This window comes from Neospora caninum, chromosome VIIa (assembly GCF_000208865.1).
Source record: "Neospora caninum Liverpool complete genome, chromosome VIIa".
NCBI lineage: Eukaryota > Apicomplexa > Conoidasida > Eucoccidiorida > Sarcocystidae > Neospora > Neospora caninum.
Window position 1 is genome coordinate 1,989,817 of NC_018393.1, and position 67,840 is coordinate 2,057,656.

At 55.7% G+C, this 67,840-nt stretch overlaps 10 protein-coding genes across 10 annotated transcripts in view; 5 read left to right on the forward strand and 5 right to left on the reverse strand.

Moving 5' to 3' along the window:
- Window positions 1-1,160: 1,160 nt before the first annotated feature.
- NCLIV_021500 (conserved hypothetical protein) lies at window positions 1,161-9,026 on the reverse strand (the record flags this gene model as incomplete). The annotated part of the gene is made up of 10 exons (XM_003882345.1): window positions 1,161-2,425; window positions 2,976-3,234; window positions 3,556-3,670; window positions 3,969-4,032; window positions 4,429-4,480; window positions 4,834-4,923; window positions 5,475-5,793; window positions 6,096-6,352; window positions 6,818-7,383; window positions 7,778-9,026. 10 exons carry the CDS (start codon window positions 9,024-9,026, stop codon window positions 1,161-1,163), a joined length of 4,236 nt encoding a protein of 1,411 aa, XP_003882394.1.
- A 4,133-nt stretch (window positions 9,027-13,159) lies between these two features.
- On the reverse strand, window positions 13,160-17,146 carry NCLIV_021510 (conserved hypothetical protein; the record flags this gene model as incomplete). The annotated part of the gene is made up of 7 exons (XM_003882346.1): window positions 13,160-13,289; window positions 13,937-14,015; window positions 14,586-14,657; window positions 15,070-15,170; window positions 15,655-15,797; window positions 16,431-16,516; window positions 17,074-17,146. The coding sequence occupies 7 exons, from the start codon at window positions 17,144-17,146 to the stop codon at window positions 13,160-13,162; spliced, it is 684 nt and encodes a 227-aa protein (XP_003882395.1).
- A 1,849-nt stretch (window positions 17,147-18,995) lies between these two features.
- Window positions 18,996-23,356, forward strand: NCLIV_021520 (anaphase-promoting complex subunit 10 domain-containing protein; the record flags this gene model as incomplete). The annotated part of the gene is made up of 6 exons (XM_003882347.1): window positions 18,996-19,752; window positions 20,664-20,843; window positions 21,180-21,292; window positions 21,705-21,863; window positions 22,341-22,734; window positions 23,232-23,356. The coding sequence occupies 6 exons, from the start codon at window positions 18,996-18,998 to the stop codon at window positions 23,354-23,356; spliced, it is 1,728 nt and encodes a 575-aa protein (XP_003882396.1).
- Window positions 23,357-24,240: 884 nt separating this feature from the next.
- On the reverse strand, window positions 24,241-28,634 carry NCLIV_021530 (phosphopantethiene--protein transferase domain containing protein; the record flags this gene model as incomplete). The annotated part of the gene is made up of 6 exons (XM_003882348.1): window positions 24,241-24,416; window positions 24,876-25,666; window positions 26,115-26,201; window positions 26,828-26,914; window positions 27,296-27,430; window positions 28,129-28,634. 6 exons carry the CDS (start codon window positions 28,632-28,634, stop codon window positions 24,241-24,243), a joined length of 1,782 nt encoding a protein of 593 aa, XP_003882397.1.
- Window positions 28,635-29,990: 1,356 nt separating this feature from the next.
- NCLIV_021540 (conserved hypothetical protein) lies at window positions 29,991-34,522 on the forward strand (the record flags this gene model as incomplete). Its single annotated transcript, XM_003882349.1, has 6 exons — window positions 29,991-30,556; window positions 30,611-30,670; window positions 31,942-32,427; window positions 33,018-33,147; window positions 33,691-33,906; window positions 34,325-34,522. The coding sequence occupies 6 exons, from the start codon at window positions 29,991-29,993 to the stop codon at window positions 34,520-34,522; spliced, it is 1,656 nt and encodes a 551-aa protein (XP_003882398.1).
- Window positions 34,523-37,485: 2,963 nt separating this feature from the next.
- Window positions 37,486-39,362, reverse strand: NCLIV_021550 (hypothetical protein; the record flags this gene model as incomplete). Its single annotated transcript, XM_003882350.1, has 2 exons — window positions 37,486-38,056; window positions 38,623-39,362. 2 exons carry the CDS (start codon window positions 39,360-39,362, stop codon window positions 37,486-37,488), a joined length of 1,311 nt encoding a protein of 436 aa, XP_003882399.1.
- Window positions 39,363-44,806: 5,444 nt separating this feature from the next.
- Window positions 44,807-52,586, forward strand: NCLIV_021560 (hypothetical protein; the record flags this gene model as incomplete). Its single annotated transcript, XM_003882351.1, has 14 exons — window positions 44,807-45,053; window positions 45,505-45,582; window positions 46,437-46,791; window positions 47,955-48,116; window positions 48,605-48,697; window positions 49,266-49,388; window positions 49,877-49,969; window positions 50,384-50,537; window positions 50,739-50,912; window positions 51,309-51,473; window positions 51,842-51,910; window positions 52,015-52,182; window positions 52,291-52,410; window positions 52,551-52,586. 14 exons carry the CDS (start codon window positions 44,807-44,809, stop codon window positions 52,584-52,586), a joined length of 2,037 nt encoding a protein of 678 aa, XP_003882400.1.
- Window positions 52,587-56,621: 4,035 nt separating this feature from the next.
- NCLIV_021570 (conserved hypothetical protein) lies at window positions 56,622-58,973 on the reverse strand (the record flags this gene model as incomplete). The annotated part of the gene is made up of 1 exon (XM_003882352.1): window positions 56,622-58,973. The coding sequence occupies one exon, from the start codon at window positions 58,971-58,973 to the stop codon at window positions 56,622-56,624; it is 2,352 nt and encodes a 783-aa protein (XP_003882401.1).
- Window positions 58,974-60,735: 1,762 nt separating this feature from the next.
- Window positions 60,736-62,990, forward strand: NCLIV_021580 (hypothetical protein; the record flags this gene model as incomplete). Its single annotated transcript, XM_003882353.1, has 5 exons — window positions 60,736-60,878; window positions 61,322-61,609; window positions 62,030-62,137; window positions 62,466-62,520; window positions 62,928-62,990. 5 exons carry the CDS (start codon window positions 60,736-60,738, stop codon window positions 62,988-62,990), a joined length of 657 nt encoding a protein of 218 aa, XP_003882402.1.
- A 4,375-nt stretch (window positions 62,991-67,365) lies between these two features.
- NCLIV_021590 (hypothetical protein) overlaps window positions 67,366-67,840 on the forward strand; it is a gene marked incomplete at both ends in the record, with an annotated part of 3,977 nt that continues 3,502 nt past the window's right edge. Inside the window, one exon of the mRNA XM_003882354.1 lies at window positions 67,366-67,840. This exon is cut by the window's right edge and continues 87 nt beyond it. Coding sequence (XP_003882403.1) covers window positions 67,366-67,840 — 475 coding nt within the window.

The following is a 67,840-nucleotide window of genomic DNA, read 5'->3' on the forward strand; positions in this document are numbered from 1 at the left end:
AGGGAAGGAGAGCGTCTGTGTGCGCCTGGTCTCGTCGTGAGTCGTGAGTGTGGTCGTGAGGGTATTCCTCCCGTTTCGCCCGTCGCCTGTTAACTTTGATTCCGTCGTTTCTCTCGTTGTGCACGGGAAGCCTTAAACAGCCAACCGCGAGGGATACGCTACATGCGCGTCTTGTTCTCTCGCTTCTCTGACTTTTTGCGCTCTTGCTACACTTTTTTTTTCTCTGGCTGAGCCACGTGGAAAATCGAGAGCAGGCCCTGTTCTATCCCGTTGCCTTCTGCGCGTCTGCCAACTCTCTCGAGGCTGCGCATGCTTTGTGAAACACGTGGAAAAGTGCAACCTGTGCTCTGTCTGCATCAATCCTGCGACTCGCGCCTGCGCGCCCTGCCACCACCGCCGGAGGTTCCCGCCGGCCACGTTTCTCTCGTAAATTAAAGAAGGCCTACACAAGCGGTTTGACGAAGCGGTCCTCTTTGCCATTTTTTTCACCACTCTGGTTTGTGTCCCTTCTTCGCTGTCTGCCACTATCGCTGTCTGTCTCTTTGTCTCCCGGATTACGCCCCCTCCCAGGGCACCGCATGCGCCGCTTCAGGCGCCTTGTCGCCTCCTCGCTCTCTCACTCGGCCGAGAAACCTCGGTTCTGATGCGTTGCGCTGATACACTGCCTCCGATGTTCTCGGAGCCCAATGCGACACAACGAGGCAAACCGTCAGAGGACGCGACTTGGCCCTCGTCAGAAGGCCGAAAAGGATCAGCAAACGAGGCGACCGCAGTCGCGTTTCGTAACGGCAGAAAAGGGACATACGGCTGCGTCTGCGGCGCGCGGCAATACGCTCGAGAGACGAAGAAGACTCTTCTTCCCTCCAGCACGCAGAAACGAAGGAGACAGTTCTTCCCTCCTCACGGAGACACTCAGAGGAAGCGACACACGTTTCTGGAAGGCGAGGGGCAACGCCCTTGCGATAGACCGCTTTCCGCTCTGAAGCCGCCACAACACCAAAGATCCGGAACTGAGAAAAACGCTGCCTTCACGAAGAACGCGAGAAACGACTGGACCAAAACCTCGCTGTTTTCCATTCGTTGGATGACCCAGGACGTGTTCCAACACAGCCGTCTCAGGACATCATCTCCGTCTCTTTCGCTTGTGTCTCAAGATTTCTCTACTCCGCTCCATCATCCGGGGCCTCGCCGGCGATCCGCGGCTTCTTCGCCTGCTGCTCGCCCGCCTCCTGCCCACAGGCTTTCTCGCCCTCCGGCTCCGCAGGCTCTGGCGAGTCGCCGCTGCGGGCACGTCTCTCAGCGCGATCAGGCAGAGACCGGAAGGAGTCGAGAGCGTGTTGGGCGGCGGCGCGCCGAGGCCGCGGAGGCCTGGGTGGCGGAGCGACGAAAGGCGGAACCTCACTCTGGTCAGAGAACAGATGGGCATGTCCGGTCGCTGGAGACCGCGGTGTGGAGCAGCCGCTCCGGCTTCCGCTCCGCGACCCCACAGACCTGTCTCCACTGTCTCCCACGGTGTCTCCTCGGCAGGCACTTCCTGTCGGCGAGCGCGAGCTTTGCACGTGCCGGGGCGACCAGCCGGCGTGTCCGGCGGCGGGCGACGCCGCCGAACAGACAGAAGACGGCGTCCCAGGCGACGACACAGAGCCGGAGGTTTGGCGACCGCTTCGCGCAGAGGCCAGGTTCGGGGTTGCCACCGCAGCGAGGTTGGATCCGAGGCTGTCCGAGGTTCGACAGGCGCCTTTCCGGCGCTCGGGGGTCGCGTAGAGGTCGGCGCGTCCCTCGAGTCTCGGTCCTTCGCGCATGGTCACGTCCTGACTGGCAGCTATGCTCGCTCCGCCTCTTTGCAACTCCTCGTGGGGAGGCTCGCCTCGGCCTTGGGCACTCGGAGACCGCGGCGAGGAGTCGCAGGAAGGCTCGAACGCCCGAGCGTCTCGCTCTCGCGACGGGGCAGGAGACCGAGACTCACTCAGCGGGCCCCCACCGTCCGGGGAGACAGAGGGCGAGGAAGGGGCGGACGAACGCGCCACCGAAGGCGACCATGGCGAGCCGTCATCGACGCTGGGCACTGAGGATTCTGCCCTGCCACAGGTTGACGCGTGACGAGGCGAGACCGGCATCACGTCGCCCGGACCGCGCCCGCCATCGAGCGTGCCGTGGCCCGTACATACACCCAAAGGCACGCAGTCGTCTTTCGGCTCGGGGAGACGCACCGAGACGCGAGGCGAATCGCTGTCCTCGTCTGTGTCGTCCCGAAAGACTCGCCAGGCCGTTTGCGGATCGTCCTCACCCGCGTCGTCCTCGTCCGAAGACTCCTGAGGAGAGAGCTCGTAGGGCTCCGGCACCGCGACGTTCGCCCCTGCCTCCGCATGCAGCAAGCGGAGGCGCTGGAGCCGCTGCATATCTGCTTCGTACGACGACAGGTAGTCTGCGGGGCAAGGGAAGAAACGGGCAAGTCAAGAAAAAAAAATGAAGCAGCAACGCAAGGGCGACGGCTCCAAGGCTGCACGACCGCTGCGGCCTCGAGAAAATTCAGGCGGAGACAGACGGAACCGATGCTTTCCCCAAGTGCACTCGGGACAGTACGTCTCCCTCTCTGGGAGAAGACAGTCGTAGATCCACATCCAGTTCTTTGATGTGTATCAGTGTGCATTCGTGAGGTAACTGCACGCGGCCAGAGACAGACACAGCAATCTACAGAGACAGACAGACATCGGTACCGTTCCTTTGCACATGCTTTCAAAAACGTTTGTACGTCTGCCTTCCATTTGCCGTAGCAATATATATATATATATATATATATATATATATGCATATATATATGTAGCCTGGTGACTTATATTATGATTCTTATTAATGGGACGCTTCGACAAAATGTAGACCTAAAATTGTAAATGGTTCTGAGAGGGGACGGTGAACTATCGTTCCTAACTGAATCTTGTTCAACAAAAGTTGATACAAGTGCATGCTCTCCTTACCGCACGCGTCGAGGCGTATGAGAAAGGGCCCTGCACGTCTTTCTCTGGAGACCATGGAGTATTCGTTCTTGCAGAGCGGGGCTTCGTCGATGCCGCCCTTTGGACAGTCGTCTCGCATGGAGACCGTGTCGTCGCCTCGCTCTTCACCGTGGGACCTGCTGGCGGAGAAGGCGGCGCAAGTTGAGGAGGAATCGGCAGCCACGCACAGGCCGCCGAGAGCAAAAATCTCGCCGGCGACCTCCCAGGCTTGGAGCCCAAACTGCAGGACACAGGCCAACCAGAGGCAAGGAATGCAGCGCCGGCTCTTTGAGAGAGCGCAGAAATCGAGGGACACTCGGGGAACGAACCCGGCATCACGCGCCGCAGGCAAAAAGAGAAACTCATGCACCATGGGACGCACCCGGCGTGAACGATAGGCCTTTCCGATCGCGCTGGAGACAAAGGCGAGGTTGTCGAATCAAAGCGAAGACCAAAACAGAGGACACACACAGACACACATGGAATCGGGGATACCCAGTAGACACCACGTGGCCGGCCAAAGAGGAAGGAGATAAACGGAGGTCAACGGAGCAAGACTTACAGTGCCGGGAGCAAACTGCTGCGGCTGACTGCCTGCGTCGGCTGCGAGAAGGACATGAGGGAAGGCGAGAGAGCGACGACTCAGCGCGCTGTACGTGAGCAGAGAGGCGGTCGAGCTGCGCGCACCGGAAGAGACACCGGAAAGGAGGGCTTTCGTTGATTCCGAGTCGGCGTTTCGAGATGCATGCCAGGAAAACGCAGGGGGGCTCTGTGCACACGCTGCACGGTGTTCTTGGCGACAACGGAGGACCCTCGAGTGGACAGTGTTCGCCCCTTGTCGCGGCTAGGCAGCCCCAGTCACAGAGCGAGACGAACGGCTCTGTCGCTGCTCTGCAGGGAACTCTGGGCCTAGTCAGAGTCTGGCCTAGTCCGAGTCTCGGCCGCCTCGCACTCCCGGAAGGCAACGAGTCTCACCTGTCTCGGTCTGCTGTGCGCAGGCCTCCGAGAAGGAACAGAGTCGACTCCACTGTGACTGCACCTGCGAAACAGATGACGGGACGGGAAGGTTTTAGGCCGGGAAAAGCCACGAGAAGGCCAGTAAGCTCAGCCGAGAAAGACGGACGAAAAAGAAGAACGAATCCAGAATGCCACATATGCACATGCACATATCTATCTATCTATCTATCTATCTATCTATCTATCTATCTATCTATCTATATATATATATATATATATATATATATATGCGTCGATGTGCACGGAGTCGACTGGCAAGACGCGAGGGGAGGCATTGAGATTCACACGGGAAACGCGGGTTAGGTGACCGAGGGTGTGAAGTCTCTCTTTCTCTACGGCAGTACGCCGCCATGCAAACCCGCTCCGTGTCTGCGAATCGAAAAGTGCAAGACTTTGTGAGGCAACTATCCGGACTCACCGTGGAGGAAGCGTTGATCGAAGGAGCTCTTCACGCGAACCGGAGCAATCGTCTGAGGCGTACAGACACATGCAAATCATCCGAACACCAGACGTGGGAAACCTATTACAGATCAAAACTCGAAAAAGTCATCGATTGTACATGTCCTTACACCTCGATATCTCAACATGCTTGCACGCGATTCGACACTGCTTTTCCCCATTCGTATAATCGTTTCATTCCGTACACACGCATATTTGCGAGCTTGCGGCGGAGCGCTTCACCACAAGGAAAGGGAGTGGCAGTAGGTGGAGACTCAGAGATCTCGATACAAAATTCTGAGTATTTGACAGAACTATGTAGGGGTAGCGGCATTTCTCCCCGTAGAACTCGACACCTGCATCGAGGCGTGCGCCATTTCCTTACCCAACTCCAGTCCGTTCTCTCCGCGTTGCTCCGAAGGATGTACAGTCGCGGCCGCGGGAGGATGTACTGAGTGAATCCGCCGGCGACGATCTGGGTCACAAAGCACGGCGCAGAGAATCACTCTCCCTGTGCTGCACATCCTTATACTCGGAACGCCCGCTCTCAGGTAGAACCCCGACCTCGCACACCGTATACAGTGAAATAGCCGCGCTGCAGCGCGGCGGAAGAGAATGGGCTCTACACGCCTGCGGAAAGACCCGTCGCCAGTGACGGTCACGGGGCCGAGGGTTTTGCCGCATGAGACTCGCGAACGCGCGACACACAGATCCCTATCTCGAAATGAAGAGGGTGGACGCCGGGCCTTGGCTGTCTTCAGACGCCTTGCCGCGTCACTGTCTCCTGATAGATACTCCCTTTTCCCCCGGACAGCGACGAGAGCTTCTTCCCAAAGATTTCTTCTCCGACTTTGTCCTCCTCTCTCTATCGGAGAAAATCCTTTCGCCACGTTGGTTTCGCTCTCGCTTTTTGTCCTCTTCCCGAGTGTGTTCGCGTCTCTTCGGTCTGAGCCGAGTGCCGCTCCGGAACTGTGTCACCCCTTCTATGCGGGGCGCATGCACAGTTCCCGCGTGCGAAGGCCTTACCATGGACGCTGACGCCCTCTTCGGCTCCTCGCCAACTGCCTCGTCGCTTCGCTTTCTTTCTCGGTCTGGCGAGAAAGGTTCTTCGCGCTCGTCCGTTCGGGAGGCGAGACGGAAACACGTCGCCGTGTGAAAGCACCGCGGGAGGGGCTGCAGGGGCGGCGAAGACGGAAAGGCCGAAGGAGACGGAAAATCGAGTTTCACCCAAAACAGACGACTCGCAAAAAAGGTAGACGCGCAGCTGGAGGGCGACGCCGGGTCGAGAGGAGCCGAACTCGTAGCGAACAGATCAACAATCCACGTGTCCCCTAAGAGACGCCCCCTGCACAGAGCGCGAGCGCAACAGAACAGGACAACGCATGCCTCCGTAGACTCGCGGCAAGTGCGAGATGTCGTGCGGAAACCAAAACACGCCGGAAGCCTCCGTGGGGGTTTCCAGCCCGCCTGAGTTTCCGACACTCGAGGTTCAGGCGAAGAGCACGACTCGCAAGGATGCCTCGCGGCAACACCCATCGACGACTGCCGCGGAGCATGTGGAGCGATGACAGCGAACGAAAACACGCAGAGCGAGACGACGGGCAGGCGAGGAGAGAGAAACCCAGACACCCGCGGAAGACGACTTACTCCGAGTCGACACCGCCAAAGAGAATCAGGTGAGGGTCCGAGAAGACCAGCGAATGGCCGAAGCGAGGCGCAGGCCGCGGCCCCACGAAGGCAGGCGCAGCCCAGTGAAGCTCGGAGCCGAGAGAGACAGGGGGCGAAGCGGGACAGGAGGGGAAGCTGCGGTTCGAGTCGGCGGAATGCGCACGCGCCGAAAGAGCCCGGAGGCACCCGGGAGCCAGCGACGGACACAGCATTGGAGAGACGTCAAGGAGGTACAGCTGAACGCAGCAACAGACGGGCAGCGACCAGATCAACAGACCATGCGAGATGAGGTTTCAGACGCCAGCACGTTGCCAGGCTTCTTCAGTCTCTGCGTCTCTGGTCTGCTTTGCTCCTCTGTCTATCCCATCGTGCCTATTCTCGTAGTGCTGGTTCGTTCCTTTGATGCTAGCTGCGTCGTGAAACCTCTCCCTCGCGCCTCTTGACGCCCTGACACTGCGAGGTTCTGCTAGGCTGTTCAGCGTATAAACACTCGGTTGTCAAGCGAATCCCATCTTTTTAGCGTTCACTGTTCTCTAATGGGTGAGGCATCCTCCGTTTCCTGCTTCTGTCGCATCTTGCTGCTCCGAGCCTGTCCGTGTCTTTCAGATCACCTTGATCGCTCGGAAGTGTGCGCCTTTTTCCCGCCGGAACCCTCCCACTCGCCCCGCGTCACTCTGATTCCCTCAGCTTCTTCGTCTCACCTGATTGTCGGCGAGGCTGCCGCCTTCCTCCTTGCCTCCAAAGAGCGCCAGGGCGGCTGCATCCTCTCCCACAGTGATGCCCGCGCATGCATGAAAAAACCTCGCGCCCGGCTGCCGCGCGTCCCTCGCCCTGCGCTGCTCCAAGTCGCCTCGCCTCGGCCCGTCCACCCCGCAGCTGTCTTCCAGTCTTGCCACGGCCGGAGACACCGCCGCGGCGTCCCGGAGCTCTTCGCCTCTTCGCGTGTCTCCGTCGCCACGCCTTCGCGCGGACTCGAGCTCGTCAGACGAGCAGGCCGATCCCGAGGGAGACGCGGGGCGAGGAGACACCCGCCGCCACACCCACGCATGCGGAGGAAGCCGTGAGAGCCGGCAGAGCTCGTGGCGAAGAGCGTCCACAAACGCCCCGCACGAAGAGGAAGTTCGCGTACTCGGAGAAAACGAAGACGGTGAAAACGAAGGCGAACCCGCATGGTAGGCCTCCAGGGCGCTCGCCGTGGCGGCGGTGGCATCCGAAGGCGAGAAACCGACGTATACGTCCGGACAAACCGAGAGCGAAGGCGCCGCCTCTAAGAAGCGAATGAGAAAAGAAGAAAACACGCGCCGATTCCGCTGCGTCGCTCGAGTCGTCGAGCGTCGTCGTCGCGCACAATACATACGGATGAGCTGCCGGGCGACACACACTCACTCCTGGCGGATAGAAACCACACGCTGAGCGAGGCGGGAACGTCGCGTAGAACGCTCCCAGGGATCAACGAAGGACATGCCACTCCCTCTCCGCTGGCCTTCGCCTCTCGGGACAACGGCAATCCTGGCTGACTCGGCATGTGACGCAGAAATCGACTGGAGCGGTCGTGCAGAAAATGTTGTTTGAACCCGCGTTACTGGCAAGCGAAGCGTACGCGGAGAAGCACTTCGGTCTCGCGTCCCAGGCGAATACCTAACTTCAACTGAGGTTCTCACCTTCCATGAGCTGTAGATACACCTCGGGCCCGGCTCCTGCGCGGATGCAGCTGGCGGCGGCGCGCGTCACGTGGTCGGGGAGCTCTCCACCTCCAATGAGGAAGACTCGTCGCTGAATTTTCCGGGCGATCCTCTCCAATGCCCGCTGCGACTGCCTGCGGAAGTCGTCCCTGCCGCCGCTGTCTGACACTGGAGACCGGCCGTCCGGGCAGAAGAAGCGCTTTTTTTTCAAAAGCGGAAAAGCTGTAATGGTGTGGCCGAGGAGCCGGGGACGAGGCGCCTCAGAGGGAGCGGAGAGCGGGACGCCGCGCCGTCGATCTGCGTCTTCCACACGGTCGAAATGCTTCCCGTTCTGCTCCGGCAGGCCCGACGTTTCAACCACAGGATGGTGACCGTCAGCGAGACCAGAGCCAACGAAGCCGGACAGATTCCCAGCCGGGGCCGCCGACAGGGTCTCTGCCTCGCCTTCCCTCCCGGCCGTTGCAAAGCGCGGGTCGGCTGGCGCGCCGGGCAGCGAGAACCCCGGGGGGAAAGGGACGTTCTCGGGCGCGAGAAAGGGGTCGGACTGGTCGGGCAAGACGCCTTCTGCGTGCGGCACGGCATGGCTTCGCGCTGCAGGCGGAAGCGCAAAGGCCACAACATTGTCGGCAGCGGGAAACAGGTAAAACGACGGTGAGCACGCAGGAAGCGAGAGGGACGGCGCGTGCGGAGCCGTTCCCAGCGGCGCAGGAACCTCCGAGTGGACGGGCAGAAGATTTCCTGTGCACACAGGCGCGGCGACGCCTGCACTAGGCACGCATGCACCCGACGGCCCGGGTGTATAGACACCTGGGGCGTTGGCGGTCAGGAAGCCGACGGGCTGCGGAGTGACAGGCGGACAGAAAGCAGGTGCGCTGGGAGGCGGCGATGCGTAGAACGGAGCGGCGTCGGGAAAAGACGCGGGAAACTGAGGAGCGGCGACAGTCGCGGGTGCGGCTCCAAAGGCCAGAGGCGGTGGGGACAAACCTTCGGCCACAGACGGAGCAGTCATCGGGAGGAGGCTCTGTGGAGAAAGGATCGGCTGGCAGCGTTCGTTAGCTGATGCGTACAGAGAGGAGGGAGACCCAGACGCCTGCAGAGCGCCTGGCGCAGGAGGAAAAAGCCGAGGGTCAGGACACCCCATGGATGCTACAGAAGCGAAGGTTGCCGATGCTTCTGCACGCCCGGAGGCCTCGGCACGCCCTCCGAACGGAGGCGGTCCGTGACCCATTTTTCCAAAAAACCGAAACTTCAGGGGGGAGCGAGGACAAAGAGAACTGTACGAAGCAAGTTGCAGCTGCTGGCGGAGACACACCGACGGTTCCGGTGGAAAAACCCGCCCGAAATTCCAGACTTCTTCGGCAGACGCCGCGACCTGTTTTTGAAGGCATCGAAAAGATGGAATCGCCGGTGGGGCCCGAGCTCTCCCCCTCGGCGCGTTTTTCTGCTCGGAAGGTCGCGATCTTCTCGGGCGTGAGCGTTCCAGGGATACCGCCGTTTGGAGCCGCTTGCGTCAGCTTGAAACGTGACGCCTCACAGCTGCTTCGATTGAGCTTGGGCGGAGCGCCAGGGTCCATCGGCAAGCAAAATGCGAAATTGGGGCGGCCTGCCAGAGGACCGCATGCGTTGTGATTTATTCACGTGCCTCTTGCTGTTCTTTTCCGTTCGGCTCTCTTTCGTCGGCTGTTCTCCGACACCCGGTTGGCGCCATCCTTGGAGCGTTGCGAGATCCACGCCCGTGGACAGAGAGAGAAGACTTGACGCGAGGGCGCGGACGGTGTCCAAGAAGCTCGAAAGCAAGCGGGAAAGGCGAGAAGGGAGAGAAAATCGAAACAAAATCAAGGACCACGGAGGCAGAGGAAGACGGCAGCCTCAGGAGTCAGACACAGCGTGACGGGTTCGAGGCGAGCAACAACAGCGAAACAAAAATTTCACGGAATTCCCCCCGGAATCGGCTTTCTTTATAAAAAAAAACAGACGAGCCGACCTGGAAGAGAGAGCGAGAAAAAACGCGCTCTTGAAGTTGCTCGCCGGTTTCCTAATTTTCCTTGTTTTCTCTGCTGGAAATCCTTGTGGGGGAAGGAGCTTTCCACTGAAAGCGTCCTTTGCATCTCATGCATGCGCGCGACGCGCGAAAAACGGAGAAAAAGATGCTAGATGTGCGTGCAGACAGCAGCCTGTCTCGATCGAAAAATAGGCTGTCACCTTTTCGCCACAGCAGCTTCATTAGGTAGACACAAGAATACGACTCGGAAATAACGTGGAAAGCTCTTCCGTGACCGGAGAAAGCTTGTCGGTCTTTTTTCGTCGCGACTTGTAACCCGGGGAAGGTTCCTCAAGCGGCTCTCGGACTAGCGAGTTCCCCCTCGTTGTTTTTTTCAACAGTGCCGAGGCTTCACGCCAGTGCATACTTACTCTTTGTATACCTAAAATAGCTGTTTCTTAATGTGTACAACTGGATATCCGACGCTGGTGGCCTCTGCATGCATCGATATACCTATATGTTACCGCATGCCGCATGGGCGTTACTGTACTGTCTGTACCCATCTGTAGAGCACGGATGTACCGTCTGTTCTGCATATTTACGTATCGATTGACGCGTTTGTTTCTATTAGCTCTTCTTGGTGTAAGCTCTGCATTTGGGGCATCTATGTTCGATCTCCTGGAACTGCTTTTTTTTTCCCTGCATCCACACTCATGTGAAAACCTAGCCCGAGGAAAGCGCACCTGGACACATTTCTCGGATTGACTCATTTGCGCCTTTCTTCGCCCTCTCCCACTCGCTGCCATTCACTAACTTTGTCAGCCCAAGACAGCGTTGCCGTCCCATTTGCGACAGCAAAGTGTGCGTGCAAAGCTTTTCTCCGGCCACAGGCTCCTCTTCCCGTTCGTCCTCTCCCTCGTGTTCCCTCTTCAGAACGCCTTGGCTCCGCTAAATCAGCCGGAAACACTCTCCAAGATGACCGGGGGAAGCTCAGAGAATCCCTCCGAAAACGCCTCCTGTGGAGGCCCAGGCGAGAAGACGGATGTCGCTTTCTCTGCTTCCTTTTCTTCCTCATCTTCTACACCGAGAAAAGGCCAGGACTATGCGGCCGCTGGCGCTGCCCGAGTCGAAGCGGTAAGTCTCTTCCTCGTTTTTCTCTTCCTACGCCGTCTCTCGTTGGTTTCCTTTTTCTCGGCGTGAGTTCTTTCCTTCGTTCTCTCTCTCTTCACGTCCTCTCTTTCCCTCTCGTCCAGTCTTCCTCTTCTTATCTGCCGCAGGCGCTCCTCTGGCCTTTTCCTCTGTAGGATGTATTCCGCTTTTCGTTCCCCCGGTCAGCCAAAGACCGAGCGTCAGCGCAGAGACGCAAGACGAAATCCCTCCACTTCTACCGCGGCTACACACCGATGGGTTCTTCATGCATCTGATTCTCTTCCTGTTCCTCCCTCCCTCTCTACCTCTCTACTTGCTTGCCGCCGCCTTCCAGTGTCACCTGCAAGTCGTCTTCTCGCCGCCCCTCTCTCCTGCGTCCGGCCTTCGTCCTCTGTCCCGTCTCTCTCCCCGTTGTGTCCTTCCTCTTTTTTCTCTTAGTCTGTCTCTCTTCACAAGGCTGCCGGCGTTGCCTCTCCTCCTGTCCGCGATTGCAGCTGCAGTCTTGTGTCCACGAGAAGGCGCTCTACGATGCGTGCTGGAATCACTGGTATCGATACCACTTCATTCGCGGGCAGCTACAGCAGAACTGCAACCACTTTTTCGAGGAGTATCGCGCATGCGTTCTCGAGGAAATGGAGAGAAAGGGCCTTGGCGACGTTCCCGCTGCCCAGTTCTCCCTCTCCACCTGGAAAGAAAATGCAAAGAGCACGTAGCCGCCTGTCGACACCGGCAAACAGTCTCCGTGAGTGTCCAACGTGGTGCCTCCGGGATTTCTTCGTACAAAGCAGGAGAGGCAGGAACTCGCCTTCGAAAAACAGGCGCATATATCGATATGTCTTCATTGATATACGCTCCTCTTAGCACAACCGTTGCTTTTCTCGATCGCTATTTGTGTCGCCACAGACTCTCAGAACGGACTCGGTGTAGGGTAGTCGTATATGCCGGATGGTTATGGCGCAAGAGAGCCGATGAGTGTTTAGAGACGAACGGGCGGAACGCAGAACCACCACGGCGTGACAAAAAAACTGATGCCGGCGAACAAGACACGTGAGGCATCCGAGAGAAAGGCAACGCCTACGAAATGAAGTCTCTGGGAGCGTCCGACCTCGTGTTGGTACGCGGAATGTCGAGGGATCGTAGGGACACGCCCCGATTACAGGGTAGCACCGTCCCGCTTTGCGCTCTTATCTCGGCCCTGGTCGTGCCTGACTCGGAGGCAGGTTGCAGCGATCCAAGGACATCGAAGCGTTTCTCTCTCGGCACGTTTTCGAGAGACGGCAGACCGCCTCCGGGACATGTAGAGACTACCCACAGCCGTTTGAAGCCGAATCACCCGCATCCGGGGAGCCGAGGCGAACCCCCGCTTAGCTGCTGCGCGACTGCCAAGGGCCCGTCGTACTACCCGGGTAGCACTGGTCACGTACATCTGTCTACATCTATCGGTTCCTCTGTGTATCTATCTCTATCGACGCACATCTATCATCCTATATCTGTCTGTCGGTCCATTTATTTATAGTAAGAACTAACCACATCGAGATGCTTCGATGCATGCGCAGTGCTATGCGTAGGCACATGAGTGCTGGGGTGCGTGCGTGTCTGTGGTGTTTCTGCGGACGCGCGTGGCTGCATCTTGGGAAGGTTGGAAGGCGCCTGCAGGAGCGGCGTTTGAGAGTCGCGCGTTCATCCGCGTGTTTCCTCTCGAACGGTCAAAAGGGCGTGAACATCCAGTTGGAAAACCACCAGTCTTGCCTGGATCGGAGGCGCCACAAGCAAGGCCCGTAGGCACAGCCTCGCTCCTTTCGGGTGCCTTTCCCTCTGGTTGCTCCGGCCCCAGCCCGGACCGCCCTTCCCGCTTTCAGCCGGGCGAGCACAAGTTCCGTCACATCCTGCTTTTTTTGCACTCCCTTCCGCTGCCACGCTCGGCCGTTTTCTGTCGCCTTCTCTGCTGACTCCTCGCGGGGATGGTGCGTCGAGACATTCTCTCCGGTTCTGTCTCAGGTCGTTCTCGCGCTCCTCCCTCCCTGCGTTTGTTTCTGCGTCTCAGTCCGTTATGTTGCCTCTTCCGGTTCGCGCGTTGTGCCGCGTTTTTTTGTCCTTCGGCCTTTCCGGACCCCTTGCTGTCTTTCCTTCTGCGAGGTGTTTGTCCGCCTGCCGCATCGCCGCTTCTCTGGCGTCACAGCCGCCTTGTGCGCGGCTCTGTCGCTGTGTGTGTGTGTGTCGGGGGCTTCCGCTCAGTCCAAAGACGATTCCCGGTCCATAATGACTGCATGCGTTTTCCAGTATGCCACGGATGCCCGGTAGGCGGCGTGGTCGAGGCGCACGCCGCTGCCGCCCTCCTCGATCAGAGTGTTCCGCAGCATTCTGATACATTCCGAGAACAGACACGAGCACGAGAGACAAGAGGAGGGCAGAGTTGAAAAAACGCGCGGGTTTTGCCGGTCGTCCCGCGACTGATCTGGCGAAACGAAGGGCGCATGCAAAGATGGCAGGAAAGGAAGGGAACTACGCAACCATCGAACAAAGAGTGTGGAGTTCACTTCGCAGCTCACACTGCGAGACGTGAAGCCTGCCACAAACACAGAGGTGAATAAGGGGAAAGGGAACAAGAGTCACGGGACCGACAATCACTCCTGTGAGCTGAGTTTGATTCCCGACTCCTCAGACGGTCAGACGTCGGTTAGCGAGCGACACTCGGAGCCTGGCCGTGGGGAGTCAGCTGCGCGGATAGCGCAGAAAGGGAGAGAAGAAAGGATCAGTGCTATAGGGCAGGGTTTGCCTGCGGATGGGGCGGTAGGTTGAGGTCAAACTGAGTCATCGGATCGTGTGAATGACACCGTTCAATGAAGACAAGGCCACGTTCTTTATGGTTCCTGTACACCACCCGACTGGACTAGCGAAACGCGAAACCACCTTTTAAATTTGCTGGACGCTCTAACGGGAAGAGTACCTCCTATTTACGACAGGAGAAGATATAATTCAAAACAGCCTTTAGACTGCGATCGCCTCACGTGATGGGGGCCATGGGAAGCGAGTACGCCTCGTCCTGCGCTTTCACAGCGATGATCGACCACGCCGGAGCTGTCGGATCTGCAAGGAAAACAACCACCCGGAAATAGCGGCGACAGACGATGCAGAAAGGACGCAGACACAGCGAGACGGACAGACGCAACACGGCGTTGCATGCACCGGGACAACTGGACTCAACACAATGATCCGCGAGCGAGGGGCGGAAGGAACCAGCTCTCTCGGGCAGTCCAATCGTCCGGTGAAGCAAAGAGATAGAACACCTCTCAAGGTCGAGAGGAGTAGAATGCCGCATCGCGCTCCACCTAACTCCCTTGTCATGGTTCCTTCTTTCTGTCTCCATGATCTAGGATATAAGAAGAAAAAGATAAAACGCCGTCCCGTGCCACGGCGTCAGAGCCCCTGTGACCACAACTGCCTGCAGGCGCCTCTCAGGGAAATCGAAAGACAGCGCTTGCGCTGAGAAAAGCAAAATTGAGCCGCCACGGCAGACGCAGTCTGTGAGCTTGAGGATTCGCCTGCACGCGCCACAGAGGGGACTGCATGCACCTGCGGTTATCAGCCCTCGCATCCCCTCCAGTATTGTCCACGACTCTCGGCATATTGCTCTTGAACATGCGACACAAAACCTACCCACGACAACCTCAGTTCCGGTCTCGGCGGCCGCCTCCTTCGCGATTTGCTCACGCGAGTAGAGAATCAAATCTGCACAGGCCAAACAGACACCGACGGAGTTGTTGTGCAGCAGCATCGAAGCGGCACTTGTCTCGCGCCTCTACACACGGACTCGCGTGTCTTCGTTTCGGCGCGCGTGCGCACCTTCCTTCCTCGTTTCCCATCCGAGTTGTCTCTCGATCTTGTGCCAAATCGCTTCTCACTAACCCTCAGACAAGCGTCTGATGCGCGCACTCTCCTGTACTGACTCCGCATTCAGGCGGCACTCTGTGGGGGGTCGGACGCTGGGGCCTCTCTGTATCCGGCCGCGCTTCGCGCGCTCCGCTGCCTCTCTCTTCTGTCCTCTGGTTCACTACTAAACTCAGACGCGGGCTGCAACGATGCGCGGCGCCGCAGGGTCTTCCGGTCTTTCCTGCCTTCGCAGTCCGGCTTCTCTGCTTACCGAGATACGCCGCTGGCTTCAGTACGTCCTTCGCGTAACTCATTGGAAACCACCGAGTCAAGACAGCCAGCTCAGTGGGACGGCGGGCGATGTACCCGGACCTGCGGCAAACGCGCGAGCGAGTGCGCGAAGACACGAGGAAAACGCCACCTTTCTGCGGCCTATATATGAATATGCTCACAACGTATATACATTACATATATATATATATATATATATATATGAATATATATATATATATATATATATATATAAATATATAGCTGTCGCTGTATAAGGATGTTCCACTATATATCTATATACGGGTAATTCTGGATTCATAAGTTTCATCGATCGCTCGCTCTGCCTCTTCCGAGGTTTGGAGTTGTCCTGAATGCCAGGTGAGCCGACAGACGGAAGCCGTTAAACGGGGCATCATGGGAAAATGCACGTTGCTGGTCTTTCTCCGTATCCCTCGGGAGTGCTGCTGCTGAGTATGGCGTTGCACGGCGACACATGAATAAAACATTAGCGAGCGTAAACATGAGAGTGGAAGGAGAATGGAGGACAGAGACGTCCATTTATGTCAAGGGCTCAGCTGTATACCGAAGCATGTGCTCGTTCTCGGGAGTGATCGGCAGAGCGCCAGGAAGGGCGCGGACAAAGTTCGGAATGTAGAGATGCCGACAAAAAGGCGCGTAGCCCTCAAAGAATTCCAGCGTCGAGTCTTGCGCCACTCGATCGTTGACCTGTTACCAACGGAGGAACGCCACAGAAGAATGCAAGGACCGTCAACACGCGAACGTGCTAACGATCATAGATCACCTGGTACAAACCCCCACATCCCTACCTCACGTCTGCCATATATATGTCTACATACTTACATGGATTTATTTATATGTGTATGTCCACATATCTACGTGCATATATATATATATATATATATGCGCGTCTGGCTCACGGTTGTTACCATCCTGATGTTTCTAGAGATACCTCTCCTGTTGTGAGTGCGCGGGATCCGTTATCGATGCCGAAAAGGCTGGGATTTCATTCAAATCCACACAAACAGGTTGCGCTGTTCCTCTGCAGCCAATTTTCCTTTCCTTTGTGCTCGACTGAGTGCTTCTATCCCTGTCGGTTCGCCGCCCGTCTCTTGTCTCTGCTTCCCTCTTGTCTTCTGCCTCCAGTCTCATTATCTTTTGCCTCGCCAGCGTTCTTCTTTCTCTCTCCGTATATCTCTTCGCTCGTCCGCCTGGCGTTCTTGCTGCTCACTCCCTCTCCTCGTTGTTCTCCTCAGTCACCCTTCAACACTTCCCCCGTCGTCTATCTGGGGTGTCTTCTCTCTCTCCCTCGACATTCTCTGCCTCGCTGAGTCGCCGTACCTTCTTGAGAAATTCCTCTTTGGTGACGCCAGTCAGCCGCGAGCCTCCGTAGGAAGGATCGTCGAACTGTCTGTAGCAAAAGGGATCTGTCGCGCAACGCACAGCGTGCAAGACCCGTCCCATTCAAAGACACACGCAAAGCAATCCTACACAAAAGAAGCCCGAAAGCTTCCATAGCCCTGTGAGAATTTCTATCCGAAGAAGGCGTTTGATATGCCATGCGTGTATATGGATACCAACACATGCGTATCGATACATTCACATTCAAGCAAACCAATGTATTTATCTCCGTGTATGTGTGCACAGGTATGTGCTGATACTTGTCTTGTTACTGAGTGTGGCTGACGACCGTTCGCATGTGCGCCGGTGAAGAGGCCTTTGTGTGTGCAAGAGGCTGTCTGTACAGAAGACGAGAAGCGAAAAATGAATCTGCACGTCCTCCAAGCTAAAGAGGGCAGATACGCATGCAGTCCCCGGTGTAGGCAGCTGCCTCTCTGGCACCATCTCCGTTTTGTCGCGTATCTAGGGAATCACACGCTGTACCGGTCCATCCAGCCGCACCACATACGCACATGGAGACACACATTTATATGCTCGAATATATCCCAAGCGTCGACAATAAACGTCCGCATGGCCAGCTCACCGAGGCCGAGTGGGAGATCCGCAGGGGCTGGCCGCCCGCAGGAGCGCTGGGCGGGCGCTGCAGCCGTCGCCATGGTTTGCGGATCGGATCGGAAGAGTCTCGTGCAATACGCGAGCGAGCGGGGCGGAATGCGGGGCGCGGAAGAGGACTCGGGCGCGCCTGGAACCTTGAGGAGTCGCGAAGGAGCGAGGCCCGCGGAGGAGACGGCGGAACGGCGCAAACGAGCAGGGAGAGCAGCGGACAGAGACGGCGACGCAGGCGCACAGAAGGCAGAGACTGCGGAGCAACACGGAAAAGGAGACAGTGAGGGAAATGCTTGCGGATGAATGGGCCGATGCAGGAGAGGGACAACGGACTTGGATGCAGAGTGAACGTGCATGTTCACCGTCTTCCTCGCCTCCCCGTCTGGTGCTCGGCGCAGCCGGATTGACCACCAGGAGAGGGAACGGCAACGCCGAACGGGAAGTTGCGTAGGAAAAAGGGGCGACGCATGCGGAGAGCCACGGGGAAGCGGAGGGAGAAAGGCGAGGAGCGACGTGTGCAGGCGATGCAAAAGAGGCGAAGGCGGCAACGAGAAAGATGCCTCGGAGAAGGAGGCGAATGAAAAGGCCTTAACGGAAGGGGAGAGACGATTTCGGTTATTCCCGGTGCACGAAAGGCGAGGGCAAGAGCGGTGAGGCGAACACAGCTTGAGAGAAGGCGACTCTCTGAGGCGTTTGGGAGAGACAGACTGGCCTGGCACTCGAGGAGCGAGGCTGAGAGAGACCATGCAGAGAAGGAGGACAGCAGAAGTCAGATATTTTGCCTGGCAAGCAGCCATCAACCTCTGAGAGAGAGATGATCGCCCCGGGATAGGTTTCGTTCGTCTTCTTTGTCGGCTGCTCTTGCCGCGAATAGCGAAGCCGAGAAAAGGAAGCGGCTCGACAGCCGCAGGACGAAAAAAGGCGAGCGAAAAGGAGCGAGGGGGTGAATCGAGGCAGGAGAACAGGCGCGTTTGTCAGATGTGAAAATTACTTTTTTTCAGTGGAGGATGGCCGTTCAAATATACGTTTTTGCTGTCCGTGCGAGTGTGCATGCGCACACGCGTCTGGAGGTATTCTGTGGAACTGCATGCGCCTGCAAGAAGTCGAAAAGGAGAGCCGGAAAAGCACGCGGACTCGTCACGCTTCGTTTTCATTTTCGTCGAAACAGTGAAAGGGGACCGGCGCAAGTTCTCGCCACGAAAAAGGGACTCTGTCTTCTCCTTGAGTGTTCCGGCGCTTTCGAGGAATGCCACATGCAGCTACCCAAGGCCAACCAGGTGTGCACAAACCCCCTTTCTGGTCTCCTCCACGGGACATGGTCTGCTAAAACGGGACGGAAACCAAGGGGCGAGACACCGTTCGAAAAGGCGTTTCTCTGAATTGCAATCGCTTTTAATAAAGGCGGAAAGGAGAAGTCGCGCGATTGCTATCGGAGTGAAGCTCTCGCTACGCAACTCGTCGGTCTCGGGATGTCTCGTCTTTTTTCAGGCGTTTCTTCTTCAAATCCCCTTTTCCTTCCTCTTGTTTGAAGTGTTCGTCGTTGGAACGTTTTTCGCACGGCGGCCATTCTCGTCCGTCTGTCGTTTCCTTCACGTCTGTTGTTTCCTTCTCAGCGTCACGTCGATCCGCCTCGAGCTTGCCCGACCTCCTGTATATCCCTGTTTTCCTATTGTCTCCGCCTGTTTCGCCCCTCTTTTTTCCCCTAAATAGCTTCGACTATACACCTGTGGTCACCACGTCTCCGTTTTTCGTTACATCGTCCTCATTCTTTTTACCTTTTCCGTCTTGTGCACCTCCTTCCCCGTCACGCCTCCTTGAATCCTTTTTCTTTCTCGTGTCGGTAGTTCATCTCCTCGGTCCTGTTGCTGCTTCCGGCGTACAAGGATAACAATCGCGAACATGCGCGGGCGCGTCGCAGCGGAGGCGCGACGGAGCTCTCGCCTTTCTGACGCGTCTCGAGGACGGAAGCGCGAAGCGGGAGAACAAGAATCCGCACACGCGTTCTCCCTGGCGCAGGATGGACAGGAGACAGAGTCGGAGTCGGATTCCAGCAATTCGTCGGAGGGCGGGGACGCGGCCCTCGATCCCGACGACTTCTCCAGCTCGAGCGGCCGCAGCAGCGGCTCTGAAGACGTCGAAGATTTCTTCTTTTCCGACTCGTCTTCTCTCTCTTCAGACGCCTCCTCACCTCGCAGGGGGCGTGAGAAAGGCGAACACGGCACCGCGCCGAGCTCTGGTCCACCTCGCAGCCCCCAGTCTCCGTCCCTCCTCCCTGTGGGCTCTTCGGCCTCTCTCTCACCTCGTTTCACTCCTTCGCGGCCTCACTCCCGGTCCTCCTCTCCAGCGACTGCGTCTTCGTCGTCTCCAGCCGCTGCGTCTTCGTCGTCTCCAGCTGCGTCTTCTTCGTCTGCGTCTTCTCTCTGTTCGGGTCAAGTTGCTGTCTCTCCACTGCATGCGTCGTCGCGCAGGCCGCTGGACTGGACGGGACGCAGCTGGTGGGGCGGGGGCCTCCGGAGCGGAATTTCCGTAGCCGAAGTCTTGTGCAGCTACCCCGCGCGGCTCTGTGGCGTGGCGCTTCCTCCCTTCGAGGAACTGCAGGCGCGCTGGTACGAGCTTGGCGCGCTGGCGTTCTGGCAGCTGTCCTCGGCCAAAGACGGTGAGACGGAAGGACAGCGAAGGAGAAGAAAGATCGAGCAAAGGATGTGAGACGCGAATGGTCACACGAAGCGCGGAAACTGAGTTGCAGGACAGAGGCGCTCGAGCGCAAAAAGGCGCGCAAATGATGAACAGCGGCATGCAGAGGGCGGAGCAGACGGCGATCAAGGGGAGGGAAGGAGAACAGAAGAAGAAGATCAAAAGGAGAACCGGGGCGGGAGACTGACGGGGCGGTTGAGAACAGCAGGAAGCACAAGAACGCAAAATGCCAGGACGGCCAGGACAACACAGGGGAGACGCCGACTCTGAGAGGGGCGGCCGTAGCGAATGTGAAGGATGTCCAGCCACCACAGGGCGCGCGGCAGTGACGCACGGAATGAGAGGGGATGTCGCTCTGGCGACGAGGGTTCCCCAGGCCGAAGCGAAGAAAACCAGAAGAGCGCGAGCAGAGAGCGGGGAACGCCGCACACAGCCGAAGCGAAAGGCTGTTGAATAAGGAAAATGAAACATCCAAACTGCCCAGACAGAGTCCCCCAGGAAGCGGAAGAGGCACCATATGGGAACTCATTGCAATCACGCAACTTTCCCGTAATACCTTAAACGCCCAGCTTACACGGTGTGCGTACATGAATACCACCATACGTAATTTCATACACAAACACATGTACATATATATATGTATATACGTACATATATCTACATGTATATGTATATATATACAGGATGTCGGCTTCTCGTAGATTATTGCCTTTCATGTTTCCGTCGTTTTCCCCGTGTTCTCGTTTTTTGTGAGCGGGATGCTCCCGCCGTGTCTCGAGGTGTCGGTACGAACGGGAAGGCTTCGCTGTCCGTTCTTGCGCCTTTCATGTCTCTTGCCGGCGCTTGCCGACCCGCGCACGTTTCTCGTTTCAGGCAGCGGCGTTGCGCAGCTGCGCGACAACGACAGCCGGACGTTCTGGCAAAGCGACGGCGCTGCGCCTCACACCGTGACTCTCACTTTCAACAGACTCATGAAGATTTCCCGAGTAGACCTTCTCGTCAATCTCCAGATCGACGAGTCGTATACCCCGCGGGTGGTGCAAATCAAAATCGGTAGGCCGGGCCCTGTGTGAAGCGTCTGAATCGGATTCTCTCGGTTTCCTGTTTTTCTCTCCCTCTTTTTCTCTCCCTCTTCCTCGCTCGGCCTTCTCTCTCTGCTTGTCCCACTCTTCTCTCGTCAAACGTTTTCTTCCCCCTGACGAATTCCTAGCCGCCGTGGTCTCCTGGACGTTCTCTCCGTCTGTGCGCCGCGCCTCCACCTTCTCCCCAACACCATGCCACGGACTGTCTCTGCCAGTCTTTTTCCTCGTCGCGCGTCTTCTGCGCAGCTGTGGTCTCAACTTCCTTTCACCTCTCCTCGTTCCTTCTTCCTGCTTCGGTCCCTTTCAGGAGACAGCCCGGCCAGTCTGCATGTCGCGAGGGAGGCTGAGTACGAGCCCCGCTCCCGCGACGAGGGCGCAGCCTGGTGGTCCATCCCGCTGCGTCCCACGGATGCCTTGCGGGTAAGCGCGAAAAAACAAAAGAACATTTGTATATAAATTATATATATATATATATAGTTACATCTATCTATATACATACATATATGTACATATATGCGGAGTCGTATCCACGGATTTGTGTGGTGGAGAATCGGAACACAAACGAATCGGCCTCTCTGGCGCGTCGAACAGTTGACGGTTTAAACGCCTGAGGAGCATGCGCCGTCCGGTGACTCTCGAAGGGTATGTTTCCACGCGTTCCTCGTTTTTCCGCTTCGTGTTGCGGTCTCTTCCCGCTTGTTTTCGTCTTTGGTCTCCGCTTATTTTGCTGCTCCCGCCGGGGTTCCGCCACCGACATGCCGTCACCTGCGCGTTCCACGGTTTGTCTCGCGTATCGCCTCAACTCTTTTCTTGTGTTGGGATCGGTTTTCAGGCGAAGCATGCGGGCCGCCTACCGTTTGAAGACGCGCCCAGCGAGGACCTCCGCGCCTTCTACGCCTGGCTCCAGACGATCGACCACGTCAGCGGCTTCTGTCTGCAGATCGCCGTTCACCACACCTTCCACGAGGGCCGGGATGTCCACATCCGCCAGGTGCGCTCGCCAGACGGGTCAGCGAAGCAATGCCAATCCAGCCCCTCTCCAGGCGCGTGCCTCTCACAGCGGTCATACGAGCGCGCACATCTACAGAGGCTGTAACCGCCTGGCAGTGGAATCGCAGCGACTGTCGCAGGCGAAATGACGGCCTTTCCGTTGCTCCGTTTCGACGACGCCCGCGTTCCATCTGAATCCTCGCCAGAACCAACTCACGCAGTGCTTCACTACTCGCCTCGCGCGGCGTCTGTCTCTACTTATATATATATATATATATATATATATATATATACATTTCAGCATGTATATCCACGCGTGCGTTTCCCGGCCCCAGTATGCTCGCTTATATGGTGTCGAGGAGACAGAAAGACAGAAACGGAGAGTCAATAGCTGAGCCGATATATATATATATATCGTCATGGTACTCGTGGATGTGTCTTTTCCTTGGGGAAATTGCCTGCGTGTGTTTCCGTTCAGATCCGCGTCTACGGTCCCGACGGTGCGACTGACTCACAGGTGACTCCTGCATGCGCGTCTCAGCAGGTCGAGCGAGGACAGGGGAGAGGCGCGCCGGCAGTGGACGGGAACGAGCGCGCCGACCCAGCGTTCGCGCCCTTTTCCCTGCCGTCTTTCGAGACGGCGCATATCCGGCTGGCCACGCCCCCCCCGATGCCCACTGGCGACGAAGATCGCGAGGACGATTGCGAGCAAGACAGTGAACTAGAGGGGGAACACGAGCGAGAAGAGCCGCGGGACGTGGCGTCGTACTTGGTGCGCATGTACTACCAGACGCAGTTAAGGAGACGCGAAGAAGGCAGCGAAGCGGCGCCGCTGCCATCGACCTGGCTCCTGGGTGGCGAGGCCGACATTGGTGAGGAAGGGCCGTCCAAGCCTCTCTACTTGAGCGCCCTCATGTTCCCCCGGTCGAGCTGCAAAAGATTCGTTTCATGCAGCCGGAAGCCAGCATCGATCAGACAGGGGTGTACGGCCATGGCTGTGCTTGGATCTTCTCGTGAACTGCAAACTTCACATTATATATATCTATATATATAGACATGGAGAGTACCTCTATTTCTATTTGGGTAGCAGTGCATGCGCGCGCCCGACGGCTTCGAACGCGGCGTTTGAGTCTCTCTGAACTTGTCGCGCATGTTCAGGACACACGCCAGGGCTTGGCAGTCCCGCAGACGCCTCTTGAGAGTTCGCGGCCTGAATGTGAAAAAAACAATTCGAAGAAACAAGGTGCCGAAGTACGCCTCGGCTGTTTTCAGTCTCGCGTTGAAATCCGGAACGTGCCTGTTTCCCTCGGTCTTCTCTTCCGCGGGGTTCGTCCCTCGTTGTTTTGCTTTCGGGCCTCTTCTCCTGCAGCCGCTGGTCCTCAGCCCGATTCCAGACCTCGCTCTCGTCCTCCGACGTTCGGGTCACCCAGCGCCATCGCTCTGGCATTTCGCGCCGGGGGTTCAAACGAGGCGGCATGTCGGGAGTTCTTCTAGACAGTCGCCTTCACGTGCGGCGCACTGGGGAAAGTGACGAGACGCGCCTCGTCTCGTGCACGGTTGCCTTTTTCAAGAACAGACCCTCCGCAACCCCCGCAAAGGCAGGCATTTTCTCCCTGTGTTCCGGCTTCTGTGGAGCGACTCACGCCGTGCAGCTCCCGCGTAGGGGCGCCTTTTGTACAATTTCAGAGGTTCCCCAATGTGGTTTTCTCGCCGAGATACCCTTGTGGCTGTGACAGCGAGGGGAGATCCCAGGATGTTCGGCAGCGAAACTCCCGCGAGCGGTAGACTCCGCGTTTGTTTTTCGGGCTGTATGCGTGGATGCTGGAATGGTGAGCCGCGTGAGATGACACACCAGGATATTGAGATGCGAGTGAACACAACACGCCACTCAAAAAAGAGATCTGCACTTTCTTGGAGACCCGTGAGAAACGGCCTGCATCTCCGTGTCTTCCCGTATGTATTTCCTGGGTCAACAGACACAGGAAAATAAGGTGCGCTTGCGCTCAGCGTGTTTTTGTCAGCTTGAGCGTCGGAGGGTACCAGGTGTTCAAAAATTTGCCTCATGAAAAAGCGCACGCATCAAGACGCCTTTCCCGCACAAGTCCAAACGCCGACGCAGCGACGCCGGACCCCGCTCGACGTTTGCACGCTGAGAGACGGGCAACGACGATGCGACAGGATTCACAGAACTAAAAAAGCCGGCCAGATTTTCATCGTGTTCTACACGCACACGCCTACAGGCATGCATACAACTATGTATATATGTATATATGTATATATATATATATATATATATATAACGCGGTCGGGAGATAACCGATTTGTCAACGCCTCTCGACTTCCTAGTTTATTTCGTCTGTTGTCTCGGAATCGGAGGGTTATGTGCCGACCGCTGTGGCAGTTGCCATCGCCATGTCGCCTTCGCCGGTGATGGAAATGAAGACACTTGAAATTCGCTTCTGTCGCTGGTGCTCCAGCGCATCGCCGAGAAGGCGCACTAGCGGCTGACCGTTCAGCCCGCGGTAGATCTCCACGTCGCGCATGCGTATGCCATCTGAACGCAGGAAATCGCCCGAGGAAGTGAAAGTCATGAACTCGTTACGGCCTATGCAGAGTCGCTCATGGGCGCCTCCAGAAACCAGCGTCTCTGTCGAGTGAGACGTCGAGCGCTCAAACGATCCGATAAGGTCTGGCCGGGGTTTGCGGACTGCGAGTGCAAGACGTCCCTCCTCCCGGAAGGAACACGCTGAAGCCAAAACGCCAGGTTCGCAACATAACGTCCGCCGCAACCACACAAAACACACAGGGCTCTATTCCTATCTGGTTAGAACACCCTACACGAATACGAATATATATATATATATATATATATATATATATATGTAGAGAGAGATATAGTTGATTGTATCGTGGACGCATCCATGAATAGATTTAAAAGTCATCTTCACACAGGCATGCGCCCCGTTATACGGATAGATGCATGGCGCCTAGGAAAACGGGAAGCTGTGCTTACGTGCAGAGAGACTTCGAAGACCGGATCCACCCATCGCTTTGGCCAGAGCCTCTTTGGCCGCGAAGCGGCCTGCCAGGAAGGCCGCCGCGCCTTGCAGATTCCGCGACAAGACGTCGCTCTTTTTTCTCAGTGACTTATCGCTCATCAGGTTTTTGTTTTCTTCCGACTCTCTCGTTTCACGCGTGCCGCTGCCAGTCCCTCCCGCGCACGTGTTGTGGAGGCCGCTTGCCTCCCGGTCCGTCTCGGAATTCGGTGCCTTCTCAGAGGTCCCGCATGCCCTCACTCGCTCCCCAGATGCATGTGTTCGCTCCCACAGAGTCGGGGGTTCTGTCCCACCACACGACGCAGTGCGCATCCCCTCGAACTGCCGGCGAAACTCGAGAATTTCGAGCGGCGTTAAAATCCACCGCAACGCCCGCTTCAAACGGCGGGTGTGCATACACCTCGTGGCGTCCGCATTCCGTCGTTGTTGAGGTTCCTCGATTTCACCTGGCGCGGTTTGGCCCTCTCCCGCAGCAGCGACTTCTCTGGTAGAGAGATGTGATTGCGCTCTTCCCGCGTAGCGCTCCTTTCCGCCTTCGGGTCCGCAGCTGCTCGCGCGCTTCCCACGATCTGTCCCTTTCTCCGGGTCTTGCGGATCTCCGCCGGACGCTTCCCCGTCCGCTGCGGTGCTCTCTGGACAGAGGCGACGCAGCAGGAATTTGCGCATGCGGGAAATGGAGCAAATGTCCAATCCCGTCCCAACGAAGAAGTGTGGAGCCGCCGGACCGCCGCCCTGCAGCAACGCTCGCCTACGCAGGCGCACGACATGCACACAGCCGCCCACGGCGTTGCCACCCATAACCACACATCTGCAAAGGTCGGCACACGTTCCGCGATCGATTGGCAGATAGACAGAGAGAGGTACAGTGAGAGCGATTCAGAACGCGTGAGAGTGCGTGAGAGCGGGAGAGAGCGCGCGAGAGCGGGAGAGATACGATAACAAGAGAGCGAGACAGAGTCGTGACCCATAAAGGATAGGGAGACAGAAAGAAAAAGAATAGAAGGGCCATTCATAGGGACATACGGATGGAGAAGCAGTATTCTGTAAGAGGACTGGCAGCGTGCGGGTTCTGGGGCCTTCGTTCCGGGCGGACGGTGCACGTCACCGCGGCCGGCAAACTCCGGCGAACTAAACTGCATGCAGCTAAGGAGGCAGGACGACGCCGCGCTGTCCCCCCTGCGGCCGTTTCCGCTTACGCTTGAGCCTGTTTGAGAAACCGCGCAAACAGTGCCTCCTCCACAGCTTCCATCTCTGCCGCCTGCTCATCTTCCTCGTGATCAAATCTGCCGAAAAGGAAACGGGCGGAAACAGACAATCGGAACGTTGAGAGCTCGGCGCGTCAGGCAGCAACCCGGCAGGAACAGCGCGACTCCAGCGGAGACATGCCGAAAGACAACAGCACCACCGAGCGAGAAAAACCACACCTCTCGAGAAGCCAAGGAGCGGCAGTCTCTGTGGAGACCCGCTGGTGTCGACATTAGGATACCACGCGCATGTAGAGATGCCAGGGTAGAGCGCCATCCACGCATCTGTCCGCACATCTATGTATATGCGCATGTGTATGCATATATACACATATATGCGTATCTACTTCAAATATACAATGCGTTGACAGACCCTGCATATTCATTTATTCATCTCCGTGTGCACATAGATGAGGGGTCTGCAAAGGCATGAGTTGAGGGCGCTGGAGCTTCCAAAGGCGGGGAGAAACCGCGCATGTCTCCGGTGGCCATCTTGAGGCGCGTGGTTGACCGCCGCAGCTTTGCTGCGTCGCTTTTCTCTTCTTGCTCGGCTGCCGCCCTGCGTTCGCTTTCTCTTCGAGCGTTCCTTCCCCCCCCTTTCGCTCCCCCTTCCGCCCCCCCCCCCCCCCACCTTCCCTTCTGTTTCACTCTCTGGTGCGACTTACCCGAGAAGGTGCAAAGATGCATGCATGAAGAGAAGCGGCAGGCGCTCAGGAACCGACAGCCGCAGTTTCAGAAGGTCCTTAATTCCACTGGCGAGGAGAGGGGAAGGGCAAAACAAAAAAAGCGGAACACGAAAACGACGCGGTCGCCAGGAGAGAGTGGACGGCGATCGTCGCACAAAGAGTCGCCAGCTGTTCTTTGCAGCACTCCTCATCGCCCGCCCCCAAACGACGCACAAGGTAAAGATACGCCCAAACGCCCCCATCCACCTTTACCCACATTTAAATATATATATATATATATATATATATATGCTGAGTTTGTAAACGTATGTACACGTCTACATGTAAAGGTCGCAGGGGTACTCTGGAACAAATATATATATATATATATATAAGGAGAGAGAGGCAGACAGATGCGATTACGTATCTGTATGTATACTTGGGACAGTGTGTAATCAGATTTGATACCTTCCTTGGCAGAAGAATTGGCTGCCGTCATCTGCAAGTTTTTCGACTTCCCGTCGGTCCGCATCGATCGCCGCCTGAATGACGCCTGCGGAGAACCGGCAAGACACGCGAGACTCCGAGGTAATTGTCGGAGCCCTACGCAGACGCATGTGAGGCGAAAGAGAGAGAAGGCACTGTCACAACCATCAGGCCCGGGAGAGAGCGGCGCGAGCGTAGGTCGCCCAAAACCACATAGCCGAAGGGGGCGTGGAGCCGCAGGCCTGAGTCCGAGCCTCCACGAATCTCTTACTGGGACAAAAGAAGACCTCGCCTAGAGTTAAATCGGCGGAGCTTCTGAGGCGGATGTGTCTCCTTGTCGCTTCCCAATCTTCGAGTGTCTCCGTTGCAGTCGATGCCGCGTTTCGTCTCTCGCGTGTGTGTCCTTTTTCGCGAAGCGCCACCTCAGCGAGGAAACGTCGAACGCGTTGATACACTCTTGGAGAACGCGCGGGAAAGGCGAGCACATCTGTCGGCGCATCTGTGCCTCGCTGGGCCTTGTTCAGCTGTCGCATTTTCTCCGCGTCGATCAGGTGAACAGAAACAGAAAAGGTTCTGAGCCTGAAGGAGACACGCACCCCACAAAGGAGACAGGAGCTGGCTCTGGGTTTCCGCGCGTTTCTTGGGCACACACCCCTATACTGGGTTTCTTCTTGACTTATGGTGGGACCCGGAGACTCCCACGTCTCTCGCGCTTTGAGACTCCCTTCTCTCAGGGATTCTGCTGATCATCTCCATGCGGGGCCTGAGTGCATTCGTGCTCTTTTTCACGTTCTTCCTGGTCTGCGAATACTAACCCTAAGATCTCCAGCACGGCGCTCGCTTGCCTCGCAAGCAAGCCTTCATCTAGAGGAAATAGACTGTCTTCATCGCGATCGATGGTGACCTCGCCTTCACCCCAATCTTCGACGCCTACGCCGGCGGGTTCTCCGTCCACCCTCTGCTTTAGGCTTTCGACTCCGTGCTCCTGTCGCGCGTCTTCTTTTCTGCTTGTCTTTCTCGTCGCTGCGGCGTCTGCCGCATGCAGGAGACCTGCACGTCGATGCTCGCAACTGGACAGAGGCAGCTCGCGCGCGTCAGCAGGTGGACGCGCATGGCGCGGCGCAGATGCCTGAGAAGACGAGGAACGCGGCTCGCGCACAGAGGACGAAGCCGGCGACGAACAGCCTCGGAGCGAGGACGCGGGCTTCCCCCAGGCTCTGACGACGGACGCGTTCCGCGCGTTGCCACGAGGCTTCCTAGCCCTGCCTCGACGTGCCTCGTCTCTTTCGAGAGAGTCAAGGTAGGCGTCGACTTCGGCCATTTGATCCTCGTCCTCTCCCGCATCGTTCTGGAATGGGCCAACCGCAGTGTCAGCGCCTCGGTGCCAGGGCGCGTCTCGTCTGCCGCGCGCCAGGGGCGATGGCGGGCCAGTGCGTGCACGCGAGGAGTTTCTCGTGTGCGCCGGCGACTCCACGGGAAAACACGAGGAGAGAGGCAAAGAGCAACGAACAGCAGGAGGCGAAGACAACGGCGAAGACGGACGTGGCGAGAAATGTGCGAGAACAGGAGGAGAGGAAGACGAAAGAGAACAACAAGCTGTATGGTTGTCTGCACCAGCGTATCGGCCTGAAGCAGAAGCTGGAGACGCAAGGGAGAACGAGGACAGACCTCGCACGAGACGAGAGGAAAGGAGACTGTTGTCAACTGTGGGAGGCCGAAACGACGGCACAGACAGTGAAGACTCAAAGGCCAACGGAGACGATAAAGCTGCAGCCGGATGGGCGACATTCCACGCAGACGGGGCAGCACGCTGGACAAGTCCAGGAGGCAAGTCCCAGCCGACAAACGGCGAGGGAAGGAAGCCGGCAGAGAGCTGAGAGGCAGACGAGGGAGAGAGTAAAAAGGAAGATGATGAGGCAGAAAATGAGTTTGACGAAAACGCTCGCAAGCCCGTGGCAGAGACTGGAGAGACGGTTATTGAGACGAGGCATGCGCACGAGGCAAGCGACAAGAATGCATGAGCGGTAGGGACTGTGGGGACAAGGCGCGTCAGCCCCCTAGCCTTAGTGTACCAGCGAACGGTTCCACTAGAAGGCTGTCGTGTTCGCGTGCGCGCTCGGTCATCGTGCCTCTGAGAGAAAGCAACGAGGAAGAAGGGGAAGACGAAGAAAAAGGGTGAGAGAAAAAACGAAAACGCAAGCCCAGCCATGGACAAGCAGGCATACGCCGGAAGACAACGTGAAATGAGAAGAGCACTTGACGTTGCCGCCGGAGGCGTCGCGTCACTCAGAGCCAAAACAACGTCACACGGAGCGGACGAAGTCGAGGACGCAGACGAGCCTGACAGCGACGAAGAAACGGAAGATGGAGGAGACAGAGAGATAGATATGTGCGGGGAAAACGAACGAGGGGGTGAAAGGGACCAGGCAAGCAACAGATAACGCGAAGAAGACGAAAACGTTGGGGACATTTGTGTGGCCAGGTTCGACTCCTGCTGGCGTGGACAAGGACTCTTCATCTCCTTTTCAGTCCAGTGTTGGTTGGCCTCGAGCGGCGCAGAAGCCGAGAGAGCCGCGCGAGGCGATGCCCCCTCCATGAAGAAAATATCCCCCGTCGAGCGAACCGAAACGCCGAATGAAGGAAAAAGAGAAGAATAGAGAAGAGACCGAAACGCCGAATGAAGGAAAAAGAGAAGGAGAAGGAGAAGGAGAAAGAGAAGAAGAAGAAGAAGAAGAAGAAGGAGAAGAAGAAGAAGAAGAAGAAGAAGAAGAAGAAGAAGAAGAAGAAGAAGAAGAAGAAGAAGAAGAAGAAGAAGAAGAAGAAGAAGAAGAAGAAGAAGAAGAAGAAGAAGAAGAAGAAGAAGAAGAAGAAGAAGAAGAAGAAGAAGAAGAAGAAGAAGAAGAAGAAGAAGAAGAAGAAGAAGAAGAAGAAGAAGAAGAAGAAGAAGAAGAAGAAGAAGAATGCCGTGCTAGCGGAGGAGAGAAATGCCGTGCTAGCGGAGCCGAGTCCGCAGCCCGGCCACGGGAAATGCTCTCGTTGGCAAATGGGGGCGGAGAAGAAAGGCCTCCAGATGCTAGAGCATGGGGATTTGAATAGCGCGGCCCTACGAGGAACAGAAAGTCTCAAAATTCTCAAGAAGAGACGGTCGCTCCGCCTGCCGACTGCCGCCGGCCTCCCTCTGACAAGAACGCACACAGGTCGCCCGTGTGTCCGCGAGGCGAGAGCGCGGTCGAAAAGTCTCTCGTAAGATCGGAGAGACCATAACTATTTCCCTTTCTTTTCTGCCCCCTCTTTCAGCTTCTTGTCAGTCAGCAAAGTGTCGCCTTTTTCCCCTTCGTACGGGTCCACGAAAGGTAGGTAAATCATGGCGTGCCTCGCGAAGAACAGAGAACCGAAAAATCACGCGGCAGCTGAGGGTCACCTTCCCGCCCGTCATTCGACTTGCATGCAAGACAGAATGAAACAGCGCAGATGGCGTCTTGGTTTTTCGAAGTCGCTCTTGCTGTTCTTTGTGCCCAGTTTCGCTCCTCCAGTTTTCTTTCGGTGCTTTACTTTTTCTGGCCGAGCTCCCCGCCTCCCTGAAAGAGTGTGCCGGCTCTGCTTCCCAGATACCCGGCCTCGCAAAAAGCCATCGGCGTGACGTCATGCGCCTCTGGCAAGTAACGCGAGGACCGAACACGTGACGTTCTCCGTGCACACCTTCCGTCGGATCTGTTGCTCCTTCTGACACCATCTCGCTTTTCTCGCATTCCCTGCCTGCTTTTTATCGATCCCTCGTTTTCTCATCGTTTCGCTCTTTCTCCCCGTTTCTCTCTCTTCTTCCTGTCCCTGTTTCTCTCGCTTCTTCTGTCGGTCTCCTTAGTTTGTGCTCTCTCTTCCTCGCATCGTCTGCTACTTTCGCTCTCCCGCCTTCCTTCACGCGCCCCCGCTGTTGAGCGGAAGTCGATCCGACAGAGGCAGGGAAAATCAGTCGCCAGGCTCTCATACAAGGCACGAGGCTACCCCATTGCAAAAGGCGACACACTCACTCGGCCAGGGCTCTCTATCACTGCTTTTTCTTGGCAGAGCCTGAGAAGGAGGCTTGGAGGAAGGACCAATAAGACGCATTTCAGCCCAAGTGCAAGTTTCCAGGGATTGAGAAAGACAGATGAGCACCGACCACATGTTGATCCCGTTTCCTTTTCATCCGTGAGATCGAAGGAAGGGAATCGAAGCAGAAACTTTAGCAGGACGTACCTCGCCATCGGCCAACACCGTAAATGCGTTGTGGAAACCGCCGAAGTCTCTCTCTTGATCTCTGTAACAGCCTGCACTTCTTCCGCTTTTGACTTACTTTTTTCCTCCCGTAACGGACATACTGTTTCCTCTCAACGTTCTTGCTATCTTTCCCCGCCCTCGCCTCCCTCCTGTCCCCTCCGGCCTTCAGCTTCCGGCGTCTTCTTCTGGACGTCCTCCCTCCCTCTTCCTCTCCGTGTGTGAGGAATGGCGCGCGTGTCTCAAAGAAGAAAGAGACAGACTGTCTCGCTCTCACCTTTCCAGCGAGGCGCAGAAGGCGGGAGAGCACAAATGCCGGCTTCTCGCAAGTTCCATCTCGCGCCTGTCTCTCCTCTCGAAATTGAAATTTCCAGGATCGGAGAACAGTACAGTTCGTTCGCGTCTCCCTCGTCTGTGGCGTGTCCGCGTCCTCTGAGCGAAGCGCTGCGCTCGTCTCCGGGCTCTCAGAGCCCCCGCCAACTCTCCTCCGTCGTCTCTTTTTCTTCCTTCTCTCTCTTTCGCATGCAGTCTGTCGGATGCCTACTCGCCGGTGGCCTGCTCTGCGCCCTGCTTCTCACTGCTCTCCCCCTGACCGCCTCCCCTCTTTTGGACGTGGTGTCTGCGCGGACACCCGAGAACCCCGCCGAGTCTTCTTCAGTCTCGACGTCGTCAGGCGGCGTGGCGGGCGCCGACGCAGAGAGAGGGAAGGCCCAAGAGACAGGAGACAGAGGAGACAGGAGCGTGACGGTCGATGATGTAGCGCACGCAGAGATCCAGATGCTCGATCGCCTCACAGCTGACCTGAAGAATAGCCCCCTCGCTCAGGACTTTGACGCAGAAGAAGAACGAAGACGGGAATTGTAAGACACACAGTCCCTGCGTGCTCAGCGAGAGTGGCAGAAGGGAGGAATCTGGCTCTTCATCCCGAATTCGCGGGCTTTCCTCTGCGCAACGATGGAAAGGCAGTCAACACTAGGAAACAGGATGCACGCATCTGGTTGCACATCCGTCCGCAAACTCGAAAGCGGGCGAACGAGAGGGACGACAAAAAAAAACGAAAGGGTGTCTGCTGAGAAAGCAGCGTCTCGTGTGTGCGCCGAAGGGCGAAAGACCTGAGTGCTGATCCTGCGACGCCTCTTCCTCGTGGTTCCTCTTTGTTCATACCTTTCTCTCTCTTTTTCTTCTTCACCTCTCTCGTCTTGCGCTTTCGTTCACCTTTCCCGTCTTATCTCCCCTTCGGTCTCACTTCGCCTTTCTTCCGCTTTTTCTTCGTCGCCTTTCTCTCTCGTGTCCACATTCCGTTGCCTCGCGCTCGCTAGGTGACATCGCTCTCTCCGGAGGACAGCCGTTCGCTCGCTCAGGCCCGCTCCTTTTGCGCCGTCAGTTCGCTGTATCTCTCTCGCTGCCTTGCCTCTGCATGCGGATCGTCTGCTTTCTCGCTTCCTTGCAGGGTCGACCAGCACCTCACGGACCGACAGCAGATGCTCAAAATGGTCGGCTGCTTTTGGCTGGTCCAGCAACACCACACCGAAAACCGGCCTCTCTATAAAGCTGTCGTCGAAAAAGCCTCCCCTGAAAAGGTAAACTCTGACCACCGAGCTCGCGCAGTCGATCTGCATTTCTGTATCTGGTGACTCTACACAGCGGGTCTGCCGATCTAGCTGCACGAACCTCTACACGTAATCGTCTGTCATTAAGTTTCGACAGCTGGTTTTATGGCTATCCCTCTCTAAATGGATGTCTTACTGTCTTCCCTTTATCTTCCAATGTCGGTGTTTAAAGCCCCATAAATATATATATAAATACCTGGAGGTTGTTACTTTCCCGACAGTTGTTCCAACAAGGTCGGTTAGAGAGTTAGACCAGCGTTGTACCTGTACGCAATTAAACGCCATGGGGCTCTGTATGATCTGTATAGCACATATCTATCTTTAGCTATGTAAGCACCAATAGATATGCATGTAGAGATCTGCGTGGTAGTCAGTCTACACGTCTGTCCAGATATCTCAGTGTGTCGATAAGTATGAATCGAGGTGGATAGAGAGGAAGCTGTCGACGTGATGCCGTCTTTTCAGTCCCCGCGGAACGGTGCCTGTCTGATGCATGCGTTTGTTCGCGTGTAGGGAATGCGGCAAGACGAGATGCTTCGTCTCATGTTCCACGGGTCCTGGGTCGCGTGCTACCAGAAGTTCACCACTGCGGAAGACGTCGAGCGGCTTTTTCTCGGCATGCTGAGCAGCCAAGAGCGGCTCTCGTCGCTGCTGCGCGGGCCCGAGACACCCATCCGATTCTCTAAAAGACAACATCATTCTGCAGAGCAACTGATCCGAAGACTTGCGGTGAGCACCGGGAAGGCTATTACCCACGTCGGTTTCCGCATCGCTTGTAATTTAGGCATAACGAATGGATTCATATCTCTAGCACTAACAGCGAGAACCAACGACTTCTCAGGCGCTCGTGTGGTCAGGACCGGCGTACAAGGAGTGACGATCTCCCTGAGACACCGTTTTCTCCGCTCCTCGACTGTCTCCATCTCCAGATGAGCTCTGACGCACACCCAGTCTGTGTCTGGGTTTTTCAGCGGGAAGAGAGCGACGTCGGGAGTTCTCTACATAGCTGTTTACGCAGAGCCACGTCCAGGTACAGCGGCTGGGCCGTAGCCTCCATGGTCTCTCTCTGTCTGCGAGGGCGGGTCTGCATCCGGTTCCTCTCAGCGTTTTCTGTCTGCTGTGTGTGCGTTTCTGCGTTTTCTCCCAGCACATCTCGCCTGCGAACCACAAAGCCATCAACGGGTTTTGGGGGTACACCTACGCGGCCGTGATTATCCTGCTTTTGTTCTTCGCGATCCTTTTTCTCCACCGCGTGTTGAAGACGCGAAGGCGCCGCAACGGGCACCAGACTGACATGTCTCACTCGCGGAAACTTGGCGCAAAGCGCAGCGGGAAAAACCACTAGATCTCCAGAAACCGAAGCCGACACAAGGTAAACGCCAGCAGAAAGATGGAAATTGGTTCACCGCGAAAAGCAGGAAGGCCGCAACGTGACAAAGGTGAGTGGGGCCATTCTCTCGAAACCTAACGGTGAGTTCGGGACGAGAGCGCGGAGGCGTTGACCCGCATGCGACCCGAGTTTAGGTTGCGGCAGCTAGATCTGCCACTGCCACGTGGCGTCCCCACGCGAAAACGGACTGGCGAAATCCAGGCAACATGGACGAAGGAAGGCAGAAAGAGAAACACCTGATCAGCGACCGTTCGACGCTGGGTCGCCGAGGCCCTCTTTCTCTGTCCTCAGCCAAAAGTGTGTCGAGTCGAAACGCGAGAAAAAGGGCTCTTCTGGACGCCAGTTCGAAGGCGAGATTGCCAGGCATTTGTGCTTTCGTTCGCGTCGCCGTTGTGTCGCCACGTTCGTGGAAACCTCAGAGTTTGTCCCCGTGCTGCGGTCGGCTCTCCCGTGCCGCACAGCGCGTTCCCCGCTGGTGCTTCGCGCGCTCTCGAATGCGTTTGCAAGGAGGAAATGTGCAGGCGCCCTGTCACGGAGCGAAAAACCGGAAACGTGTGGCGAAGGCGGAATAGTGGTCTGAAGACCAAAGCGCGTCCGATTCCTTTTTCGCTTGAAAACAAAGTGTCCCTTGTGCAGTGCTTTCGGCCGGGTCGCGCTCACCATCCGCTTCAGGACAACGCCGCTTCTTACAGCGAGGCTACCGCCTCCGTTGGAAAAAATATTTTTCTGCCTGTCGATGGAGACAACCCTCCGCGTAGGTGCGGACGTTTCCGCTGTCCTCTAAACCTTCCGTTGCCACTTCCACACAGACTCTCCATCTGCAACCTAAACGCAGAGCAGAGTCACGACACCTGCGTCAGGCGATCTCTTTTCCGTCCTGGACTGGCGAACTGACACATTCTCCTTTGCATTCCTCGGTTTTCTGGAGCTTCCGGGGAAGAGTCAGTCTGCCCCGTGGCACGTGATGAATCGCAAAAGCGAAGATCCGTTCCACCGCGTGTATGTGTCCGAGTTCCCTGCTTCTAGCGCCCGGGCGTTCGTTTTTGGGTCTAGCTACCCTCACTCTCGACAACGGTTCTCGTTTCAGTACGCTCGCCAACTTGCCGTTTCTCTGCCGAGTTCGGCAAATCGAGGTGAAGGGAAACGGGCAGAATCTACTATTACATTTGATGGTGAGACTTGCCCCAGAGTTGGCGCTTCTGTCGCAGTGGACGATATCTGGCTGCGCGAACTTCTTACAGAAAAGACTTGAGATATCGGGTACACCTGAACGTTTGACGGAAACATGCATGCCCAGTTAGAAGTCCGAAAATCACCCTCGCAATGACGAGCATCGCCGCATGTTCTGCGAAGGAAGTTCCGATCTTCTGCGGAAAGTCGCGCGTACACCGGCAGTCGCATTCCCTTGCTGGTTCTTTTTTTGTCTCCCTGCAACATCGTTCGATTCCGGCCGGATATCAACTCAGAGAAACCAGTGCTCTCTGCTTCCCGCCTTCCAAGTACGAACAGTTTTCGCCGAGAAGGCAAGAATCTGGTTTTCTTTCTTGGCGTGGGGGCGCTTGGCAGGGGCGATGAGGTGTTTCTCCCTTGCTGACCCCAACTGCCACATGACAGCTCGTGCTGCAGCTCACCATTCATTCAATCGCTAAACATATCAAACTATAAGCGAATACCTATGTACATATAAATACCATTGTGTAGGTGTACAAAGCCCAGTCATATATATATATATATATATATATATACGTATGCTTGCAAGTATACATGTGTATAGCGGGAAAAATCACATGGTGCAGAGCCTGACTTCCACCGTCCTGCTGGCAGGGAGGGGAAAAGTGAGCAGAAGCAGAATCTTGCAAATCGATGACTGAAAACCGAGCAGACCACGCTGAGACTGAGATGGGCTGTGCAGTTTGAAAGTGGCGCATGCGGGTAGCTGCACGCGCGGGGAGGGAAAAGGCCCTCCGGTGCCCCCGGAGCAACCTTCCTAACTTCCCTCCGCGCGCTAAGTTTGTGCTGCCTCCGCGAGGATCTTTTTGCCGAGGAGACAAATACGAAGGCAAGTCTAGAGAAGGAGCGCAGAAGAAAAGCGAGAAAGCAGAAAAGGCAGAAAAACACGATGGAGAGAACCGGGTGAGGGCCGGGAAGAGGCGAGAGTCCAGGCACGAGAACGCACCGGACGGGGGGAAAGGGTAGGCACATTCGGTTGTAAGGAGGCTGTTTTCAGACCATCCAGCTGGAACGCTTTTTCGATCTCGAGAAAAAAAAACGGAAATCGACAAATCAAAAACGCACAGGAACACCCAAACGCTGGCCTCGCGGCCTTCGACCACTCTGTTCGCCACCCCCTTGGGAAAGTTGCCTTGTTCCGCTCCGCACACGCAGCACTCGAAAATGCGTAAACCTCTGTACGGCCTCAGACTCTCCGTCGCAGAGATCTTGCAAAAGATTTCGGCCGCACATGGGCGTATACGGGTGTCTGCTTCAAACCCACGGAAGTCGGGCGGTACGCGAGATACGGAATCTTTCCCTTCCCCCTGCGTCTCCCCTCTGGTGAAATGTCAACCGTGTCTGCCAGCGCCACCGGGTTCCTTCTGGTGCCGCTCACAAAAGTGAAGAACGATGAAACTGGACGCCATTCGCGCCCTCGTCAGAACCGTGTGCTTCTGAGGATCTCATCCACATCTCCCATCACCTGCACAAACCTCCCCACCGCCCCCCCCCCCCTCGCAAACGCCTGACAAAACAGAGAAACGCGCACAAGCAATGGTACTTCTGAACGGGCGTCGCTCTGTACCGGCGCACATGTGGACACGCCGAAATCAAATTACACCGGCGCCCCTCGCTTCATGCATACCCCAGCTCTGGATTTGCAATTCCCCCTCGACACGGATGTCTCTCCCTTGTCTCGATCCGCGTCACGCTTCGCGCTTTGCGTTCTCGGGGAGTTCCGATTCCGACTTCTTCACTCTCTTCTGAAGCGTCTCGTCCGCCTGGAGTCTCTCGAGGGCCTTCTGACGGGCCCGAGTGACCACATCGAACTGTCTCCTTTCTTCTTCCCAGTACGCGTTGTGCTCGTAGTCGAGCTCGCAGTCGCCGCCGACGCAAGTCTCGAGGAAGATCGGCGGGATTTTGTTTCGGAGCGTCGCCACGTGTTCCGGATTCTTCGTGCTGAGGAAGAGAACCTTCTTTGCCGTGTCGGGGTGCACCATGAGCGAGACCAGGCGCCAGATGGCGTCGAAGTAGCTAGGCGCGTCGACAATGTATGCCTCGGCGAGGACGTCTGTGTAGTGGTCATTCAGGATCGAGACAATCTCCGTCGAGACGTCGGTGTTTGGAATCTGCGAGATCCCCCATCCGTTGAAATCAATCAAAAACACCAGCTGGTCATGCCCCTGCATGCGATCGACGCTCTGCAGTGCACGTTCCACGGTGTACAGAATGTGCTGCTGAGACGAGGCCGACGACGTGCCTGGGTCCCGGCCGGGCCTGCAGAAGAGCGGAAAAGGTTTTTAGGGTTGACAGAATCTAAATCTTTTCTGTTAAAAGACAACTACGTTTCTCCCTCAAAAAATAAAATCGTATAAAGAGCACGGGGGGAAGCGAAGGGGGCGCAAAAAGACGCGAAAGGAAGGCAGGCAGGCTCTCTGATCGCCGCGAACGAAACGCGGAAAACGAGGAAGGTGCACCCTGTACAGAGAGGAACGAGACTTGTCGAACAGGAATCCGGAACCGAGAAAAAGGGAAGAGAGAGAGGAGGCGGTGGCAGGAAGTTCCACGAGAAAAAGAGAGACAGAGAAGGGAAACAGAGAAGAGAGGAACGGGGCGAGAACAGACGCCGACGAAAGCTGAGAAAGCAGTTTCTCACCCCCAAACGCGAGAGACACAATGCCGTAGAGACCAGAAAGAAGCCCCCAAAACCGCCTGAAGGGCGCACCGCTCCGAAGATATGCCTTTCCTTCACAGAGCTCTCCCTCCCGCCGTCGGCATCGCCCGGAAGCCCCCACGTTTTCTCTGCTTTCCTCCGTCTCTCTCTCCGGGGGTTCTTTTCTTACTTGAAGTAGATCATAGCCCGTCCTGTGGAGTCGAAGCCTCGGCGGTAGATACTGCCCTTCCGGGCGATCTCAATGACGTCGTCGGGAGCAATGCAGTGCGGCTTCCGCTCTCTTCTCCAGGCGAGCGTCCTAAGCAGCTGCTTGTGTGCTTCCTCGACTTCCCATCCGTAGCTCCGCAAGTATCGCGAGAGGAGGAGATCGTCTAGCCACAGAAGCTCGTCCCACTGGAGTCCAGTCACTTCCGGCACCTTCTCTTTCGCGCCTGCCGCCTCGCTCTTGTCCGCCGACCCGAAGGACAGGGGCGAGCTCCAGGAGAACCAGGAGGAAGAAGATGCACGCGCCGGCGTCTCCTCTCCAGGCGCTGGGCTCTCGCCCACGCCGTCCTGCGAGGTCAACGAAGCTGCGCTCGCCGCCTCGATCGAGAGGCTGTCGATCAGGCGCCGGAGCGCTTCGACCTTCGCCCTCTGCTCAGACGAGAAAAGGTGCGAAGGCAAGGCCGAGAGACGAGGCGCCGCACACGAGAGACGGGGCGGTGGGCCGTGGCGTGGGCTCGCAACCTCCCCGGCCTGTTCTGAAGGCTTCAGTTCTCCATTGACGGTTTCTCCGCTCGCCGTCGGCTCTTTCCTCTCTTCGGTCGGACGGCTTTCGCCCTCGCCTGAAGCTCGAGGCAGAAGAGAGACAGACGCAGCGTCGACCTTTTCAGAAGGCGCGGCGCTTGCAAGTGAAGCGGGGGCCGTCATTGCAAAAGAAAGGAACGGGAGGGGTGAGGAACTGGGAGGGTGAGGAACGGGGAGGGTGAGGAAAGACCAGGGTGAGAAGAAGAAGAAGGAATGTAAGGATGGAAGGAGACACACACACGACCGCAGGTAGGGGGTGCGCGCAGGAGACGAGGAACGAGGGAAGGCAGCGAGGCGTCGGTGAAAAGGTAGAGCACAGCAAAAGGAACGCGGACGAAAAAAGCGGAGAGAGCAAGGACGGAGGGCCTCTGAGAGACGTTCGGAGGCGCGCGAAGGCCGACACACGACCGGGCTCCGAGCACAGTGACGGCCAGTAAATGGGGCGAGTTGGCCAGAAGAAAGCCAAGGTGGCATCAACGACGAGAAATGCACGACAGAAAGGGGCGAAAAGGGAAAAGAGGACACGGAGTACAAAACAGGAGGAAAAGCACACGCCTCAGACTAGACACCGGACTCGCACAGGTTCCGGAAGCAGAGAAAGGAAACATTCCGTGAAAAGAGCGAATATCCCAAAGTTCGGCAGTTCTATAGGCTAGAAGGTGAAGTCCGCTTCCTCCAGCGGACGGCTAGAGATCCAGAAGAACCGACGCTAGAGTGAAGGAAGGACTCGGCCAGCTGCAGACGAACGGGAGAAGGGACAACTAGCGGACGAAACGCGCACGCGATGTCGTAGTCGCACTGTGTCTCCAAAAAGGAGTGTTTCTGTGTCGCCGTTCCCTGTCTCTTTCGTTTTCCTTCCCTTTCGCCTTTCCTTCTTTTTCCGTTTTCGACGGATCTATTGCAATGTGTAGACAAGGTAGGCTCCGCGCAGCATGTGGCCCAGCACGGCGTCGCCTTTCACCACGAATCTCTAAAGTGTTAGAAAACCCTAAACCCATTCATTTTCTGGCCCGATTTGGCGCGAGGGACTGAAAGGCAGTTGTCGAGCATGTTCTCTTCCGTTTGTTTTTCAGAAAACCGTGAGAAGCGCGGGAGCTTCTCAGGGTTTTCGAGGGCTAGCTGGTTTCTCGAGAACTTCCCCTCGCGCGGAAAGGTCGTTCCGGTGGCCGTCCTCTCCCTTGAAAAAAAGATAGGACGCGCGCGAAAGCCGGCAAAGGTGGGAGAAAAAGAGGGGCGGATGACGATCTATATGTGCTTCAGAAAAGCAGGCCTCTCCACAGTCGAGTCCGCCTTGAACCCAGCCATAAAAACGCGAACGCGTTGCAGGAACTTAAAACGCTGGACGCGGTGACCCACACGAGCGTCTCCGCTGTGCAAACGCCGAGCGTACCCCTAGAAAAATCGCAAGAAGTCGGCGGGAAAAGGAAAACGAGAGAGCAAACGCGGGAAGTTAGAGAGAAGGGAAAGACAAAGGTCGGCGGGCAGCGCTCAAAATCGCAGTCGGATGAACGCGAGGAAAGAGAGTGCGCTGTCGCCCCGTGTTTGGAGACGCAGGAAGCGGACGAGTGACTCGCCCCGCGGCTATAGACATCTCCTGAAGGGCGAAGAAGGAGTGAGAATGAGAAAAGAAAATCGCGCAAGAGAAGAGAAGAAGGCGAGAAAATGAGGAGGAAAAGAGGAGAAAAGAACCGAGAACGGGAGATCAGGCGACAGCGGGGGACCGGTCCTTTTTGGGGTTTTCCTCGGGGAAAGGACGACAAAGAAGAGCTAGTTTTTGCGTGAAAGTTTTCTTTAGTAGATCAAAGAGGACGGAGAGGCCATAGCCCCCAAAGCGCTAGAGAGTGTCCCTTTTGCGAGTGTCTCCTGTCCGTCCTCGGCTGTTTCCGGCGGATTCCGCGGCCGCACAGACGAGCCCGGGAGATTGCTCACACAGAGAAGGTTTTGCTTTTCAGCGTCAAAGCGAATGGACCAGAACCTTTCGGAGCTCTTCCTTTTGAGAGGCTCTGGAGCAGACGGGAAACGTGCAAATGCGGCGGGGAGATAAGAAGCTCGAGATTCCTCGTTCCTTCGCGTCGACCTGGACATCCGTCCAACCATAACTCTAAACCCCCTCAGCCCTCATCTTCTCACTTCTATCCCACGGCTCTTCTCCCCTCTCCCTTTCTCCCCTCTCCCTTTCTCCCCTCTCCCTTTCTCCCCTCTCCCTTTCTCCCCTCTCCCTTTCTCCCCTCTCCCTTTCTCCCCTCTCTCTTTCTACCCTCTCCCTTTCTCCCCTCTCCCTTTCTCCCCTCTCTCTTTCTACCCTCTCCCTTCTCTCTCTGTTTGCTCCGCGTCACTGTTGCTCCTTCTGCCTTTCTCTCGTTCTGCCTCGGCAGCCGAGACCGGGGCATCCGGGGGCGACTTCCGGCGAAGGATCGACTCCCAGGAGAAACCATCAAAGAAGAAAGAGAAACGAAGAGGGCGTGTGAAGGGGCTCAACGCGCCTGTATATTCTGAAGGTGATGAGGGAGGCGAAGATAGATGCACACGTTACGCAGTTCCACATAGAGATTCGCCTACGCCGCTTCTTCAGTTCTGCCTTGTGGCGACAGACGACAACGGAGATGCTCCTGCGGTTTGGCGAAAGAACTCGAGAAACAACGTCGGCACAAGAAAGGCCAGACAGCGCGCAAAAGGGATATTTTCTCTCACAAAGGACCCGACGCTTAACATGTGTCCCTCACGGTCCTTCCCCTGTCTAGCCTCCAATCTCTCTTTCCCGGCGGCGAGAGCTTTCTCGGCTTCTCCTAAAGCCTGCGGCGAGCGCGAGGAAAACAGCCTCACCAGCAAACTGCGCCAATGTGTGTGTGTTCCCGCGTCCAAGCATCTTGAGTTTGTTGCGAAACACAAAGACCAAGCTTTTCGAGTGTAAGTCGCCGAGTTGGCGGGTCAAATGCCTTCCCATCCAGTTACTAACCACGTTCCAGGGCTTTTTCCGAATCCAGTACGTTTATTCTGTACAGACCAGCATCAGGCAAATCGACTGGTGATCTCACTCTACTCTCCATCCTGGGCATGTTTAGTGAAAACCAAGTTCTCGCGGTGCGATTCGCGTCATCTTCTTCCCTTTTACTTGTATGGGAATGCCTTTGTTCCTTTTCCACTCTCACGAGGCGTTCCGAGTGGCGTCGAGACAACAGCCTCTCCTTGCGGTGTGTGCGCCAGAGTGCTCATCTTCTCTCGCCCGCTCCCGCGCTTCATCGTCATTTCTTTCTTTTCCTGCTTTCGGCTTTGTTCTATTGAGTAACTTCTCAAGCCTGTCAGCTCTCTGTGCTCGATATATATATATATATATACGTATAGATATATATGTATATATACACGTATAAATTTACGTATGTGAATATATATATATATATATAAACGATCCTTACATTTGCCTCGTTTGTTTCGCGTTTCGTTTGTCTCAGATGTCCGGAGTCAATGCCCCGAACCAGCATGGCGACCGGCCGAGATTCTGGTGGGGTGTTGGAATAAAACGCATCTAACCGTTTTTGCATACTTTCGCTATCCGATGTAAATTCGGACGCTGAGGAAAATTAGTCGAGACCAAGGTCAGACCTTTGTGAGACGAACCAGGCGCGAGGTTTTCCAGCGATTTTCTGAAAAGATAGAGGCTTGAATAGCATACAGGCAACCGTCGCATAGCTCCTTTAGTCGATTGAAAACATCATTCAGGATCCGTAGACACCTGCCTACTTTGGTGCTTGTTCGTTTAATCGACCTTTTGGCCCGATTCTGCTTCCATTCGATAGTCCACGCTCAATCTTACCATGCATGCTGCTGGTAAGATCCCAGGCGTGTTTAATCTGGTTTAATACGTCAACGCTGAGTCGGGAAGTTCGCGTCTATAATACATACTCGGGTTCAACGCAGATGCACAGACGGAAAGAAATTCTTCCTTGTACGGTTTGTACCTCCTTGACTGGTCAGTCTAAGTTATTTAGTCCTGTGTTTACAGCTCATACCCTTGTTAGAGAGGGATGCCCTATCCCCGTTTCCTTCCCTCAATCGAAGACTCGCACATAGGTGACCGAACGCTTCTGGCCCCATCTTTGTTGAAATACACCTTCTGCCTCAGCTGTGTGCTTATATCATTACCCTTTTCGAGTTAATTTTCCTCGTGTCCTTTCCGAGTGAAGAGGCGGCGGTCATTTCCCCGCGCGGTCACACGCAGGAAAGGCGGAGTATGTGGTATATGGGCAGTTGGATACCCCGGGCTGATTGGTCTTCGATTTTGATTTTCACTGTCGGCCAGGAAAACCTGCGTCGAAAGCAAGTTCAGTGCGCGGGTAAATAAAAGGTACGGAGGTTCGTGAAACTGCATGCAGAAGGGACTCGAAAGAACAACATGCCTGGGTAGATTAGAGACTGTGGCGACCCCTGCTCTATTAGTTGAACTCGCTCTGAGTGTGGTTTCAAAGCGTCAGAAGTCATGTGATCTACCTAGTATAACAGGACGTTAGACTGAATCCTGAGGACCGGGGTCGGGTCAGGTGTCGGCATCTCCGTAGGATTCGAGATGCGCAAGGAGTTCTTTCTCATTGCGGCTGAAAGAAGCTCGGCATTGACCGCTCTTTCTGTTGGAGATGCGCCTGCATTCTTCGCCATCAGTTGTTCTCTCTGAAAGGAAATCACTGTTCGGAGAACAAGGGAAAGAGACGAAGACGGCGAAGGGAGGAAACAGGAGACGCAGAGGGGAGAGGAGAACGAAAAGATGAAGAAAAGAACAAGAGGGAGACATGCACAAGTGGGAAGATAGAATGAAAGAAGAAGGAAGAGCGAGTACGGAGTGGAGGTCGAAGAAGCTAACCAGAAGCTGCCAGCGGAAGCGAAACACCAAGGAGGGGGAGCGGGAGACAGCGGATTTTTCCCATCTGCGGTTTTTCTCTGCATGCGCATGTCAATTTTTATCGAAAAAAAGACTGGATAGAGGTGAACCTGTTTGAATTTCTCATTTTCTTGAAGGAGGAAATCCTTCAGCCTCTCTTTTTCCCCTCCTTCTCTTGAGACGGCCAGCAGAAGTCTGCGTGTCTCCTTTCTTTCATCGGCATGCGTCTTTATTCGGGCTCCGCGAGGGGGGCGGCGCGAATCTGTAAGACCTTGAGGGGAGAAAAGAAGATTAAAAAAGAGCCTCTCTTTTGAACGCAAGCGGGATGGTGAACACCGCAAGCAATTCCTTGCCTGGCCTTTACCGCGCTTTCTCAAATTTTTGCGAAAAAGGCGTCATCCTCGGCCCTGTCTCCGCTGACCGGCCGCATCCTTTGCTCTCGTCGAAACTGCATGACCCCTAGAGAAAGCAGATCTCTAGCTCTCTCTTCTCTTTGTTCTTCGTCTCGTCCTTCGTCGTCGTTTCCTTTTTTCTCATTCGGCTTTTGCGTCTCCTTCGTCCGTCCCCTGCATCTTGTCCTCCTTCTCTTTCTCTTTTTCGGTCGTCGTTTCTTGGCCGTCTGCGTTTCCCCTTCTTCGTGTCCCCTTCTTCGTTTCCCCTTCTTCGTTGCTATCCAGTTCGTTCGCTGGCCTCCGAGATGGCGGCGCTTGCTTCTTCCTCTCCTCCCTTTCCCCCTTCCTTCTTTCTGCCTCGCCTGTGCGACTTCGTCCCGTCTGATGGAGATCCGAGCTCGTGTGGTCCTGTAGTCGTTTGTTCTCTCTGCACTGCCCAACGCCGGCTGCAGGCGGCAGGCCGTGCATTTCTTGAACGGTTTGAGCTCGCTTCCTCAAAAAATGACTCGGATGCCTCGTCCCCAGGACGGGGAACAGATAAAAAGGGGAAACGTAAGGCGGCTCTTTTTCGATCTTCTCTCAGGCTCATAAACAGCACGCCCTCTCCCAAACCTGGCCGTCGCACGTGGAGCAAGCCTTCCAGCTGCGAATTCCACACGCGCACTCTCAAACTCTCTCGTTATTTCCTAGAGTCATTATCGCTACCTCTACAAACTTTGCTGTCTGTATCCGTCTATTTCCGTCAGTTTCTTTATACCTATCTATCGCTCCATCTATTGCTATTTATCCATCTAGCTGTCTGTATCTACCTGTGTATCGATCTGTATATCCATCAACATCAGGATCTATCTCTCTCCTTATCTATGTGTACCTGTCTATCCATATGTATATAGATGTGTATTGACAGATAGCTTTACAGATGCTGCTACCTAGAACGATTGCTGCCTGTGTGCGAATGTGTGCACGCGAACCCGCGGACGCGTTGTTCCTGTTTTGTCTCCAGGTGGGGACGAGAGCGACGACAACTTCTCCGCCGTGGACGAGGAACGGTGGAAGAGCAAACGCAAGGGAAAAACAACAGGTGCGTCTTTTGCTCGGCAGGAGACACACCGAGCGACGGAGAAGAAACGGAGATGAAGAACGTAGACATGTGAAGAGTCGTGCACGGGAAAAGCAACGCGGGGAAGGAGTGAGAGAATGATAATCCGCAAGAAAAACGCAAAAAACGCGTGAAACAGAGCGGTGGAAAGGAGTCACGGCTCCTGCTGGGAAGGAGGGGTTGGCCGTGAGTGCAAGAGAGAGACAGGCGCCCTCAGTCTGTTTTTGGACAGAAAGGGAGAGAGGCGCTAGGCGACGCCAGGGACGAAGCGAGAGACAGCTGTGCAGACAGTGTCAGTGAGAAGCCCGGCGGGTTCGAAGGCTCCAGGGAGTCTCCAGTGCTCGACCGCCATAGAGACACCGGAGAGACAAAGAGAACGCGAGGGCGACTCTCGGGGCACGCGCGCCTGCTGAGCAGTTCTTCGCCAGATACGCTGCGCCGAACTAGGCAGGCGCGTTCGGGTCACGAAAGCCTTCTTCGTGGAGCGAGGCTGGTCGGTGTGAACCTTTCGCGAGGTTGTGCGTGTGAGACTCTGAAAGCGACTGAATGTCCTCTTTTAGAATTGCGAGGTTTGAATTGAGGAGGCGTTTCTGGAAAAACCTTCTGTAAGACGCTATCGTCACATTAGAATTCCGTGTTTCACACAAGAGGCCGAGAGACGCTGTACACCGCATAGCGCGATTGTTTTTGGAGTATACAGGTCATTGCAACCAAAAAACCAACGTTATAAGGTCAATATAGATTTAGAGCACACCGATAAAAGACAAGGTGTGCTCGGAATAGACTCTTGAGGCGTCAGCCTCGGCGCTCGGCTGCCTTTCGGTGTGTGGACGCAGGGACAGGCGGCGGAGGCTCCTTCGCGAGCGGCACGCGCCTGAAGCGTCTGCTGGGCGAAGACCGGACGTTGTACGATATCTTGGGCGTCAGCGAAGGCGCCACGGGCGACGAGATCAAGAAACAGTACCGGCGCTTGGTCCTGGAACACCACCCCGACAAGGCGAAGCGGCGCAGTGCAGGAACTGAGGAAACTGCGACTGAGCCGCCGGCGCCGAACGGCGTTTCCGAGAAGCGGGAAGACGCCCGGGAGGGGCTCGACGGGGCTGCCGACTCAGGACACGCGTTCTTCCTAAAAATCCAGGAGGCGTACGAGGCGCTCACAGGTCCGTTCTCAGACGCTAAAGTTGGCGGGGGGTGCGTGGATTCCGTGCGGGAACGAGAGCCAACCGGCGGATGTGTCCGATAAGTGTGTGGTCTGGAGCGCCTCGTGCGTTTCGCCGTGTTCGTGGCGAAACGGACCAGCTGCGTTCTCTCTGTCGTCCCCGGGGGGATTCCACGTTTTCCTGCCTCCTCGCGCGCCTCCCTCTCCCTTCCGGCGACTCACATAGCCGGCACAACCGCCAGTTCTACAGCTCCACATGCATCTATGCATATGCACGTATATCGATAGTTCTGTACACGCATATATTCACACGTGTATATGTATGTATCCTCTGTATCTATCTGCATCTCCATATATGTATACATATATATATATATATATATATATATGAATACATGTATCTGTATTTATCTGTATCTGCATATATATCTATGTATCTGTATATGTTTGTGTGAGTATGTATGTGTGTATGGTGACAAGTGGAATGTATAGGTGTGTGTAGGCAGGTTGAGAGATGGAGAGACACCGAGAAGTGTCGAACCAGATTTGGTTTTTCTCGTGTTCCGGATGAACTTTGCGTTGTGGGCCCCCGTCGCCGTCGTCCGCTCTGTGGAGGGGTCGGCGCAGGGTGAGCCGCTGTTCTTCAATTCTTCGCCGTGTGCAGATGTTCAACGCACACCTAACTGGATACCTAGGCATGGAGACAGGGCAGGCCTTCTGACCTACCGGGTTATCTGTGCGTCCTTCAGATCCTGAGTTTCGGCGGCAGTACGACTCTGCGCTTCCCTTCGATGACTCGGTTCCCTCCGCCTCAGCCGTGAAGACCGCAGAAGACTTTTTTGCCCTCTTCGGCAGTGTCTTCCAAAGCAATGCCAGGCAAGTCTCCGTTCGCCCTCTCTCGCGTTTCGTTTCCTCGTCGGGTCTTGCCTTCTGTCTCGCCTCGCCGTTCTTGCTTTGTGCGTCTCTATCGAGTTTGAAGCTTATCCCGACGCCTGCGCTATCTCCTTCGCAGTCTCCCTGTCCGTCTGCCTGGAATTCCGCCCTGCAAAATCTAGGCGTAGGGTCTTGGATGGGCAGCCCCTCCCGCTCTCGTTTCTCAGTTATCCTGTTCTTCGGTGCCCATGGCGTGTCCCGAGTGTGCGGAACGAGACTGCTGGGACGTTGCTGCCCCTTGCCCATTTTCCTGGCTTTTCAGGTGGTCGGTGCGGCGCCCGGTGCCGTCGCTGGGCGACGCGCAGACGCCGATGAGCCGCGTCAAGAGTTTCTACGACTTCTGGTTCGATTTCCAGTCCTGGAGGGACTTCGGAGTTCACGACGAATACGACCTCAACGAGGCCGAGTGCCGCGAAGAACGAAGGTAACACACGCCAAGCTCCAGACGAGAACGCAATTCCCTAGCCAAAAAGGGCGCGCTGCGCTAGCCCCCCGCCTCACGCGGGCCGTCCAAACCGCGCTCGACAAGGCTCAACTGACTCCACTTTGTGTTGACGCATACAGTCGACATGCGTCTATATGCATGTATGCGTCTATCATCTCTATATAATAGCTATATGAATATATATATATATATATATATATACATACATATTTGTCTGTATGTGTATATGTGCGTAGTATCACATTGCGGTCTGTGCCCGTGCTGGTTTGCGTTCGTGTCTTCCTAGCGGGATCTGGCCGTGTGTGCATGCGTACGGACGCTTCCACGTTTTTTTTCGGATTCCGAATCGTGCATGATAAGAGACGTCCCGGCCTCTGGCTGTGGCGGCATTCGATTATGTTCCGTCTGTGAAAGGTCGCCACTTGTGTACGCGTTGTCGGCGTCGATGCGCCTCTCCCTTGCTTCAGGTGGATGGAGAGAGAAAACCTTAAAATTCGGAAGAAACACGCGAAGGCAGAACGCTCGCGAATCCAGAAACTTGTTGAAACGGCGTACTCGGTGTAAGCCACTTTCTAGACAGGGGTTGTTTCTCGTTCCTGTCGCCTTCCCTCCCGTAGTTTACACCTGCTTCCGGTCTCGCCCTGGTCGGTTCTGCCGGCCTGCGTTCCTGACCACGTGAAAACGACTGTGCAGATGGTCTCAGTTCGTTCTGAGTGAGACTCTAGTTGTTGTCTGCCTTTTCTTGTCTTCCCCGGATCTGGCCTTCATTTTACAAGTGCCGGTGTCGCCGCCCCGTCCACGGTCTGTTTCTCTTTGCTCTTTTCCTCCCTTGTTGCACTGTGCTTGGTAGATGTCTGTAGCCCTCCCGCTAGTCCCCTTCTGGTATGTGCGTCTCTTCTCCGTACACGCCCAACGGCTTAGCTCCCGTTGCTCGGCATTCTTGCGCCCTCCTGCGTTCTCTGCCTGGGCTTGAACGACGTCGACACTGTCAGTCTTTTTGTCAGCGTTCACGCGTCGAGGAGGGTGGCGCAGGGTGCTGCCGCCTCGCCTGGGAAGTAGGCGCGTTCGAAATGCGCGTTCGACCGCAAGCGGTCTGGTTTTCTTTTCGCTGCGGGGCTCTCGCGTCAGGGACCCTCGGATTTTGATGGAGAAGGAGAGTGCAAAGAAGAAGAAAGAGGAGGAGAAGGCGGCGAGGCAGCGTGCAGCGGAGGAGCAGAGACGCCAGAAGGAAGAGGAGGAACTGAGGAAAAAGTAAGCATGGCACAGTTTGCGTTGGGCACCGGCAGCAGCTGGATGCAAATGCGGCAGGCCGCAACCTAGGCGACGACGAATGCGTGCCGCGCCTGGAAACGACACCTTTCTTCAGGACTTCACCCCTCTGAGAAGAGCGAACTGACCCGAATGGGGGGGGCATCCCAGGTGGAGGCGATCGGATTGTTCCATGACAGGCGACGCCACGCCAGACCCTCAGGGGAGACTGGGAGACGCGGCATCGAGCGAGAGTCGGAATTCTGCGTCGTGAGGTTTCGACCAACACCGTTTTATCGAGCATGCCCAATACGGTGCGGGCGAGACAGGGGGCGTGGACTCGTCCATTTTTTCGGGAGACACGCCTCGCTTCCGGCTCGCTTCAGGGCCGCAACAGCCAACGCGGAAAGCCGCGGTTGCACCGGGTGCGTGGCGCGCAAGCAGGACAGGCATGCGCATGCACGCGTGTGTGGCGGGTGTTCTGCCTTCAGACAAGAAGACGAAGAGCGCGAGAGACGGGAGAACGAGGCACGGAGTCGGGAGTTGCAGGAGCAACGACGCCTGCGCGAGTGCCACAAGAAGTGGTAAGGCAAAAGACCCTGCGGCTTCGGGTCGTGGCATCAGGGCGGGAGGCTGCTCCTGGAAAAACTGATTTCTGTGGCAACGTACGGGGCACTTTTCGTGTGAGTACCATCCAGATACCTAAGGCACTATGCATTCACTTGTGTGTTCGCGTTTGCTGTGACGAGGTACCGGGGAACAAGAGGGCAGAATACATGTCGATCCTCAGTCACATTCCTCCATTTGATATGTACTTTTGGAAACACGTATCCGTCCGTGTCGACCTCTGGGTCGTCCGCAGCTCCGCGGAGACGGAGACCTAGACAGCCTTTAACCTCATTTGTGTCTCTGTGATTTGGTTTGGATGCCGGCCCGAACTGTCCCGCCTATACGAGAGCCCGTAAATACTTGTTTCATCTTTTTGTCAATGCCTGCAGGCGTCAACGAACGAGGCAATTCTATAATTTGTTCTGTCGAGAAACGCATCCAGAATTTCTTGATTCGCTCCAGCTTCAAGATCTTTGTCAAAAGCTGGAGCTCCATCAGCTTCGCGATATGTGCGACGAGATCCACAAGGTTGCATGCATCGAGGTAGGTGTGAACGGAGAGACAAAAGCAACCTTGAGACAGCTAAAAGTGCTGGATTTCAATATCGCACTGCATTAAGGCTATTCCACATCGGTTATGTCTAGGCGTGGGAACTTCAGACAACTTATGAGATGGAAACGTATACGGTTTACCACAGGAAAGGCCGAGCGTGTGCTACGTTCCTCATCTGCACGGGTGCTGCAGGCGTCACAGGTAGACGAGTCAGGAGGTCCCGCGCCGCTCCCAGAAGGCCTCGGCGAGGCAACCCCAGAGACATGCCAAAAGGTGGGCGACATTTTTGCACGCCGCATTCACGAGATGAAGGAGGCTGACAGGATCAAGGAAGAAGAACAAATGAAGGCGAATGCCCGACGGCAGGTACGTAAAGGCCGGTGAACCCATCAAAGACGCGCGAGATTCTGCCTGATGTCTCATTTAACAGAGCCTCGCAACACGCACATCTGACGCTCAGTGGGCTGCTTTACTCATTGGTTCCGAAATACGTTTGCACACCTGTTTGCGCGTTCGCTGGCGGCCCAGAGTTGGCGGCTGCCCCCGTTTCGCGTACCTTCTCTTGCACGTTCTATATGATTAGACCCGTTCGGTCGTCAAATGATAAATTCGTCGTGCGTCATTGCCTTCGCGGCCCGTGTCAAAACGCGTCGGTAGACGGTACCGCGTCTTTGACGCCCTTTATGGAGCAGGGTAGATTCGCAACAACGCGCCTGCATCCACCCGTCGCAAATGAGGGTGATGGGACTGCTGTGTTTGCAGGCGGAGAGGAAGGCCCAAGAGGAGGCCAAACGGCTTGCTCGCCAGAGTTCTTGGACGCCTGATGAACTGTCACTTCTTGCGAAGGGACTGCAAAAATTCCCCGGAGGGACTGCGAGACGCTGGAAGCTAATCGCGGATCTGATCGGCACAAAAACGCAGGAAGAAGTAAGAAGGCCCGGCAAACGGCCAATGGTTTTCGTACCAATCAAGTGAACCTCTATGGTACCTAACACTGTACAGGCAGATACGAGGTTGAGCGGTTCCCACAATCGACCCCTCCGTCTGTAGTGCGTCGCTCGGAGCACTCACCGAGCCAGTGTTCCATGGCGACTCTCCTGCTCCAGCCAGTCAAGACGAGGTGTCAATGCGGGGCATCTGTCGACGCAGACGCAGTGTCCTCGCGGCCAGCTCTCTCAAGTGAACTCTATGAACAGATATATGTCAGCATCGGCTGTTGAGAGGGCGGTCCACAGCTTTAAAAAGCTATACACGTTCCACCCGATGCACTCTGCATTTTACCCATCTGGTTATAGGTCGTGGAGAAGACCAAGGAGATGTCAGAAGGCGCAAGCTTAAAGGCCATGGGGTCGAAAATCAGTCAGGTAAGAAGATGCTTCGAATCTCGCGACGAAGCCGTGGTACCTCGTTATGCGTCGATCCCTGCCCACACGACTCGTTGTGTATTGTCCTGTACCCCCTGCAACAGGTGGCCTTCGATCAGTTCAGGGTTCACAATCAAGGCGCGTTCAAAAAAATTGATGCAGATCCAGATCAAAAGGATTTAGGCGAGGCGCGCCCCAGGACAGCGGGAAGTCCTGCGAAAGACCGACCAGAAACCGCTGAATCGACAGACTGGACTCCTGCTCAACAGCTGGTGAGTGCTCCGACACTGGCTCGTGGCTCCCTCCGGCGAAACGCTGCCCTTCATTAATCTACAGCGTACAACGCAATTTGCTTCCCTGTTTGTCCGTTGTGGTTCCAGGCGCTAGAAAAAGCACTGGCGAAGCACCCTGCGACGATGCCCGCGAATGAACGATGGACTGCAATTGCAGCTGACGTGCCCGGGAAGACCAAAAAAGAGTGTGTAGAGCGCTTTAGACAGGTATGGTGCCCAACGCCGTCCGCCAATAGCTACGGTCAAACGGCTCCGATACAGGTGCGGCTGCTACGGAGTTTGTAGTTGATTACGGCCAACTGATTAATTCGCTTGGTGTGTATGTTGTGTTCAATCATGTGCGGCAGATTAGAGCGGCGATCTTGGCAAAGAAGTCGGGATGATTCGGCATGGGCGTCATCCCGTAGTCCAGGGCAGAGACGCTTGTCCCTGTCAGACCTTCCCAGTCAGGGTTTAAACCATACTTGATGACTGGACTTCAGTTTTCAACTTGAAGCGTCAATGACATCGTAATGCTGAATCGTAGACCGTTTCTCAGTCGTGTCCAGTGCGTTTGACTCGTGTGGTGGCAATGCGGCTGCTGCTTTTGTGTGTCCATGTTTCTTGGCAACCTAGCTGACAGCGATACTGTACTGCCTTAGTTTGCAACGTGGAATATCAGTAACGTTGTAATGCAGACTCGTAGAATGTTTCCACGGTGGTCTCCAGTGTGTCACCCGTATGGTGATACTACGCCTCCCGCTTCTGTGTGACTTTGATTTTTGGCAACGCGGATGACAATGGTAATTTGCTTGACAGTTTCGCGAAATTTGTTGGACCATCAGGCACCTGCATCGGGGACCACAAAATCAGAGGAGATAATATGGCGCACCGACGGAGTCGCCACTCGTCCCTCGTTTCTGCAGGAGCGTGGACTCATTTGCTCGGTTGTTTGGGCCCGCACCTAATAGCTCATCAGTACACATGCATCTTGATTTAGTCTGTTTTCGTAGTAACGAGAGTATGTGATGCCGAGAGTGTATTCGATACGGTTTTGACTCTTCTGCAGAATAGGAAGCTGCAGAGTGTCGTTTACGAATACGTACCCGACAGCAACACGTTCTGTCATAGAGGACCCAATGGTCCGTCGTTTGCACCGCTAAAGCTCTCTGAGTAGAATGCTGCCAGTTTCCGGTTCGATAGGCCCAGAGACGGGGGTTGGTCGTGCTGAAGCAGGCTGGCGTATTAAGCCGTGCAGCCATAACCTCGAAGACGAATCGGTCCCACCTCTCATACGGGTTCGCCTTCTGATGGCCATCTCTTCAGGGCGAAGAGTCGGTTGACCAGTAAAACATGGCCAGTCAACCTCACATGCCACACTGAACCTGTCCCTCGAGAGCATCGATGCTACTCAAGTAAACCATCGTTCATTTGAGCTTGCCTCTTCTTGTCCGTTTCACTCATCTCTACAGCAGAGGGTTGTACTACTACATAGCGACGATAAAACCCCTCGTGTTCGCTTGCCTGCCATGTTCCGCCTTCCTTGGCATTTTCCGCGATAGTTATCTGGACGGGGGGAATGTGCCCACGTGTCTTGGAAGACAATTACCGAATAAGTACCTGGTGGACTGCAAACCTTTGGACCTGTCAGGTAAAACCATCCGTCTGGGCTGATATCACCACGAATTGGGCTTCATATCCGATTGAAACACGTCTGAGTTTACCACCGGGCGGCATAATCCTTTCGGCAACTTTGCTTGCAAGGGAAACTCAGCTCGCACTGCTGCTCGAGCTGCTTCTGTTGGTTATTCCAGTACATTGTGAGCACGAGTGAATTGTAAATCACTGCAAATCACCTTCATGTCTCGGCTCAAGTTGGCGAAGCCCATCTTCGGCAGACATGGACCCGTATACTGAGAGACAGTTCCGAGTTCAGGGGGAAACTGTGTGTTGTCAAAATCAACTCACCCCTCTGCTGGCAACGCACGCTCCGCCGACTAGCGTGTGTCTTGATAGTTAGATCGTATAGCAGTTAGACAGAATGGAAGTCGCACCTGAGCTTATCCAGTCCTAAATCACAGTGGCTAACTGCCTAGGCGACAGCTATTCTGGGTCCGAGCACGATCCTACTTCTGGACAAAGGGCATCGTAATCCTTGTTGCAAAGGCTCTGGCAAGGCCACGTCACGTCACATCTCCTTTCCCAGGATCTCTTTTCTGTCTGGTTTGATTAGGCATAGTTTGAGGAAACAGCAGAAGCACTGCTGTCGTTCTGTTACTTTCTCAAGGGTAGCGAAGGCATAGTGTCTCTCACACCGTCCTGCATATGCAGAAAAACGGCTACCAGCTGTTTCACTGAGCAGTTAATTTCGACAGCCCACCTGTATAAGAGGCGGGTGCGCCGCAAGAGCCGTCCTCCATTTCCACCTGAGGAAGTGCACGGGATGAGCCTCAGTCGCATCTGGCGGCTACATACAGCGTTCTTTTACCCAGTGTTGTGGACATCGGTCTTCATACTCTTTGTCACATTCGTCGATACGTGGCCATGAGACACTACACATTTCCTCCGTTTTCTTCTTCATCCTGCTGTTCTTGGCAAAAGCACCGAACGTCTACCAGGCTCGTGAATTTTCTTGTCTGTCAGTTCAAGGTGCACAGAATCCTGACGTACCGAGCATGGACCAGTGTAGCTCGGCGGAGCCTCGCAGGTGTCCCCGTCTCCAACAGGGAACCATCCTGTGATCAGTGGAATATGAGTCAGGTAACTAGTTCCCTGCACAGCAGCGTTTCACCCACCTTCGGGGCACAGCGCTGCGTAGTCGCGTGCCGCGTTGCCAAAACGGAGGCAGAATTGGGACCACACCGCGGCGCAGAGAATACCACTCTTGAAACGGTACGCCCGGGAAAAGTTTCTAGTGTCATGCGCCGCCATTCTCTCGTTATCAACATTGGAAATCCAATCAAAGGGCACCGCATGCGAGCAACACTGCGACAAGCGGAAGAAAGTTTTCTCACCACTGTGAGCTCCCTTGCGTTCACTTGGATCTGGTGTACAGACGCTCTGATTTTTCGGTCGCTCGGCAACCGACTGCAGCAGTATGAGGACTAAAGGAAACAACGTTTAGCAGCCGATTGTTGGCTACAGTAATGCTCTGCATATTCCACAGGTATCTGTGGAATCGTATTGATCTGGAACCGGGAAAGACCATGCACGTTTCCTTCGCCAGCCTTGCGGTAACGAGACATGCTACAGCGTCTCCATCCGTGTATAGCTACACAGTACCAGATGCTCTGACGCGCAGGGGTGTTGCGTTTCATCGTCGTGAGCAGCACTCGGGTAGGAGGAGTCAACCGCAGGACGGCCCGAACAAGAAGAAATGCTGTGACGACCCTCCGAAGCTTACGCGGCGCATTCAAACCATAACATGGTATTTTGGGTCCAGTAAACTTTAGCTTGGCAGTGGGTCTGTTCATTTTCGCCAGAACGTTAGTCGTTCCCCGTTTGCACGTGGGCGTCAGTATAGAAACGATGCCTGTATGGCGCGGCTGTACATTCAGATGTAGAGTGTCGACCGTGGCAATCCACACCGGACTTGTATTTGGTGACACGAGCCTCCCGCTACCGCAGTACATCCGCCGCACCGATCCGCCCCACCGACGACGACAGGAATGCAAAGCGCTACTGGAACACATTACCTATTGCGATGAATCCCCCCTCTAGGCCCTCGTTGTTGGTTCCGGATACACACGTTGACCAGAGCAGTGACCACTCAAGTGCAATCCTGACCACTGCTTGGGTGCTTGTATTGTTAGAGCTCATCACCGAGGTAGCCGTCAGGTTGTTATTCTTACTGCAACACAGAGCTTCTGTGTGCGGCTAATCGGACAGTGAAGAAGTACTCTATCATCCGCATGAACAACCACCATCCTCCGTCCAGTATTGCTTTAATGAAGTGAACTGAGAAGTCTCCGTTTCCACTCGAGTCCGGAATAGGACCACGGATAGAATTGCATCCATGACGACGTGTGCGCTGGGCCACGGGACTCAAAACCACTCTTCACATTGCTCAAAGTGCCGGATGACACTAGAGCGCCGGGCGTCCCATATATGCATGTTCAGGGGACCGGGGTACCTGGACTCTTTGAAACGTGGCAACGCCAACCTAGTTGAGGCCAAACGCCGCTGGTCTCAACGTACAGCTGCACCCCAGAAAACGCGAAACACCGGCCATTCTATGCCAGCCTGTTGACGTGTCTACCCACATTTTTGGTCTACACAACAGACATCCGTCGCAGACGGATACGGCTTATGAACCCGCTTGGTGAATGCCACGTCAGCTGTCATCCCAGATGGCCATCAGGTATACGGCCTTTCTCGCACAGAAGTCAACAGCGACACCCAATTTATTACGAAAAACAACGCAGTGCCTTATATATAACTCAAGCATTTGCTCGTTCCTTGTGCACAACAAGGGGCTCCCTTGCCTCTTTCTCCTCCTTCCCCCTTTCTTCTCTCAACCTCTGAACACGCTGCATCTGTTGAAGTAGCAATTCGAGTCTGCCCTTGACCTTTACAAGTGCAGATTCAGACCGACGCCGTTCCTCAACCTGAAGAAGAAGAAGGACAAGTTGCTCCCGGCCCGCGTCTGTTTGAGACAACACAACAGCATGCTGTTTGACGATTTCTTCTATCCAGCCGCCCTTAGTGATGGAAGCAGCTGGGTTTACTTGTTGCTGCTGCACCAGGTGTTGAAGAAGCCGCAGGGCCTGTACTGGCGTCAGCGAACCAACCCCTGCAGCTACTTCTTTCTTGTCCTTCGCTGTTGACGTTAAGACTGTTTCCAGAAGGCGTGCATCAGACGCTGTAAGAGCCTGGCGCAGAATGACAGCGACATTACTATGTTCCCCTCCAGGAGCGCCTCCAGTTGCGGCGCCAGCTAAACCGAGTCCCTTGGCGTTTGACTGCTTTTTCTTCTTGCCTTCCTCCACTGCTCCACTATCGCCACTTGCATCTACATCATCTCCATCAGACTCGGTCACAGCCGCGATAGTCCTCTTGAGAGAAGCCGTCGGCAAGGAAACCCTGTTTGCGCCATCATCGCCTGCACTTGCAGCGGCGCTGCCAGTTTTCTCTCCGGCTTTCCGTGAGTCGCCTCCTGCCGCGCGAACTTCAGACAGCTTCATAGCTTCGACGCATGCAAGGCCGAATTTCCCACTGTAGCGGGGAAGAAGAGGTAAGTAGAGCTCCTGAGCACTGGAGCGACGTGAAGCGAAACGAGGAAGTAACAGACACTGGAAAAGCGGTGCAGTGTGGCACCCGCGAACTATACACAAGTGTTGCCTCTCCTGCGCCGGGTGTTCTGTCCCGGCACTATGTCGGCGTTTCTTTGTACTTGAACCGGATGGACTCGTCGCATCCTCGTCTCTCGCCCTTCCGCTCTCGTCCAGTTCCTGCATAAACCAGACGCCCGGGGTAGCCACTGCCGCAGCCAGTGCCGGCGCGGAGTCGAGCGACGCTTTAGGGGATATACACGGAAACGAAACGGAGTCGATTTGTGCAACTTTCACGAGGGAGAACGACTGGCCTTCTGCGCCTGCGTCCCTTCCCAGCGCCCACACAATGACGGCATTACTGCGCGAGAGCGTGACGATGGCCTGTTGGCTGTACGGATGAGCGGCCTCGTCGTCTCCGCTGTCGGAAGCGTCTTCCGCGTTCGCTGCATCCCGATTCGTAGGCAGAACCACCTGAATTAGAGGCTCAAAATGGCTTCCGGAGCAGGCAGGCTGCAGCTTTTTCGACTTTCCCTTCGCAGCAGCCCGCTCCGCTGCATCGGCCGACCGGTCCGGGATCTGCCAGACGACCAGCTGAGCATGTTGTTCGTCTTTCCCACTCCCGCTGAAGACCCCAGCCGCGAACCGTGCTCGCTTCTCGAGAGCCACAGCGAACGCACCACCTGATCCGCCGACGAGCTTTGCCCTAGGCCGCTGGTGCTGCACGTCGTACAAGACGACGCCGGCACTGCTTCCCAGCTCCGTCGTCCCTCTGCGCATCGCGAGAAGGACAACATCCTCGTCGGCGTCTGTTGACGACGGACTCGCAAACAGGTTGTACGGTTTAGAAAGCTCATCTTGTCGCACGACAGTGCCGTCCTCTGGATCGACGGTGACGAGCCTGCTTCCGTCTCTTCCGCCTACCAGGGCCACGACGTTCCCGCCCGACGCAGCGGTGCACCCGAGCGCGCGAATTGGGAAGTCCGACGATCCTTTGGTGGAGTCGAACGACGATTCCGCTCCACTGCCGCCTGCGCTGGATTCCGATGCTTCGCCGAGGTACGTGCTGAACAGCAGCTTGCTGCTCGATGCCGTCACGTCGGCAGATGCCAACATCCCTCGATCTGTGCCGATGAGCAAACGCTCTGACATGCGCTGGCCACCAGCGGATGCGCGGGAAACAAAGAGCAGCGACGTGACGCTGTGACCGAGGAACTGCCGCTGCCACTCGACTGAGAACCGCGGCTGGTAGTTCGAGACGAAGGACAAACCGGAAACCCCATCACTTTCAGATGCTGAGACTGCATTCGTGCCAAAATCTCCCCCTGACGACGCGTCCCATACTTTCACTCGACTCCGGGGAAGCTGGCTGTCGGCGCTTTCAGGACTCGCGCTGCTCGCCACTGCCGTTGCAAGGAATCGCCCCGAGGACGAGAACGCCGACAGCGATGCGGGTGGCGGAGGCAAAGGAGCCGGCAGCAAAGCCTCCCTCGAACTTGGATCGGAGGAATGCTTCGGCATTTTTAAAAGTAAAAGGGAGGGAACAGAAAGAGGGAAAGCAACTTCGTCAGAGAGAGTTCGACTTCTCTAAAGACACCGACACAGCGCCCGGAACGACCTGAAAGGGAGAGGTGTAGGCCCAGATTGCTACGTAGAGACACTTCTAGCGCGAAGCACACACATATCAAGCCTCACAGAACACTTTCTCCGCAACGTCTGCGGGGGTGTATTTAGCACCTTCCCAGACCGTCAAGGAAAAGCTGTGACCGACAAACTCAGCGCCAGATGTCAACACGGGAAATCCGTGCGCTGGGGGAGGGAGAACAACGGGGAGAATTCGGACAAGGTCGATGGCCGTTCAGACAGATTTGCCCTTCAGACAGGAAAAAAAGACACAGTGAGGAGGATGGAAAACGCCTTTCACGAAACGAGGGAACGGAACCACCTCCAGGAATACAGCGATGTGCAATTTTGTTTAGACGCTTGTGGGGCCAGTAGGGAAACCGACGCTGACCAGAAGAGCAGCTTGAGGCGAGAATCCCTCCTTTCCCTTCGATGAGTCTGACGGTGTGCTTTTCCCCCCCATTGAAATTTTGGGGAGCAGAAAACGTTGTTCGAACTGCCTTGTTCCGTCGGCCAAGGCGACGTCCTTGGGCCCGTCCCACAACGCCGGGATACCGGAGAAAAACAGAGCAGGCCCGCCCATGCACCGTATTTGCCGGTTCTCGCCAGCGCTAGCTGAACTGAATGCTTGTTTAAAAATACGAGAGCGAAACTGAAGAAAAAGTAGATGCGGAAAAGAAAAACAGCTGAAGTTGAACTACAAGATTTCCGGTTCCAAGAGTGAGGTGAAAATCGACGGGGAGAGAAAAGAAGCCCCGCTCGACAGCAGAGCGCAAGCCCGCGGCCGCCTGGGCGAGTCTTTTTTTCGTGGTTTCGCCTTTTGCATGTGCAAGCACAGTCCCAACGAGGGTCCGTCGAATTCTGAATTCTTCATTCCGCCTCGCACAGGAAGAGAGAAAACTGACGGAATTCCCATTCCGGCCTCTGTTCTATAGGAGAGACTCCAGAACCGCCGTCGCCGTGTTGTCCTAGAATCGCCTCGTGTGCCAACCGATGCTTCTTTTCCGCATGACATGAAGGGGGCGAAAGGATGGCGGTGTTGAGGCCGCATTTCTCTGAACGGAACGGAGACTAGAGCTTCGCGGCTCGAGTGTGTGGACGTCCGATATCTTTGCAAGTCTCCCGCGTCCTTGGTAGGCTCTGAACCTGCTGCTTCGTCCACGGGCGGCGGATCTCGCCGTCCGTTCTAAGAAATTCTACATCGCTGCTGAACTCTGCGCTGTCTGTACAGCTGGCCATGTGTACACGGTGAATGCACTCTACAGCATTCACTTCCACTTCTCTGCAGTGAGAACTGCCCCTCGTGTTTTCGGATCGGATGTACCGCATGACCTGCTGTCTCACCACCGAACGCGTACTTCGCCGTCTCATATTGGGTCGTCTCGTAAGGCGGCGTCTCTCGCGCCCCTTCATATCTCGCCCTTTCATAAACTCCGCATTCAGCCGCTGTCTTCCTCATAGACAGCTTTTGTTCTCCCCATAGCAACGGAAACCTGCGTCCCGACTCACTCGCTAGACGCCAGCGCGGCGTTTCGATTCCGGTTGCGAGCCCGCCCGCTCTCCCACCCTGTCCGTCGTTCGCAGGCGAGTCTCTGACACGGAGGTAACTGCCGAGTTCCCGAGGGACATTCACGCGCTTCAGTCCCAATTGAGTACGACGATGGCTGGGATGGCAGGCGGAGAAAGTGTGGATCTCCAGCAACTCGTGCTGAGAAGCGAGACCGTCGTCGACGATGTGCTGCGCCAGCAACTCAAGGAGGTCCAGCGCCAACAGGAAAAAGTCTTTCACGAACTGCTGAGCGTGTACGCGCGAGTGCTGCGTAAAAGCAACGGATCCTTTCCTCGAACAGGATCAGCGAGTTTCAAACAGAAATAGAAACGAGGCCTGTACCGTTTCAGTCGCTACGAAGCCAGCCAGGCGTCTACGAATATAGCGTGGACACGTGGCCACAGTGCAGTGTGTGTCACCTTGCTCTCACGGCGAAGGGGAAAAAGGGATCGAATCCGAAGGTCTGGTCGCGGCTTCCTTTTTTCCTGTCTTTTCTTCGCTTCTTGCACATCCCAGTGCCCTCCTTGTTTCTTTTCGTTTCGCTGTTTTCGCGTTCCTCGTCGCTGTTGGAATGCCCAATTGCAGACCAACTGAGTGCGATCAGCCTCTCGGGCGCTGCTTGTACACTGCAGCTGCGCGGCAGCTGTCCCGCCCGAAATCGCTACATCCCTTGTGTGGTTTTCTGCCTGCGGCGCAGACAACGCCTGTTGGACTGCCTCCCCCTTCTTCAGCTCCAGCAGAAACAGCAGCTGAGGGCCATGCGGCGACACCGCAAGGCGCTTCGCAAGCTCCGTCTTCTCGCAGGGCCGGAGGAGGCGTCTTCGGATTCGGACGAAGGCAGAGAAGCAGATGAGGAGCGCCGCACGACAGCGCAGGGAAAGAACGAGAAGGCGGCCCCAAGCGAACCGAAGAAAACGGACTGTCCTCCCGTCCCTGTGGACGCACTGGTGAATATCGGGTGTAACACCTATCTCAAAGCGCGAGGGTAAGGACAGAACAACGGCGCCAAGGAAGAGAAAACTAACAGGATGAAAGAGACAAATCTTCGCCACGTATCACCCGTGCACACACACGGCATGCTGAAATTCATGGAAGAAACGCGCATCTGCCCTCATGCGTAGACACAGCGCGGATCTGGACACAACGCTGCGTCTCGATATCCTGTCACCGGCACTTGCGAGTGCTGTACCAGCCTCGCGGGGAAATGTCGCTTGGACGGATGTTCTGGCAGGCACGTGCTTTAACGCGGTTCGTTGCCTGTGCTCAGTGGCCGCCGTGAGAAGCTACATAGGCTGTTCGTTTTGGGGTTCCTTTGAAGTCAGTGCTCCAAGCCGCCGCTGCCCCCCAGATGCGGGCGTTTGCGCGAAATGTGTGCGAAGAGTTCTGCTGGAATGGCCGCATGCAGCGACGACATCGGAAAGCTCCTGATCAAGGTCGGCTTCCAATTCTACCTCGAAATGACTCTCGAAGAAGCAGCGGACTTTCTCACCCAGAAAGAAGCGATCTTGCTCAAGTAAGCAAAACGTAGCTACAAAAGTAACTCTCTTCATATATATGTATATACATATTGTAGACGTATGTCTTTATATACGGATGGACATCTAGATCTATCGATGCAGGCTTGGCGTAGATAGGCTCCTGTTTTCTCTGTTGCTTTTGCGTAGGTTGCCAGATAGATTCGTTTCGCGTGCGGGAATGCCGGTGGGACGCATTCCGAATTGCTTTGCCGCTTGCGGTCTGTCGTGTGTCCTCTGTTGTTGCGCATTTACTCATTTCGTCTCTCGCACAAGGTGCCTGGCCGTTGTGTCAGTTGACGTTTCCCGTGTTTGTATCCGACGCAGAAAGTACGACCACTGGAGCGCCAAGTGTGCGGACATGAAGGCTCAAATTCAGGTGGTAAGTGAGGCAAGCGAGACGCGCCCTGGGATCTTTGCTTACTTGTCCTGTTCCGACTTGCCGCTCGTCACCCTCGGACCTCTTGACAGCTGCCATGAGAACGGTTCCCTTCGTTCTCCTGGTGACAACGCCTCCATGTTCATTCACGTCTTTTGAGCTCTGCGCTCTCCCACGGGCACCTGATGCCTCTGGTTCTCTCTCCGCCTCTCCCCAAATTTCCTTGGTGCTCTGTGGAACATGGTCTCGACGTACACGCATCGCCTGCTACACCTTTGGAGATAGTTGCGTGTATGCCATCGGAGAAGAAAAGGTTTCCGTCAACGTCGTGGATATAGTGTGTTCGCCTGTGGAGTGTTTCTCGTTTTCCAAATGGGCTTCGCTTTCTGTGCGCCGCTGCGTTTCTTCAGTTGCTGCAAGCAATCGCGGCGGTTGTGGAGGAACCGGCGCTTCGAGCGTTTCCTTACGCCTGAGGTTCTTCCGACAGCGGATGCCTTTACTGATAGCCGATCGCCGCTGCTTCTCGCGTCCGTGCTCTCCCCCTATTCAACTCTTCAGGTGTATACACATCTATCTTCACTCTTTCGCCCGTCTAGTTCCCCATGCACGTATGCATAAAACATTGCGATGTACACGTGTGTGACTGTCACTCTCTCGCTCTCTCCTTGTATATCTATATATTGAAGTTATGTGTTTGGTGTCCGCCATGAGACCCCACACAAGGATGGATTGTATTTTCGTTATTTTCTAAAGTGTGCAACTGCATGCACAGGATTGACTTGGGATTGTCAACGGATTCAGAAACGGAGCTTTCCTGCGTCGGACAGGTCTAGGGAATCTTTCCCATGCCTTGCCTACCTGGCTGGCTCCCCGCCCAGATTTTCTGCAGAGTTTCTCTCCAGTGTACAGTCGAAGTGGGGAGAATTCATAGACAAATCCGGTGTCATGCCGACTAGAGCGCGGCTGTTGCCGGGAGAGTCGAGGCGGTGGCAGTGGCCCTTGTCTCATTCGCACCACCACAACACGAATCTGGAGAAAACGAGTTTGCCGTGGGACTTGGCAAAGAGCGCGCACCATTTTAGATCTGAGGAACCATGAGGCACCTTAGCAAAGTGAGAAACGACAGGCAAGATGCGTGAGCGTCCCCTGTTGACGAAACACTCCAACGTAGAGCGTTCTTCATTACTTGCATGTCTGAGCACACTTCCCGTCGTACAGCCGACGGCATCCCACGTTCATCCCTTTCTCTCCCCCTGCATGTATATATATATATATATATATATATATATATATATATGATGCGTGTATCTCTCTAGATACTGGATATCTGCCTGTGTGGAGTGACCCACTGACAGCCTACATTTGTAAACAAGTGCAAATAATTGTAGGTGTCCTCGGCACTCGCCTTCACTCTCAAGACTTCGTAGTTGGGGGGGAGAGGACTGGCGTGGTTGTGTGTGGTTTTCGCAGAAGAATCCCCTGTGGGAGGTCCATTTCGCTTAGGGTGGCATTTGCATTCTTGGAGGAACCTCCTCGTCACTTGCCCCCCCACGGGGAAATGCGTATTTCTTCGAAGCCTCTCACTTGAGATGAGAAAGCATCGCCGGTCGACACATCCCACCCTTCCCCCCTATGACATTCTTTTGAAGTGACACTGCCAGAGTGCCACTCACACGCGCTGTCCCTGCTGAGTGTCGGCAAAACCGTCTCTCACTTGGCGTGCTAGCCTTTTCACATGTCGAATGCCTTTTTGCTTGCGGCAGCCTTCCCACTTTTGTAGTCCTCTCTGTGTAGACAGTAGTGTCTTGTTGACTTCACGTGTCCTTGAGGCGAGAATCCTTCGACTGTGCAGATGCGCCGCCTTTCTACCGAGACATTCTCTCGTTGATTGCTTCCTGGCCGTCACCGATAGGCTCTGACCGGAGCATACGGTAACTTCTTTGTATAGGTTCGGCAGCAATCCTCTCGGACCACCGTCTTCTCACTCAACGGAGAGAGGGCGACCGCCGAGCTGCGCTCATCGCGCCCGGCTCGGGCAAGCCGGAAACGAAACAGCCCTGCATGTAGCTGTTCTAACCAGGGGTTTCCCGAAGGATAGGCGGGATCTGCCTTTCCATCTTCAGGACTCCCGTCGAAGCCTACCCAGCGACGTTTGCTGTCAGTCAGGTTCGTGAGGACATGGACTCTCCCAGCACTCGCCTCCCTGTTTTTCCCGCGTGGTCGTCGCCAGAGAGGCCGGCGAAGAACCCCTTTTTCTGGATTGCTTCGCCGCCTTTTCGGTCGCGCCGCTTCCTTCTTTTCTGTCGACAACGTGAAACGAAAGACAGTGCCTTTTCTGTGTGCGTGCGGTGCCCGCCGCTGACTCCACAGGCTGGTCACGCACTGCGCATGCACTGACTTCGACTCAAAAGCGCAAGCAGACGCAGCCCCTAGATCTTTTGTTTCTGGGTCTCCACCTCCGCTGTGCTTCCTTGTGCCTGGTCTTCTCTGCCTCTTTCTCTTCCCGAGGTGATTCTTTCTGGTTCTTCGCGGGCTTTCTGCTCGTAGCTGACCTCTCCGCTTTCCCAGCAGAGGCCGAGAGCTCCAGACACTCAAAGCCTGACGGCAGTCGTCAGACAGCTGCCTTCTCTCCGGTTCGGATAAATTCCGTTCCTCGACTGAAAAAAAAGGGACAGTCGGGAAACATTGGCGATCGGTGGCGCTTGTCGGTGAAATGGCGTGAAGAAAGGTCTTCTCAAAGAGCGGCGATCGAATAACCTCTGCAAAGAGTCGTGCTCTAGGGGTGTCTCGCCGCCCGTTTCCCTCCCACGCCATCGGTGTTTCGACCAAAAAAAGTACACTGTCTTCCTCTTTCGTTTCCGTGCGTTGCCTCGATTTTTTTCGCTTGTCTCGCCTCGCTTCTGCCAGTCTCGTTGTCTTGCTGCGCGAACGGAAACGGCCAGTTCTCTCGGTTTTCCGGGCGGAAAAAAGATCGCAAGGCCTGGGCCACTGCTTCGGGCGCTCTTGTTTTTCTTTTTCTGCTCCTCGTCTCTCTTCCCCGCTTTTTATGTCCGCATGCTTAAGAGCGTCTTTGCCTCCGCCATTGCGCGCGCATTGTCACCATTCACAATCCTTCTGTTCGCCTCACTCTTCCGAGTTTTATGCCGAGTTGTTAACCTTCTCAACTCATTGCTCTCCGCAAGATCGGCTGTCGCTCTCCACCTCCCAAAGTCTGGTGTCTCCTCTGATCGACGCTGCCTTGTTCGCGTGTCTATCTTTGTCTTGCCTCGTCTGCTGCTTATTTCATCGCCCTCCGCTGTTTCGTCTCTCTGTCTCGGGTTTCTCTTTCCCCTGTCCTCCCCTCGGCTGCCTCTCTCTCCACGTGTCATCGGTCTCCACGTAGCACTTGTCAGTCTGTCTCCCCACTTTTGTTTGCTTCATCCACCCGTGTCCTGCCTTCCTCCCTTCATTTTTGTGCCATCCCGACTCCTTTTGTTGTCTGTGTCGCTCTCTCGTTGTCCTCCTTTATGTCTTGCTTTGCTTGGCCTTCTTCGTTCCTCCTCGTGCCATCCTCATTCGCCCCTGGAGGCTGGTTGTACGCTTCCTCGCCCTCTTTGCCAAGTCTTGAGTGGGCCGCCCACGCTCTTCCCAGCTGCCTGTACAGCCCTTGGAACCTTCCCGTCTCGGCCCCTCGCTGTGACACGCCGTTGCGTTTTGGAAGTGCTCTGCATGCCGTCTTCCCTTTTTCCACTCTCGGTCGTCTTCTCGTTCAAGCGCCTTTTGCTGAGGAAGATGAGGAACTTCGGTTGAGAGTCTTCCGCTCCGTCCCCGCTCTCCAGAGGTGACAAAAGGCCCCGGCGTATCGACCGCGGCGGCAAACCCGGACGATTTCTGTCGCGCGCTCCTGGGGGATCAATCTGTTTCTCCCTAACTCCATGAGAAGCCTTTCTTCCCATTATTCACGGTGCATATAAACTTGGAAGAGAGACTGAGACCATCCGCGAGAGGGAAAGAGAAAGCGCACGAATGGTTGTCAAGAACGAGAAAGGTCAGTGCTCCACCTCCACACAGGCATTCCACAGATGCATCTGGGCATCGCGACCTGCGTGCTGCCCAGGTGCATAACAGGTGTATGCTTCACAAAAAGGCGCAGAGGAAAATGTAGACATATTGGCCTTTGACTGGCTCCTCGTCAACTGAGAGCGCGCTTCCTCTCTTGGTTTCCTTTCTGGTGTTGGAACGCGTCGTCTGCGCCGTCTCCGCTTTGAACGCCCAACTCTCCATCAGGATCCGGTGAACGCGAATCTGGAGAGGGCTGAGCAAACATGCTTTTATGTTGTCGCGCACCCGTTTTGACTTCTCATGTATGTTGATTGCATGATTCGTCCTCCCAACCGTCGGCCTGCCTCCTCACGTGCTTCGTCGAGTCGACATCTCGGAAAAGAAACTCTCTATGCGCTTTCTCCTGTAAAAAACGAAGCGACAGGGCATGCATGCATGCATTTTCGGAGAAGAGACCTCAACTGGAGCGAACAGAAAGAGAGGATGTACCAGCTTCCATCTGGGGAGAAGATTGTCTGTTGGGGACAGCGCTGCTGTCGAAACCAAGCGTTTCTCCCTCGGGTTAAACCTGATTCCCGGCGCCTGTTTCTCCCGGGTCTTTGTCGTTCGGTCGCCTGCTGAGTTGTCTCCTCGGTTCCCCTTCGCTCCCTTGATTTCTCATACTCTCCGCTCATTCGTCCCTTTCTGCTTCCTCTTCCTTCATGTTCTCGGTTTCGTTGTTTTCCTTTCCCGTCGCGCTTCCCCTACTCCTCAACATCCCCTTTGTTCTTTTCCTCCCCACTGTTACTTCCCTTCTCTTTTTCTGCGATGGCGTTTGCGAGCGATGTCTCCAAGATGATGATGGCGGCGCACCCGCCGCCTGCTGGCCGTCTGGCGATGGCGTCCGGCGCCTCGTCTCTTCTCCAGCGGAGCAACAGTTCGGGCTCTCTGTCGTCTCAGATGAGTTTCTCGTCGACCGCGCGCGGAGCGCTCCGGCCTCCCGGAGCGTCGGAGAAGTCCCAGCCGTTCCTCGGAGCCGCAGGCGCAACTTCGCGCACACCTGCGGGAGGGAACGGCGCGTTTCTCGCCTCGCACTTGCCGCTAGGTCGCGCAGCTGGGTCTGCTGTCTCGGGCCTCGACGCACGCCCCAGTCTCCGCCTGTCTCCTGGAGACGGGAAGCCGCGCGCAGGCTCTGCCGTTAGTGCGCCGAGTCAGGCGGCGCAGGGGATGGTTGTGGTCTTTCGCGGGCAGCAAACCGGCGTCGGCTTTCTGCTGAACAAACTCCTCGAGCTCCTTAAGAAGG